Raw genomic sequence first — 72,089 nt, 5'->3', positions numbered from 1 at the left:
CCTAACTCTGGCCCTGTGGGATAACACAACACTATGAACGTGGCAGAATGTGGCTGCCTGATATACACCACACACTAGCAGTACAGCAGAATATAAACTGTGTGAGAATTACTATCTCACCTTTGGGGGGAGACACTGAACCACAACTCTGGCCCAGTGGTATAACACAACACTATGAACGTGGCAGAAAGTGGCTGTAATTATTATAAAAAAAATAAATAAAAAATACTGCAATAACAAGCTTTCTACAATGATCTCAGGGCAAGTACGGCAGCAATAAAAAGGACAGCTGAACAAAAAAATTGGTAGACAAATAAACAAGACAGGTAACTGTGCAGAAAGGAGCAACAGGATTTTTTGCTTTGAAAAAAGCAGTTGGTTTGCACAGCACCGTGCACACAGCTATGCAGCTGCTGCACTAAAATACGACCTCCACTGTCCCTGCACAAAAAGGTGGTGTGGGACAGTGAAAATCGCTCCAGCACAAGCGGTTTGGTTTTTTTTATTTCCTCCCTAACTCTGTCCCTGCTTCTGACTAACTGCAGCAAACTCTCCCTATGCTCAGATCGTCAGAAGTAAGATGGCGGTCGGCGTGCACGCCCCTTTATAGCCCCTGTGACGCTGCAGACAGCAAGCCAATCACTGCCATGCCCTTCTCTAAGATGGTGGGGACCGAGACCTATGTCATCACGCTGCCCACACTCTGCGTCCTCCTTCATTGGCTGAAAAACGGCGGTAACAGCGTCATATGAAACGCGACTTTGGCGCTCTGATCGTGTACCGCATGGCCGATCCCACACTAGGATCGGTTCGGGTTTCATGAAACCCGACTTTGCCTAAAAGTCGCCGATTTATGAAAATGACCGATCCGTTTCGCTCAACCCTAGTCACCATCAATGCTACCCCTCTCCCACAGGGGGAGATTACTGAGTTTGTAGCTGAGGTTAAACTCCACATTGAGGTCCTACATTCTGAGCAGGTTACATGTAGAGTGCTCAGTAATCTTCCTGCACAAATGGTTCTGGGTTTTCCATGGTTATCTGTGCACAACATGGTTATTGACTGGAAAACTCAGGACAAAATTCAGTGGAGCGGATTTTGCCAGGAGAATTGCCTGGCCACATGTGTGTCCGCTGTGACTCCAAGCATTCCTGAGTCACTGCTGTATTTTGCGGATGTGTTCTCAGAGAAGAGTTGTTCAGAATTGCCACCACATCGCCCCTATGACTGTACTATTAGGTTTAAACCAGGGGCTAAATTGCCAAAAGCAAGGATGTTCAACATCTCTGGTCCTGAGAGGCAAGCTTTAAAAGATTACATTGCTGAGAGTCTGAGCAAAGGGCACATCAGGCCTTCGTCCTCGCCGGTGGCAGCGGGGTTCTTCTTCATTAAAAAGAAAGATGGCGGACTACGCCCGTGTCTGGATTTCAGGGAGTTAAACTATATTACGGTTCTTGATCCATACCCTATGCCACTGATACCTGATTTGTTCAACCAGGTGGCTGGTGCTAAGTGGTTTTCCAAGCTTGACCTCAGGGGGGCTTACAACCTCATAAGAGTCCGTCAAGGTGATGAGTGGAAGACAGCTTTTAATACTCCTGAGGGTCATTTTGAAAATTTGGTGATGCCATTTGGGTTGACAAACGCGCCTGCAGTTTTTCAACATTTCATAAATGATGTATTCTCGCATGTTCTGGGGAAATTCGTTATTGTGTACCTAGATGACATTCTCATTTATTCATGCGACTGTGATTCTCATTTAGAGCATGTGAGGCAGGTGTTACAGCTTCTCAGGGAAAATAAGCTCTATGCAAAACTTGAGAAATGTGTACTTTCGGTTCAGGAGTAGCCTTTCTTGGGTTATATTGTGTCTGCTTCAGGGTTTAAAATGGACGCCGCTAAGGTGCAAGCGGTGCTGCATTGGGAATGGCCTGATAACCTAAAAGCACTCCAGTGGTTCCTTGGGTTTTCGAACTATTATAGAAAGTTTATCAAAGATTTTTCTACCATTGCTAAACCGCTTAATGACATGACGAAAAAGGGTACCAATTTATCTGCCTGGCCTCAGGTTGCTGTGCGCGCATTTGAATTTTTGAAGAACAGTTTTGCTTCGGCCCCCATTCTGGTGCAACCGGACATATCAAAACCATTTACCGTGGAAGTCGATGCGTCTGAGGTTGGAGTGGGGGCGGTGCTGTCACAAGGCTCATCCTTGGGTGCGTTGCGTCCTTGCGCCTACTTTTCCAAGAAGCTGTCATCTGCCAAATGTAATTATGATATCGGCAACAGGGAGTTGTTGGCTATCAAGTTGGATTTTGAGGAATGGCGACACTTTTTGGAGGGGTCGGTCCATCAGGTTACAGTTATCACCGACCATAAAAATCTGCTGTATTTGGAGTCAGCCAAGCGTCTGTCCCCCAGGCAGGCTCGCTGGGCATTGTTTTTCACGCGGTTCAACTTTTTTGTTACGTACCGACCTGGGTCTAAGAACACTAAGGCGGATGCTTTGTCCAGGTGTTTTCCAGGGGGAGAACCTCGGGAAGATCCGGTACCCATCCTCCAAAAGGGTTTAGTTGTCTCAGCTCTCACGACCGAGGTTGAGGCTGAGATTGCCGAGGCTCAGGTGGAGGTACCACCAGAGCTTCCCATTAACAAATCGTTTGTACCGCTCCATCTTTGCTTAAAGGTGTTGAGTGAGCATCATGATGCTGTCCTGGCTGGCCATCCAGGGGTTAGGGGTACCTTGGAGTTGGTGTCACGTCAGTTTTGGTGGCCCAAAATCCGACAGGACGTGGTCTCATAAGTATCAGCATGTACCACGTGCGCTAGGGCTAAGACGTCCTGCTCTCGTCCTGCTGGCACACTACATCCTCTCAGGGTACCCAGTAGGCCATGGACGGAGATTTCCATGGATTTTATCACAGATTTGCCCTCCTCTGCTGGGAACACGGTCATTCTGGTGGTTGTTGATCGGTTCTCAAAGATGTCGCACTTTGCGTCTTTGTTTGTGCCTAACGCTAAGACTCTGGCTCAGGTTTTTGTGCAGGAGGTGGTCAGACTTCACGGGGTCCCGTCTGACATCGTGTCTGATAGGGGTACTCAGTTTGTGGCAAAATTTTGGAAAGCTTTTTGCTCACAGCTGGGGATCAAGTTGTCGCATTCTTCTGCGTTTCATCCTCAGTCAAATGGTCAGACCGAGCGTATGAACCAGAATTTGGAGCAGTACTTACGCTGTTTTGTTTCTGACAATCAGGAGGAGTGGTCGACGTTCCTTCCTTTGGCTGAGTTTGCTATGAATAATCACCGTCAGGAATCGTCTGGGGAGTTCCTGTTCTTTTTTGTTTACGGGCTCCATCCTCAGCTTTGTACTCTGCATCAGGGGGGCTCTACTGGCGTCTCGGAGGAGGACCAGTTAGGGGCACATCTGTCATCCGTTTGGAGGAGAGTGAAACAGCACTTGCTAAGCGTAGGTGCAAGGTACAAACGAGTGGCTGACAGTAAACGTGTGACAGGTCCGGACCTGAGTGTGGGTGACTGGGTGTGGTTGTCCACAAAAAACATAAAACTCAAGATTCCATCCTTGAAATTGGGTCCAAGGTTTATTGGTCCATTTAGGGTTGCCGCCATCATTAACCCGATAGCCTACCATTTGGCGCTCCGTACGGTATGTAAAATACACAACGTGTTCCACAGATCTTTATTAAAAAAGGTGGTGGGATCTGTGGACTCGGCGCCTATGCCACCTCCAGTTTTGGTGGATGGCAATTTGGAGTTTGAAGTCTCCAAGGTGGTTGACTCTCGTGTAGTGCGCCACACATTATAGTACCTGGTACACTGGCGTGGTTATGGGCCGGAAGAGAGGTCCTGGGTACCTGCCTTGGACATACATGCGGACTGGCTGGTCAGTATGTTTCACCGCCGCCATCCGAACAAGCTGGGTCCTATAAGTCGTGAGGGCCCTGGGGTCCCTCGTAGAAGGCGGGGTACTGTCATGTCGGATGCTGTTCACACTAGGGCATCCGACAGACAGCAGTAATTCCACTTACGTCCACTACACGCTCAGTGGCGTCGGCTAGATTTTATCCAGCTTGCTCGGGGTTAATCTAGCTGGTAATCAGGTTGGAGGCTGGGTCACGCCCACGGCCTTTAAATAGTCGCGCTGGACTTTGGGCGTCGCCGATTATAGCTTGTGCTTTATGCCTAGTGATTCCGGTCTGGAGTGGTGGTCTTGTTGTAGGAATATCATATCTGGTGGTGTATTATCCTTTGTCATATTCCTCCTTCCTATATTTGTATTTGTTTTGCCCTGTGCACATTATAGTGTATTCCTGTGTGTCAGCAGCGTGGTGCGTTTTTCAGTTTTCCCTGTCTGTGCTTTCTGTGGGGATTGGTGTGTGGTCTCTTCACTGGGTGGCGGGTGGTGGTTTCAGCTTAGGGCTGAAACAGGAGACAGGGTCAGGCCTGGCGACCCAGACATGCACACCTTTAGTGTAACTTCTGGGAAAGGGACAGACAGGGTTTCCCTAGCCTGAGGGATATCGCAGGGGCCCGGGTAACCAGCCTTAGTCTACCCAGTACTCCCGTGACAACATCTGTCTGAGATGGTTTAGTGAATCCTGCATTGAGGAGGGGGTTGGACACAATGACCCTTGAGTTCCCTTCCAACTCTTAACATTCTATGATTGTAAGTCTCTCTTTTTTGAGCTTGTTGGTCTCTAACAGATATGACAATTAGTCACTTGAATAAGCAAGGATCAAGCTTATTATTGAAGGGGTTAATATGGGAAGCACCAAAAACCCCACACATTTGTGTCGGCACACAGTATTTATGCACTGGTACATGTACTCTGTCTGCACAAAACACATTTTAGTGTTACTCACTTCATTGGGTAGTAATTTTAAAACTACTTACAAACTGCCAGATATTAAGAAGGACTTGCAGTGTCTGTTGACTCTGAAAATTATGTCTCCTCTCCTTTTTTCTCCTCCTTTCCTCCCTGCTGCCTCTCGACATTCCTCATGCCGATCATGTAGCACCCATGCACTGTAACGTTCTACATAACAGGAGCGGGTTACCACTCTTGGTCACGTGGTCCTATGCTGGAGCTCCACCAAAATGTAAAGAACTACTGGACTTCCAGAGACATGGAAGTCATCTTATTTTCTGTAATTTGATAATTGCCATATAAATTGCTGTCCTCTTTTTAAAGTGTTTACATTTGTTTTAATAAAAAACTGCTGTAGTTTTAGTTTTAATAAGTCAACGTTGACTTTGAACTGATACTAAGTAAATATTGGAAAGACACTTATTAAAACTCCTCTAGCTATTGAATGTAAGACTTTTCATTTCATATGGCACTAACTTGACTATCTGTCAGTGCAGGATATATATGTTCTCTCTCTGCAGGATGAGAAGACATTTCCTGTCATGATCTCTGTCTAGAATCATTTTAATAAGAAATTAAAGCACTACATCTGGAAGTGTCTAAACTTGACAGCATTGCCTGCAGCAGTGATTTCTCCCACATGATATTATACTTATAACCCCTACTCTACTATAGCTCACACTTACACAATGTAGGGTTTACATTACTGCAGATCACAACCTTATCCATGAGGAAGTTTACTTTTAGAACATTTATGACAGTGTGCAAGTTGTTTCATCTGATATAGTTTCCAACTACAGCAAATTTTTCTTCATTCTGGACCACATAAATTAAAAAGCACATATTCGTGGAAGTATGTAATGAATTTACAAAAAAAAAACCAACAACAAAAAACACTGAGGGGAGCAGCAGAAACAAAATACAAGCAAAAACTGACCACTATTGTCCTGGTGAGCCGTCACGTGTGTACATGAAAAATAGCACAAATTCTGGTCATTATATAACTTCCTAGATTTTTCACCAGTCTCCCCCTCCCCAAGCTAGCTCGATCTCTACTTTTCAATTGTTTCTGAGCTAGTGGGTTGAGACTAGCAGCTAAAATATTTTCCATACAATGTGCACAAACATATGTGATTCCTGTATTCCTATCTCAATATAGCACACCGACAAAAACAGGAACAGTATGAAAGACATTATGCAGCAGTACTGAGCTGTGTAGCTGTGCCTACAGATCTGTGATGAGATAAAATACTTACTGTAAAGTATCAGCATCCCTTGTGTATATCTCTGTTTCTCTTTCGCACTGCTTCTCCCTTCTCCTCCTCCCTTCTTCTCCTCCCTTCTTCATAGACTTTGATATGCTGCTGTAATCTGATTCTCAAGTGATCTGGCAGTGCATCTTGCCTTGAGGAAGATGCATTCTAGCAGTTTTTCTAAGTGAATTATGAGTTTGAGGTGTGTGGTGGTGAAATGTAAAGGGTCCATAATTAGATAAAATCATGTTACTTTCTGGTTGTGTTATAATAATATTTTCTTCATTAAAATGAATGAGCAAATACATCATAAAGTCTGTGTAGTCTCTTTCTGCAGTCATACAAACTGCTGTTTGTCCCATACTTTTAATTACTGTACATACTAAGTCCCTGATTCATTAAAAATTTATTTCGTATGAGACGCGACAAATTCATTAGCACACCATGTAATGACTACAGCACATCTTATCAGTGGCATGCACGATTGTCAGAGATTGCAGTAGCACTTCTAGCTTGAGAAACGAAGCCACTTTTGAAGAATTTGAGGGAGGGTGTAGCCATGCGCATCCATCCCTGGCTCTACCACAGCTCTGTCCACTTTGGTGTAGCTGGACAAAAGTGTAGCGAAAATACCAAAAGTTGCAAAATTATTGAGTAACCTCATATTGTGCCAAAATTGTGCAACTTTTCACAGTGCCTTTTGCTAGCATAAGCATTTTGATGAATTGGCGCATTAGAGTATGATTCTAGGTAGTAATGGATAAATAGAGAGGAAGCAGGATTGGGAGCTCCAACCGTAGCGGATGGAAATCTTCAACGGTAATGCAAATTACACTGGAGGGTGCCAATCCAGCTGGTGGCAGTAGAGAAACTGTAAAAAGAGAACGCATTAGGGTCTTAACTGATAAAAGATGAGGTGTGAATAAAGGGAATCCACTCACCTAGTATGGTTGCTGCAAAGCAATGTTTATCTCGCGTATATAATTATCACACAGCTGCTGCAAGGAGACTGGTCCTGAACGGACCAAATTGGATGAAGACAATGTGCCGGAGGTGCCACTCATGCGCTGTCAGTGATGAATCCACAGTTAGTGTTGAGCATTCCGATACCGCAAGTATCGGGTATCGGCCGATATTTGCGGTATCGGAATTCCGATACCGAGATCCGATACTTTTGTGATATCGGGAATCGGTATCGGGATCGATATTAACGTGTAAAATAAATCACAAGCCGCGACGTCATCTAAGGTCTTTCAAGCGCTCATTCTTAGGAACGGAAGCTGCCGGTTACATCGGTGAGGTCTAGGCTGCGTCGGAGAGGTGAGTATATCAATATTTTTTATTTTTATTCTTTATTTTACACATTAATATGGATCCCAGGGCCTGAAGGAGAGTTTCCTCTCCTTCAGACCCTGGGAACCATACAGGATACCTTCCGATACTTGGTGTCCCATTGACTTGTATTGGTATCGGGTATCGGTATCGGCGATATCCGATACTTTTCGGGTATCGGCCGATACTATCCGATACCGATACTTTCAAGTATCGGACGGTATCGCTCAACACTATCCACAGTACATCCAACGGGATATATTGAATGATTTATTGAATAGGTGTTCAGAGACTCTGTACACTTATTCAATAAATCATTCAACATATCCTGTTGGATATACTGTGGATTCATCAATGGCAGCGCAAGAGTGGCACCTCCAGCACATTGTCTTGATCCAGCTGGTGAGCACAGCCACAGTAGGAAGATGAAGGATTTAGTTTGGCACACCCATCCTGGTAAATTCTGTAAGTTTATTTGTTTGTACTAAAACATATTAAAAGAAACCTGACGTGTTTCTGGCGCAGAGCCACAACCTTAGTCCCAGAATTCTTTTAATTTGTTTTAGTATGAACAAACAAACTTACAAATTTTACCAGGATGGATGTGCCGGACTAAATCCTTTGTCTTCCTAATGGATAAATACCACCAAAAAGAATTATAAGTAGAGATGGATGAACCCGAACAGTAAAGTATTGCGTCCATACCGAACACCTACTGTTCGGGTTCAGCTGCCCGAACACAAGGTGTTTGTCACGCTGTCATGAGCATGGCAGCAAAGCAAACACCGCTTCTGATTGGCGGTGAAATCATCCCCGCCGGTCAGAGAGCCGTGGTTCCCACACTGTCAAAAGACAGCGTGAGCACTCAGCTGTGATCAAAAGTATATAGTTTACCTCACTGGTATCAGCTGATGGGAAAACTGCTCCCATCATTCAAAACCTGCTGCTAATAACAACGAAAACTGGAGCGGCGGATGGGAGTATTCATCTGCTGCTCCTGCGCTGTAAATAAATAATTTTAAAAACCCTGGCGTGGCTTCCCCTGTATTTTTGTTAACCAGCCAGGCAAAACTCACAGCTGGGGGCTGCAACCCTCAGCTGTCAGCTTCAGCAAGGCTAGTTAACAAGAATAGAGGTGTCCCCACGGCGTATTTTTTAATTATTTAAATAAATAATTTAAAAAACGGCGTGGGGTCCCCCCATTTTTGACAACCAACCTTGCTAAAGCATACAGCTGAGGGCTGGTATTCTCAGGCTGGTAAGGGGCCATGGATATTGGTCCCACAGACTAAAAATAGCAGCCCACAGCTGCCCAGAAAAGGCACATCTATTAGATACGCCAATTCTGGCACTTTGCCTGGCTCTTCCCACTTGCCCTGTAGCGGTGGCAAGTGGGGTTCATATTTGTGGGGTTGATGTCACCTTTGTATTGCCAGGTGACATCAAGCCCATGGCCTAGTAATGGAGAGGCGTCTTTAAGAGAAAAATGGTGAGCATCGAACTATGGATACATTTGGGGTAGTCATAATTTGGACCCACCGGTCACCTGAGCACCAGGGATATGTTTGGAGAATCTAGGTTGTGATCCTCCGGTCACCTGACCTTGTACCTGAATGGACTGTCATCTTCCTAAGCTTGTCGTTACCTCCTCTTTGTGCATGCTACAGGTTGGGTATTCAGCCCTGAAAGCTCTGAAGTCACAGCTGCTCTTATCCTGGCGTCTCAACAGAAAGGTGAGACTGTGTAATTTGCACCATCTTGAGTATTTTGCTGGGACTGCGCTGTGTGTTATTTGTCCATTTTGTTGTTCAATAAGGTATTGCCACACTGTTTTACCCTCACCCTGTGTTGTCTGAGTAGTATTATGCCCACAGTGAAAAGAGAGAAGGTGTTCGATGGGATAAGCCTAGGGCACCCGCTGAACCCCCGTGTCTCCACAATGCCCATATAGACAGCTTAGGAGGGCTGGTCTTACTGGCAGTTTTGACAGTTTCTTTTTAAACATCTGTGCTTCCTTGATTCCCAGAGATGCCACTAATCCCAAGCCAGACATCATTCCCTGATTTGCAAACCAATGTCTTTTCATTTTCACAAGTCAGACAGGAGGAACAGTAAGAAGAGGATTTTTTCATTCTGGCCCCTGGCAAAGGAGCTAATGAGTGTTTGACAATGGAAAGTCTACTCTGTGAACCTAAATGAGCACATTTGAGCTGGTACTGCAAGTGAGTTTACATCAATACAGTAAATCAATTGTTCCTCTCCAAGCAGTTAGCGTTTACATTGCTCCATTTTGTTTTTCCTTTGGGAAATTAAAAGCAAAAGTTTGTGTGTGTTGCAAACAGGATTTATCTAAAGGAAGGCTGTTTTATAGATGTCATCAGTCATAAAATGTTAATCTACTGTTTTATTTTACATGTATATGGATAATATATTTCATAATGTAAAGTATTTAATATATTACATGGAAATAGCCCAGGGATACAGCAATGTGTGCTGAAAACATTCCGGTACAGTCCGGTGGCGTCACATTGACTTTTAATGTTCGGTAATGGTGTTACTTCATAGCACAGGAACATTGTGCTGCATTGGCAAGTCAACTAATCATCTGTATAAGCCCAAGTAACTAGCCGATGATTAACCAGGCGTCCATCAATATCCCAGTGTATATATTAGTGGATAGAAAACACTATTATAATTTAATGCTAAATGTAGCAGAATCTTCATTAAACCATGTATAGAGCAAACGGCTACAATAATTCCAAACATTTTAATAAAGAAAATAAAAATGAATAAGGAAAAATAATTCCTATATAGATATATGCAAATTGCCTCTTCTGAGAAAAAGAGGACTTAACTCTATAGTGCCACCTGTTGGAAGTAGCGATCCTACAAGTCACAATCAACCCTCTAACGAGTCGTACAATATGACTTAGGATAAAAGCCAAATCAGTATCTCAATTCGCAGACACGGTGTTTCGGGCTGTTGGCCCTCGTCAGTGCGAAGCATGAGAACTGATTTGTCTAGGTGAGAGGCTCTGGACTGGGGTCTAAGGGGTATCGTTTCTCCTTATGGAGAGTGACATACCATCTCTGGCTTGTCAAGGTAAGGAGGCTTATTTGCCGTACAATGCTATATAAATATAGAGAAGAAGTACCAGATTTACATCCCTGGATCCTATAGGTGTAGCGTGTAGCTTGCCCTTGTAAAAGTGGAGAAGATGGCATAGCAGCCTCTCTGAAGACCTGTGTTGTTTTGTGATATGTGAATTGTATTTTATTCTGTTCTTTACTAGAGATGAGTGAATTTGATTGGGTCAGGGCTTCTTCAGCAACCTATAGCGCTTTCCGAATAAGCTGCAGAGGGAACCCGGCTTCCTGGATTGCGCCGGCTGATCAGCTGTTCGGCTCTGCAGTTGCATGTGTCGCGGCTGTGTGACAGTCACGAGACATGCATGGAAAGCCTGTTTGTTGGGCTCTCCATGCATGCATCGTGCCTTATTCGGTAAGTGCTATAGCTTGCCGAATAAGTCTTGACCCAATCAGATTCGCTCATCTCTATTCTTTACCCTCATGTAGGCTGCATTTTATTGTTAGGCAGAGGTGACAGGGTTAACTGTAGGGTTGGCCCAGAGTTGTGGAGAAGTAATCGGCAATAATATATTAGTTCCTGGTTGGGTAGCCAGGTGAGAGAGAGCTGGAGAGAAAGAAAGGGCACCCTCAGAGAGTTCTATGGTCATTGGGTGTGCGTGGAATCAAGAAACTGGCACTGGAGCAAGTTATCTAGGAAGAAATCTATAGCTGCAGCAGTTTTCCTCACAGCAGGCAAGTTGGTGCACCTAAGCAGGAAGATTTAAAGCAAGTCTGTGTTAGTGAGACCGGGAGAACAGCAGTCAAAGAATATGGGATCAGCCTGGCTGTTTGGTGGTAGTTAGTGAGAGATCCCTTATACCATTCACAAGAGTGCAGCTTGGGTGCAGTGGGCACAGAGTAACACATACATTGACCCATGTGTCCCTGTACAGGGAAGATGGCGGCTCTCAGTGTATCCTGTTGTGCATATGTAACGTTCCTCATATGTAATGTGCCGCCTTCCATAACCAGTATGAATGTGCCTCTGTATTGTGCGGAAGAGAAAGTCAAACAATGTTCCCGCTGCACCTTTTATATATATTTCAACCTCAGTAAACAAAACTTTATTTTTGCAAAACCATGTTTTCTTCATTGTCAAGTTGAAGGGGTACAGTGCCACACAAATTGTGCCAGAATGCATCCTCAAGATGTCCGCAACCAAAATTCAACTGCATGCACACACCCAGGGACCCCAATGTACAGTATTTAGGGGTACAGAATTAGATGTCAGCCAAATTTCCATTTTACACCCTTACCCCCTTACCAAAAACAGTTGGGCCCATGTGAATGTATATTAATATCTCTTTGAAGGTAACCTGTCATGTCGGGAAATGTTATTTATCTGCAGATGTAGGGTTAATAGCTTTAAAATCAAATCTGCCTGACTTACTGGAGCAATGGCCACAATAAGAAAATTAACTCATATCTTCTTTCTCAGTCCTAGACGAGGTGCAGAGAGTGGTTCTATACAGTAAGCATACTGTAATCACTCCCCCAGACATTAATTGACAGCCTGCTCTGCACGCATACACTGCACTGTTGGTTCCACATAATTGCTGTTGAGCCAGAAAGGAGAATGGCTGTAGAGTGTGTGATTTAGTTGGGTTGGCAAAACTGTCTTTTTTTCACTGAAGTATAGTGAAACAAATTGAGGTAAAGATAAAATTATGAACAGTCTGCCAGTGCTTAATTGTACCAACTGAACAAAACTTGAAAAGCCAATGCCAAAATGTGTTAATAAATGTAATAACTGGCACTCTAGATATTTAACTCTTATTAAAAAAATAGGTTTATTTAATTACTTGAAAGAGTTACAGTGGGGCAAAAAAGTATTTAGTCAGTCAGCAATAGTGCAAGTTCCACCACTTAAAAAGATGAGAGGCGTCTGTAATTTACATCATAGGTAGACCTCAACTATGGGAGACAAACTGAGACAAAAAAATCCTGAAAATCACATTGTCTGTTTTTTTATCATTTTATTTGCATATTATGGTGGAAAATAAGTATTTGGTCAGAAACAAACAATCAAGATTTCTGGCTCTCACAGACCTGTAACTTCTTCTTTAAGAGTCTCCTCTTTCCTCCACTCATTACCTGTAGTAATGGCACCTCTTTAAACTTGTTATCAGTATAAAAAGACACCTGTGCACACCCTCAAACAGTCTGACTCCAAACTCCACTATGGTGAAGACCAAAGAGCTGTCAAAGGACACCAGAAACAAAATTGTAGCCCTGCACCAGGCTGGGAAGACTGAATCTGCAATAGCCAACCAGCTTGGAGTGAAGAAATCAACAGTGGGAGCAATAATTAGAAAATGGAAGACATTCAAGACCACTGATAATCTCCCTCGATCTGGGGCTCCACGCAAAATCCCACCCCGTGGGGTCAGAATGATCACAAGAACGGTGAGCAAAAATCCCAGAACCACGCGGGGGGACCTAGTGAATGAACTGCAGAGAGCTGGGACCAATGTAACAAGGCCTACCATAAGTAACACACTACGCCACCATGGACTCAGATACTGCAGTGCCAGACGTGTCCCATTGCTTAAGCCATTACATGTCCGGGCCCGTCTGAAGTTTGCTAGGGAGCATTTGGATGATCCAGAGGAGTTTTGGGAGAATGTCCTATGGTCTGATGAAACCAAACTGGAACTGTTTGGTAGAAACACAACTTGTCGTGTTTGGAGGAAAAAGAATACTGAGTTGCATCCATCAAACACCATACCTACTGTAAAGCATGGTGGTGGAAACATCATGCTTTGGGGCTGTTTCTCTGCAAAGGGGCCAGGACGACTGATCCGGGTACATGAAAGAATGAATGGGGCCATGTATCGTGAGATTTTGAGTGCAAACCTCCTTCCATCAGCAAGAGCATTGAAGATGAAACGTGGCTGGGGCTTTCAACATGACAATGATCCAAAGCACACCGCCAGGGCAACGAAGGAGTGGCTTCGTAAGAAGCGTTTCAAGGTCCTGGAGTGGCCTAGCCAGTCTCCAGATCTCAACCCTATAGAAAACCTTTGGAGGGAGTTGAAAGTCCGTGTTGCCAAGCGAAAAGCCAAAAACATCACTGCTCTAGAGGAGATCTGCATGGAGGAATGGGCCAACATACCAACAACAGTGTGTGGCAACCTTGTGAAGACTTACAGAAAACGTTTGACCTCTGTCATTGCCAACAAAGGATATATTACAAAGTATTGAGATGAAATTTTGTTTCTGACCAAATACTTATTTTCCACCATAATATGCAAATAAAATGATAAAAAAACAGACAATGTGATTTTCAGGATTTTTTTGTCTCAGTTTGTCTCCCATAGTTGAGGTCTACCTATGATGTAAATTACAGACGCCTCTCATCTTTTTAAGTGGTGGAACTTGCACTATTGCTGACTGACTAAATACTTTTTTGCCCCACTGTATTGTATCTTTTGTATTTACTATCTTGAAGAACCAATGAAGAGCAAATTCAGATAACAAATTTTTTTTTACTATTCCAAAAAAACCCAGAAAAAAATAAGCATGCTAAAATACTAACATGTCATTGTCGCCACATAATGTGTGATGTTCTGAAACGTTGTGCCTGCTCCAAATCAAATTGTAAAATCCAAGTACGTACAGGAGAGAAGTACCATGCAGACAGGGTCGTACTGGCCCACCGGAGGATTCTCCGATGGGCCCAGGCACTGTCACCTCCTGGCATACTGGCCAGCAGCTGCCTAAGACCAACGCTGCTCTAGGGGCCCCCAGCCAGTGGCTATGGGGCTCATGAGTCAAGGAGGTCCCACCCTGTGCCAGTGGAGCAGCAGCAGGTGACAGGAAGCCACGCCTCTCCCCGCTGCTAAAGAGACATGAATATTCACGCTTCTCCGTGCCCCCAAGAGCGTGAGAGGAGTGAATACCATTTCACTTTAATAGCGGGCAGCGTTAGCCGCAGTCTACCTCTAACACTGCCAACATGTAAAGCCCCATCACCACCACACCACTCTCTCACACTCACACACAAAGCACTGCACGAAACCACATACACACACGCACATCTCGCAGCACATTCAGACTTCCTGCCCGGTGCTTCCTGTCTGAGACAGCGCAGCTGGATGTCGTCATCATTCAGTACGCGGCTGTTTCAGACAGAAAGTTGCCGGCGAGGAAGAAGCTGCCGGGATGTGTTGCGAGATGTGAGTGGTGCTGTGTGCCTGTCTGTCTGCGTGTGTGTGTGCATGTGTGTATGTGGTGCGATGCGGTGGTTTCTGTGTGAGTGTGAGAGAGTGGTGCGGTGGTGTGTGTGAGTATGTGGTGCGGTGCTTTGTGTGTGAGAGCGAGTGGTGTGGTGCTGTGTGTGTGTATTGCAGATGTGTGTATTGGAGATTGGCAATGATAGGGTGCTGGGAAAGTATGGTTCGGTGGAGAGGAAGGAGGCAATGATGGAGGTGGTGAAATGTGCAATGATGGGGTGGTGGGGAAGAAGGCAATGATGGTTGTGGAAAGGACAATGATGGTGGTGGGGAGAGGCAATGATGGAGGTGTTGAAATGGACAATGATGGGGGTGGTGGGGGAGAAAGCAATAATGGTTGTGGTGTAAAGGACAATGATGGTGGTGGTGTAAAAGACAATGGTGGTGGTGGAATGGGCAATGATGGTGGATGTGGGGGAGAAGGCAATGATGGAGATGGTGGAAAGGGCAATGATGGGGGTGGGGGGAAAAATGATGGAGGTCGAGAGGGGCGGCATTATACCCTATAAGGGGGGCTGCATTATACTTTATGAGGGGGCTACATTATATTATGTGAGGGGACTGCATTATTCTGTCAGGGGACTACATTATATTCTGGGGGCTACATCTCATACTATATGAGGGGGCAGCAGCATTATGACATATGAGGGGGCTACAATATACTCTAGGGGGGCTGCATTATACTATATGAGGGGGGCGGCATTATACCCTATGAGGGTGCTACATTATATTCTATGGTGGGGACTGCATTATACCTTATGAGGGGGTTGCATTATATTTTGTGGGGTGCTGCATTATATTCTATGAGGGCTGCATTATATTCTATGAGAGGGGGCTGCATGATATTCTTTGAGGGAGTCTAAATTATATTCTTTGAGGGGGCTACATTATATTCTATGAGGGGGCTACATTATATTCTATGAGGGGGCTACATTATATTCTATGTAGGGGGCTACCCCAACTCCTGCTACATAATTAAGACTTGTACTACCTTATATTATACCCTGATATTAGCGTATTTTACCACACAATTGATGGTATTGTATTTATTTCTATGTAGCAACATAGTGGGCCCCAAGAATGATTTTTTTCTGGTGGGCCCAAGGTGCTCCAGTCTGACGCTGCACGCAGACACACACTTATGTATCTAAGCAGACCTCTCTTTATTACATCATTGGTCAGGGTTTATAAAGATTTTACATACATTGTAACAATATAATTGGCTCAGCTTATCTCTACATATGAGCTGACATTAGTATACATACATCTAATTGGCTACAGTTAACACTAAACACAAACTGCTCTCACAAATATATTTCAGAAATCTAGTTTTGGTACCAGGTAAATAGATGTTTTTTATGATTGCACTTTAGGATACCTTCAAGGTTATAGCAATTTTCCAGATTGATTGACCAAAATGTCTCAAAGTAATGATGGACTGTCATTTTGCTTTACTTGAGTATTTCTTTCCAGTGTTTCTTTCTTCTTTCTTTCAAATTATACAGTAAAATTCACGAAAAGGCTGCCATCGAGTAAATCAGTTGCAACATCTTAATTTTCTCTTTTGGCCATGAAATCCCTCCTTCTGTCACGGGTATATCACTTAATAGATATCATGTGGTAGTCACATGTTCATAATAATACGGCCAAAGCGTGTTGTTAGGCAACACCATCTGTAGTGCCTGGAGCAGGGTCTGAAAATATGACAGCTAATACCAGGCAGAGATTGTGAAAAATTCAGGATAATTACACTTTCCTGTCCATCAGAGAAGTTCCTATGTTTTCATCTCACAAGTAACCTTCAAGGAGGTCACATTTATTAGAGCAATAACAAAGCTCTCAGTTTATCATCGCTGTAGCAATGAAAACAGCCATCAATCTCACCGAAGACACTTTTTTCCCCCCAGACCACTGAGCTAAAAACATTACTAGCTCATGGTAGTAAAGTGACAATTTTGTTGATCAAGTACCCTTACACTGGTATGTATATAGATTTATATCTATATTTCGACATCCTCAAAGCATGTCTGTTTCTGGAAGTGTTCTTGATGCTCCTAAGCCGCAAGATGAGATCTGTTACATGCTCCCCACCTAAGGGGTGTCATTAAAAAGGGCAAGGTGTGGCTTTTTGTTTTTGCTTGCCAGTGAAATGTCAGAGTTGGCTCCCAAACTAGCAGCACCTTCCCTTGGCTAATTTGACAGGTCAGTGGTCAGTATACCAGAACAAACAACTTGTCAATCAGCTAGGGGGGAGTGCTGTTGATTCAGGAATATAGCGGAGGTTAAGGAGCTCCAATGCACTTCCAGACAACTTCAAAACATGTTTGCTACTGAAGCTGCCCTTTGGGGTCTTAAAGGGTTCGACTGGCTTATCTTTAAAGAGCTACACAGTCATATTAACCCCTTCACGACATTTATCGTACAGTGACATGTAAATGTTTGACCACCCTGGTCAAAATTACTGTTATTATGAACAGCTATGCAGGTTGAAGATGAAATCATCTCTAAAAGGGATACAGTTAAAGAAGACACATTTCCTTTCTATTTTAGGCAATATATATATATATATATATATATATATATCAATTGTTTACATTTTAAAAATTACAAAAAGGAAAATGGTCAGATGCAACAGTTTGGACACCCTTGAAGATCTGTGTTCACTTTGACCAAGGTTTCACACCTTGATTGACCTGTTAGGGTTATGGCTTGTTCACTATCATTGTTAGGAAAAGCCAGGTGATGCAAATTTCCCAGCTTTATAAAAACTCTACCTCCTCTAACTTTGTGGCAAAAAACAGTAGCCATGGATTCTTCTAGGCAGCTGCCTAGCACACTGAAAATGAAAATGGTGGAGGCCCACAAAGCATGAGAAGGCTATAAGAAGACAGCAAAGAATTTTCAAGTTGCTCTTTCCTCAGTTCCAAATGTAATTAAGAAATGGCAGTTAACAGGAACAGTGGAGGTCAAGATAAGGTCTGGAAGAGCAAGCCAAATTTCATTGATCTTAAGATTGCTAGAGAGGCAAATCAGAACCCTCGCTTGACTGCGAAAGACTTTCAGAAATATTTAGCAAACTCTGGAGTTGTGGTACCATGTTCTACTGTCCAGAAGAAACACCTGCACAAATATGGCCTTCATTTAAGAGTCATCAGAAGAAAACCTCTCCTGCTTCCTCACCATAAAATTTAACATCAGAAGTATTCAAAAGATCATCTAAATATGTCTGATGTATTTTGAGAAGTCCTGTGGACCAAAGAGATTAAAATAGAACTCGTTGGCCACAATGATCAAAGGTATGTATGGGGAAAAAAGGGCACAGAATGTCAGGAAAAAATCATCTTGCCAACCATTAAGCATGGAGTGAATCAATCAAGCTTTGAGGTTGTGTTGAAGTCAATGGCGCGGGGAACATTTCACAGGTAGAGGGATGAATAGATTCAATAAAATTTCAACATATTTGTGAAGTAAACATAACATCATCTGTAAAAAATCTGAAGTTGAATAGAGGACAACTTCTACAAATAGAAAAGTATTTTAAACACAGGTCAAAATCCACAATAAACAACCTCAAAAGGCGCAAGCTGAAGTTTTGCAATGGCCCTCACAGTCTCCTGATGTGAATATCATTGAAAATGTATAGCTAGATCTCAAAATATCAGTGCATGCAAGACGACCCAGGAATCTCACAGACATGGAAGAAATTTCCAAGGAAGAATGGATGAAGATCCCTCAAACAAGAATTCAAAGACTCCTGGCTGGCTACAAAAAGCATTTGCAAGCTGTGAAACTTGCAAAAGGGAGATGCTACTAAGTACTAACCTTGCAGGGTGCCCAAAATATTACATCAGTCCTTTTTCCTTGCTGAAATGTTTAACCCCTTAACAACCACCAATATGCCTTTTAATAGCAGCAGTTAAGGGGCCTTACTCCTCAGTGCTGCTTTTTTAACGGAGCTGATAAATAAGAGTATAGCGCCCCCAGCGTAGGAAAATCTCCAGGATCTTGGCTACCAGGGGGTAGCTGAGACCCTGGAGAACATAATTTGGGTTGGTTTTTACCGTCCCCAGTCTTGTGATCACCGTTATGGATCGAATAATGGCGATTACAATAAAAAAGGTTAGGGCAGTTAGGATTGGGGTTGGGGTTGGGCTTAGAGCTAGGGTTAACCTAGGTTGGGCTAGTGTTATGATCCTAGTGGCAAGGATCGCAGGACGGACTAGCTAAGTAACTGAACAGACGACTAGCTCTGGGGAGGTGGTAACTAGATTGACCGCAACCTGATCCTATCCGCAAACAACTATAAGTAGCCGTGGAACGTTACCTGAAAATCCTAGACGTCTCTTCACGGCCTGAGAAACTGACTATTCCTGGAGGGAAAGAAAGTCCTCTCTTGCCTCAGTGGAATGACCCCAAAGATATAGAATAGCCCCCCACAAATATTAACGGTGAGTTAAGGGGAAAGCACAAACACAGAAATGAAATCAGATTTAGCAAATGAGGCCCGCTAGTACTAGATAGCAGAAAATAGGAAGGAAACTGTGCGGTCAATAAAAAACCCTATTCAAAATATCCACGCAGAGATTGCTCGAGCCCCCGCACCAACTAACGGTGCGGGGGAAGCAACTCCGTACCCCAGAGCTTACCAGCAACAAGAAATCACATATTAGCAAGCTGGACTAGACTCATCTTACACAGAAATCATATTGCAGGCAGATGAGCAAAAAATATTCAAACAGAACTTAGCTTATCCTGAAGAGGCAGAAAACGAGATAATCAGGAGTAATCAGAATAGCACTGAATACATTGACAGCCGGCAACAAGTGGAAGTGAAGCAGAGCTAAATAGGAACCTCCCTGGTGAATAACGAGGCAGCTGATCCAGCCAGACCTGCAGGATAATAAACCAAACCACCAGGGGGAGCCAAAAAACCAAAGTCACACAATACCATCTGTGACTACAAGAGAGAGCCTGAAAACGGAGTTCACAACAGTACCCCCCCCCTTGAGGAGGGGTCACCGAACCCTCATCAAAACCCCCAGGGCGATCAGGGTGAGCCACATGGAAGGCACGAACCAAATCGGCCGCATGAATATCAGAGGCGACAACCCAGGAATTATCCTCCTGACCATAGCCTTTCCACTTAGCCAAATAATGAAGCCTCCGTCTAGAAATACGAGAATCCAAGATCTTCTCCACCACGTATTCCAATTCTCCCTCAACCAGCACAGGGGCAGGAGGCTCATCCGAAGGAACCACAGGCACCACATACCTCCACAACAACGACCGATGGAACACATTATGAATAGCAAACGATGCCGGGAGGTCCAAACGAAATGACACAGGGTTAAGGACTTCCAAAATCTTATAAGGACCGATAAACCGAGGCTTAAACTTAGGAGAGGAGACCTTCATAGGAACAAAGCGAGAAGACAACCACACCAAGTCCCCAACGCAAAGTCGGGGACACACACAGCGACGGCGGTTGGCAAAGCGCTGAGCCTTCTCTTGTGACAGCTTCAAATTGTCCACCACATGATTCCAAATCTGATGCAACCTATCCACCACAACATCCACTCCAGGACAGTCAGAAGGCTCCACCTGACCCGAGGAAAAACGAGGATGAAACCCTGAATTATAAAAAAAAGGCGAAACCAAAGTAGCAGAACTAGCCCGATTATTAAGGGCAAACTCGGCCAATGGCAAAAAAGTCACCCAGTCGTCCTGATCAGCAGAAACAAAACATCTTAAATAGGTTTCCAAAGTCTGATTAGTGCGCTCGGTTTGGACATTCGTCTGAGGATGGAAGGCCGACGAAAAAGACAAATTAATGCCCATCTTAGCACAAAAGGTCCGCCAAAATCTAGACACAAACTGGGATCCTCTGTCGGAAACAATATTTTCAGGGATCCCGTGCAAACGAAACACATTTTGAAAAAACAGAGGAACCAACTCGGAGGAGGAAGGCAACTTAGGCAAGGGCACCAAATGGACCATCTTAGAAAAACGATCACACACCACCCAAATGACAGACATTCTCTGAGAGACAGGGAGATCTGAAATAAAATCCATGGAAATGTGCATCCAAGGCCTCTTCGGGACAGGCAAAGGTAACAACAAGCCACTGGCACGAGAACAGCAAGGCTTAGCCCGAGCACAAATTCCACAAGACTGCACAAAGGAACGCACATCCCGCGACAAGGAAGGCCACCAGAAGGACCTAGCCACCAAATCTCTGGTACCAAAAATCCCAGGATGGCCTGCCAACAGCGAAGAATGAACCTCGGAAATAACTCTGCTGGTCCATCTATCCGGGACAAACAGTCTCTCCGGTGGACAACGGTCAGGTCTATCCGCCTGAAACTCCTGCAGCACTCGTCGCAAATCTGGGGAGATGGCAGACAAAATCACCCCTTCTCTGAGGATACCAGCTGGCTCTGAATCACCAGGAGAGTCAGGCACAAAACTCCTAGAAAGAGCATCAGCCTTCACATTCTTCGAACCAGGCAGGTATGAGACCACGAAATCAAAACGAGAGAAAAACAACGACCAACGAGCCTGTCTAGGATTCGGCCGCTTGGCCGACTCGAGATAAATCAAATTCTTGTGATCAGTCAAGACCACCACACGATGCTTAGCTCCCTCGAGCCAATGTCGCCACTCCTCAAATGCCCACTTCATAGCCAACAACTCCCGATTACCAACATCATAATTCCGCTCGGCAGGCGAAAACTTTCTTGAAAAGAAAGCACATGGCTTCATCACAGAGCCATCAGAGCTTCTCTGCGACAAAACAGCCCCCGCTCCAATCTCAGAAGCATCAACCTCGACCTGGAAAGGAAGGGAGACGTCTGGCTGACATAAAATCCGTCAAAGGCTTAACAACACCAGAAAAATTAGCGATGAAGCGACGGTAAAAATTAGCAAAACCCAAGAACTTCTGAAGACTCTTAACAGATGTAGGCTGAGTCCAGTCATGAATAGCCTGAACCTTGACTGGGTCCATCTCAATAGCAGAAGGAGAAAAAATGAAACCCAAAAAATAAACCTTCTGGACTCCAAAAAGACATTTTGAACCCTTCACAAATAAAGCATTGGCACGCAGGACCTGAAACACCATCCTGACCTGCTTAACATGGGACTCCCAATCATCCGAAAAAAACAGAATATCATCCAGATACACAATCATAAATTTATCCAGATATTCACGGAAGATGTCGTCAATAAAGGACTGAAAGACAGAAGGAGCGTTAGAAAGTCCAAAAGGCATCACCAAGTACTCAAAATGGCCTTCGGGCGTATTAAATGCAGTTTTCCATTCATCACCCTGCTTAATACGCACAAGGTTATACGCACCACGAAGATCTATCTTGGTGAGCCAACTAGACCCCCTAATGCGAGCAAACAGATCAGATAACAATGGCAAAGGATACTGAAATTTGACCGTGATTTTGTTTAGAAGGTGATAATCAATACAAGGTCTCAGGGAACCATCCTTCTTAGCCACAAAAAAGAACCCCGCACCAAGAGGGGAGGAGGAGGGGCGAATAAGTCCTTTCTCCAAAGACTCCTTTATATAACTCCACATAGCAGCATGCTCCGGCACTGACAAATTGAAAAGTCGTCCCTTAGGAAACTTACTACCAGGAATCAAATTTATAGCACAATCACAATCCCTATGAGGAGGTAGAGAACTGAGTTTGGGCTCATCAAATACATCCTGGTAATCCGACAAAAACGCAGGGACCTCAGAAGGAGTGGATGAAACAATAGACACCACAGGAGCGTCGCCATGAATTCCCTGACAACCCCAACTTGACACAGACATTGCTTTCCAATCCAGGACTGGATTATGAGTCTGCAACCATGGCAGGCCAAACACGACAACATCATGCAAATTATGCAATACAAGAAAGCGAATCACCTCCTGATGAACAGGAGTCATGCACATGGTCACTTGTGTCCAGTACTGAAGTTTATTCGTAGAAAATGGTGTAGCATCAATTCCCCTTAGTGGAATAGGGAATTTTAAAGGCTCCAAAACAAAACCACAGCGCCTGGCAAATGACAAATCCATCAGACTCAGGGCAGCACCTGAATCCACAAAAGCCATAACCGGGTAAGATGACAGGGAACAAATCAGGGTAACAGACAAAATAAACTTAGGCTGTAAAGTACCGATGGTGACAGATTTATCAATCTTTCTTGTGCGCTTAGAGCATGCTGAGATAACATGAGCTGAGTCACCACAGTAAAAGCACAACCCATTTTGCCGTCTATAATTTTGCCGTTCACTTCTGGTCAGAATTCTATCACATTGCATAGACTCAGGTGTCTGTTCAGCAGACACCGCCAAATGATGCGCAGGTTTGCGCTCCCGCAAACGCCGATCAATCTGAATGGCCAGAGTCATTGACTAATTCAGACCTGCAGGCGTAGGGAACCCCACCATGACATTCTTAACGGCTTCAGAAAGACCTTTTCTGAAATTTGCAGCCAGGGCACACTCATTCCATTGAGTAAGCACCGACCATTTCCGAAATTTCTGGCAGTACACCTCTGCATCATCTTGCCCCTGAGAGAGGGCCAACAACGCTTTTTCAGCCTGGTTCTCAAGATTAGGTTCCTCATAGAGCAATCCAAGGGCCAGAAAAAACGCATCCACACTGAGCAATGCAGGATCCCCTGGAGCCAATGCGAAAGCCCAATCTTGAGGATCGCCACGCAAGAAAGAAATAATAATCTTAACTTGCTGAACAGAATCCCCAGAGGAACGAGGTTTCAAAGAAAGAAACAATTTGCAATTGTTCTTAAAATTCAGGAACCTAGATCTATCTCCAGAAAACAACTCCGGAATAGGTATTCTAGGCTCTGACATAGGACTGTGCACAACAAAATCCTGAATACTTTGTACCCTTGCAGCAAGATGATCTACACTGGAGGCTAAACTCTGGATATCCATATCAGCAGCTGAACTCAGAGCCACACCAAGATTAAGAGGAGGAGAGAAGCCAGACACACAGCAGCTAGACACACGGCAGCAAAAAAAAAAAAAAAAATTCTCCAAGCTTCTTTTCTCCTGCTTCTGCCATGCAATTACCACTTTACTGGCCGGCTGTACTGTTATGATCCTAGTGGCAAGGATCGCAGGACGGACTAGCTAAGTAACTGAACAGACGACTAGCTCTGGGGAGGTGGTAACTAGATTGACCGCAACCTGATCCTATCCGCAAACAACTATAAGTAGCCGTGGAGCGTTACCTGAAAATCCTAGACGTCTCTTCACGGCCTGAGAAACTGACTATTCCTGGAGGGAAAGAAAGTCCTCTCTTGCCTCAGTGGAATGACCCCAAAGATATAGAATAGCCCCCCACAAATATTAACGGTGAGTTAAGGGGAAAGCACAAACACAGAAATGAAATCAGATTTAGCAAATGAGGCCCGCTAGTACTAGATAGCAGAAAATAGGAAGGAAACTGTGCGGTCAATAAAAAACCCTATTCAAAATATCCACGCAGAGATTGCTCGAGCCCCCGCACCAACTAATGGTGCGGGGGAAGCAACTCTGTACCCCAGAGCTTACCAGCAACAAGAAATCACATATTAGCAAGCTGGACTAGACTCATCTTACACAGAAATCATATTGCAGGCAGATGAGCAAAAAATATTCAAACCGAACTTAGCTTATCCTGAAGAGGCAGAAAACGAGATAATCAGCAGTAATCAGAATAGCACTGAATACATTGACAGCCGGCAACAAGTGGAAGTGAAGCAGAGCTAAATAGGAACCTCCCTGGTGAATAACGAGGCAGCTGATCCAGCCAGACCCGCAGGATAATAAACCAAACCACCAGGGGGAGCCAAAAAACCAAAGTCACACAATACCATCTGTGACCACAAGAGGGAGCCTGAAAACGGAGTTCACAACAGGCTAGGGTTAGGATTGGAGCTAGGGTTAGGGTTGGGGTTAGAACTAGGGTTACGGTTGGGCTTTTTCCATCAACACTGCATAATGTTCGGCAATCGTGTAGGTGACAGGCCTGTGGTTGCCTCAACCCCCGTGGTGCCAAATAGGAGATAATGACAAATGCATCTAGGTTGGGATAAGGGTTAGGGTTGGGATTAGGGTTAGGGGTGTGTTGGGGTTATGGTTTGTATTAGGGCTGCGTTACTGTTGAAGATAGAATTGGGGGGTTTCCACTGTTTAGGTACATCAGGGGGGTCTCCAAATGTGACATGGTGCCGTTATTGATTCCAGAAAATGTCGTGTTTGAAAAGTCAAATGGTGCTCCCTCCGTCCTGATCCCTGCCATGCACCCAAACAGTAGCTTTCCCCCACATACAGGGTATCGGCGTACTCAGGAGAAATTGTACAACAAATTTTGTGGTCCATTTTCTCCTGATACCCTTGTAAAAATAACAAATTTTGGGTCTAAAGTAAATTTTTTGTGAAAAAAGTAAAATGTTTATTTTTCCTCCCACATTGCTTAAGTTCACGTGAAGCACCTGAAGGGTTAATAAACTTCTTGAAATAATAATAATAATTTTATTTATATAGCACCAACATATTCCACAGCGCTTTACAAATTATAGAGGGGATTTGTACAGACAATAGACATTACTGCATAACAATAATCACTGTTCAAAACAGATACCAAGATTAGTGAGGGCCCGGCTCGCAAGCGTACAAACTATGAGGAAAAAGGGGAGACACGAGAGGTGGATGGTAACAATTGCTTTCGTTGTTCGGACCAGCCATAGTGTAAGGATCGGGTGTTCATGTAAAGCTGCACGAACCAGATAAGCAGCCTAAATATGTAACAGTAAAGACACAGAGGGCTATTAACTGCATAAAGTGTATGATAACATGATGCGAGGAACCTGATTATTGTTTAAGTTTTTTGAATGGGCAACACAGGGATAGTTAGGTTAATGCAATGAGGTGGTAGGCAAGTCTGAACAAATGCGTTTTTAGGGATTGGGGATTAATCGTATTGACCTGGGTAGTGCATTCCAAAGAATTGGTGAAGCAAGTGAAAAGTCTTGGAGATGGGAGAGGGAGATTCTTATTATTGAGGATGTTAACCTCAGGTCATTAGCAGAACGGAGAGCATGGGTAGGGTGGTAGACTGAGACCAGGAGGAGATGTAGGGTGGTGCTGAGCCATGGAGTGCTTTGTGGACGAGGGTAATAGTTTTTACTGGATTCTGGAGTGGATGGGTAACCAATGTAATGAATGGCACAAGGTAGAGGCATTGGTGTAACGGTTGGTGAGGAAAATGATCCTGGCAGCAGCATTCAGGACAGATTGGAGGGGGGAGAGTTTGGTAAGAGGAAGGCCGATTAGTAGAGAGTTACAATAGTCCAGAAGAGAATGAATGAGTGAAACAGTAAAGGTACCTTCACACTCAGCAACTTTACAACGAGAACGACAACGATCCGTGACGTTGCAGCCTCCTGGTTAGCGATCTCGTTGTGTTTGACACGCAGCAGCGATCTGAATCCCGCTGTGATATTGCTGGTCGGAGCTAGAAGTCCAGAACTTTATTTGGTTGTCAGGTCGGCGTGTATCGTCGTGTTTGACAGCAAAAGCAACGATGCCAGCAATGTTTTACATGGAGCTAACGACCTGTGAGAATGATAAGTGAGTCACCGTTACGTCACAGGATCGCTCCTGCATCGTTCTGGAGCTGCTGTGTTTGACGTCTCTACAGAGACCTAAACAGCGACGCTGCAGCGATCGGCTCGTTGTCTATATCGCTGCAGCGTCACTAAGTGTGATGGTACCTTTAGAGTTTTTGCACAGTCGAAAGTAAGAATAGGGCGAATTCTAGAAATGCTTTTGAGATGTAGATAAGAAGAGCGAGCCAGTGATCGGATGTGGGGGGTGAATGAAAGCTCGGAATCAAGTATGACCCCAAGCCAGCGGGCATGTTGCTTGGGAGTAATGGTAGAACCACACACGGAGATGGCAATGTCAGGCAAAAGGTAGGTTAGTAGAGGGAGAGAACACGAGGATTTTAGTTTTTGACAGGTTCAGTTTGAGATAGAGGGAGGACATGATGTTAGAGACAGCGGTAAGACAATCACTGGTGTTTTCTAAAAAGGCAGGCGTGTTATCAGGAGAAGAAGTGTATAATTGGGTGTCATCAGCATAGAGATGGTACTGGAAACCAAATCTACTGATTGTTTGTCTAATAGGGGCAGTATACAAAGAAAAGAGGAGGGGACCTAGGACTGATCCTTGAGGAACCCCAACAGTAAACGGAAGGTGAGAGAAGGAGGAACCAGCAAAAGGTGCAGTGAAGGAGGGGTCAGAGAGATAGGAGGAGAACCAGGAGAGAACGGTCCTTGAGGCCGATGGAACGGAGCATAGTGAGGAGGAGCTGATGATCCACAGTATTGAATGCTGCAGATAGATCCAAGAGAATTAGCATGGAGTAGTGACCATTAGATTTAGCTGTTAGTAGATCATTAGAGACTTTAGTGAGGGTAGTTTCAGTAGAGTGTAAAGAGCGGAAACCAGATTGTAGAAGGTCAAGAAGAGAGTTATCTGAGAGATAGCAGATAAGACAGGAGTGGACCAGGCGTTCCAGGAGTTTAGAAATGAAGGGAAGACTACAGACAGGTCAATAATTAGCGGCACAGTTTTGATCAAGGGATGTTTTTTTAAGTAATGGATGTATGATGGCATGCTTAAATGAGGAGGGAAAGATACCGGAAAAGAGAGAGAAAGGTTGAACATTTTTGTTAGGTGAGAGGTGACAACTAGAGATGAGCGGTGTTCGAGTCAAACTGTTCGCCAATTTCAAATTCGAGCTGTTTTGGGCGGTGTTCGAGTCGTTCGACGAAGTCGAACAATTTGCTTAAAAATTCAGCTGTTCGAGTTTCTGTTCAATAACTGTTCGTTCTCCAAAAGTCTAACTTGATTTGCACATTAAAACTGTTTATCATTGTTAATAGACTGTTTCAGTGTATAGTGGGCGGGAGGGTGGGTGATAGATCTGTGCTGAAATAAGGCTGATCTTCATTTTGTTTTTTTCTTTCCCGCATTTACAGTGGGGCGGTGCAGTCTCTCAGCCTATCTGCAGTGCACACACACACAGCAATGTGCATGTGAAGCACACAAGCAAGGGCATGTGTCATTGGCTGTGTATGTCACATGTCCTTGCCCTATAAGAACCAGCTATTTTCCCCGTCGCTAACATTTCCTCACTGTTGCAGCTTAGTGTTAGACAGCACCGCTGTTGCTGTGGGCACTATACAGACTAAGAGTCTTTTTGCCAGCGAATTTTCTGAGAGATAGGTTTAGAGAGTCGGGACTAGTTGTAATATCAGCCCTTTTCAGGGTAGGTTACAACAGTATATAGCACTTTTTGCCAGGCAGGTCTGTGCCAGTGCTGTGCAAGTGTTTGTCACAGCATTTGGTGTAATCAAGCTCAGCCAATCCTTTTGGGCTAGTAGCATTGTCTGGTAGTCATCAGAGTAGCCCGCCTGTGAAGCTAGCTACACCGCCTGTGTATCTAAATTTTTACTACATCTAACCCAGTAAATCATTTTGGGCTTAGTAGCAGTGTCTGCATGTCAGCGGAGTAGCCTGCCTCTGAAGCTAGCTACACCACCTGTGTATGTAAATTTTTACTGCATCTAACCCAGTAAATCGCTTTGGGCCTAGGAGCAGTGTCTGCACGTCAGCGGAGTAGCCCACCAGTGAAGCTAACTACACCACCTGTGTATCTTAATTTTTACTGCATCTAACCCAGTAAATCGTTTTGGGCCTAGTACCACAGTTTGGCCACTCAGCTCTGCTCGGTTTCCATCCATCGTTTTTTTATAGAGTTGCCAATTAGTAAAGCACCAAAATGAGTGGCAAAAGGCCTGCTGCTGGTGGAAGGGGAATAGGCGTGTTGGAAAGGGAAAAAAGGTTGTGTCCATGGGGTAGGTGGTAAAGCAACAGTAACATCTGCAGAAGAAAGACCATCTTCCAGCCAAAGTAAGATGTCTACTTCTTTTCGCGGACAATCTGATATGACCCCTTTCTTACGACCATCGCTAAGAGCATCGCTACAAATTCCAGATTAGGCACAAAAACAGCAGGAGCTTGAACGGATATCAAGTGCTCCTTCAAGTGGGCTCTCTTCCACCTCAACTTCAACATCACAAGTACTCCAGTCCTCAGAGGTGTCACCCCAATCGCACTTGCTTCCTCACAGCTCCCAAGTCTCCAGCCCCCCATCTGAGTATGGGGTAGCACAGATGGTTGAGTCTGCAGAGCTGTTTACTCATACTATAGCCTGGGAATCAGAGGTTTGATCCAGAGCTTCTGTGAATCCAGACGAGGAAATGATCTGCACTGATGCCCAGAATCTTTGTGAGTCGGATCCAGGCCCAGATGAAGAAGGTTCTGAGCATAATGTAGACCCTCATTCCCAAACTGTAACTCCTTTTAGTGGAGACAATGAGGAAGATGATGATGACGCTGAGATACCTGATTGGAACGAAAGCTTGACTTTTCGGTCAGGGCAGGAAGAGGTTGGCTCTGAGGACAACGGGGGTGAGAACACACAGGGTGATGATGACGAGACCCCACTTACTGTCAACCCACAGTCCACCAGTCCATGAGGTCAGCAGAGAAGGTGGAGGAGGATGCTAGTGACTAGTCTGACAATGAGGTTAGGGTGCCCAGTCGCCACTAATTCTCAAACAAAGCTGTGTCTGCGCTACACCAGCATGTCGCACACAACATCACCGCTTCCTTGAGAAACTCTGTGTTTGAAATTGTGTTTTTCACCACAGACACTTGGATGAGTTGACATGGACAGGGGTGTTAGATGTTGGTGACTGGGCACTGGGTAACTATGGTGACATGAGGAGAAGGGGCTGCTGTCCAAGTCTTGCCGTCCCCACGAGTTGTGCGTCAATCCTCTGTATCTCTAAGTTCCTCCACCTCTTCTGCTTCCTCAACCTCCTCTCAGTCCTCCGCCTGCACCCAAAGCCTGTCTGGTAATGCCACCCGCGTTCTAACTGCGCAGAAGGAATCCTGCACACCTCCTTACTATGCTGTCACCAGGGCTCAGCGGCATCAGGTGGTGTTTACCTTGAAATGTCTGAGAAATGTGAGTCACACAGCTGAGGAGTTGTGGTCAGCTCTGGTGACCGAGTTCCATCAATGGTTGTCTCCACTGAACCTGCAGCCAGGGAAGGCTGTGTGCGACAATGCTGCAAACCTGGGTGCGGCCCTTCGCCGGGGCAATGTCACACACGAACCTTGTATGGCTCACCTTTTGAATCTGGTTGTCCAGCAATTTTTATCCAACTATCCCGAACTAGATGGGCTTCTGCAGAGGGCACGGTCACTGGTGCTCACTTCTGCCATTCGCATCCCGCAGCTCAATGACTTACATCTCTACAGAAGTCGTTGGGCCTGCCAGTTCACCGGCTGAAATGCGATGTGCCCACATGGTGGAATTCAACTCTGCACATGTGGCAGCGACTGCGGCAGCACCGATGAGCCCTGGTGCAATATGTTATGACATATAGCCTGGGCCAATGAGATCCAGAGGTGGGGTGTCACAGGGTCCTTCTCTGATATCACACAATCAACAGAGCTCGAGTATAGTAAACAATTCCAAAATCTTTATTTAGGCAAAAACACGAAAGTTCATATACGATCAACCACACAAAGGATAAGATAGTCCAGAAGCCAAATGCAGATCAGTAACAGGATAAATGTCCAAGGAAATGAGAGTCCAATAATCCAGCAGACAGAGGATAAAAAATGGTCCATATGCTTCCCCTTCTCTCTGACGTGCTGTGTTCACATCTTGTGTTCCACACAAGACTGATCTGTGTCTCACCTCCCTGATATTTACAAGTCCCTTTCCTCATTCCCAGGTCAGGAGGGGGAAGGTCTCAGGGACTCATTGTTTCAACAAGCTAGGTCAATATGTCATTAGCATATTAGCAAACAATACTGCGGGGGCTGATATCAGATAGCAGCAACAGCCATTCATCAATTAGCAAACAACTCATCCTACAAGAGAACACCATGAAAACAAGTAAAATAGAAATATACAGAAAAATGATACCCACATAGCATATCACACCGTCACATGGGGCAAATCACGCTGCAGGAGTGGTCTCAGATCAGGGACCTATGCACCCTTCTGCACAGTTTTGAAATAGCGACGAAGATGTTTAGTGCTGACGATGCCATTATCAGCATGACTATTCCGGTCAATTACATACTGGAGCACACCTTAAGCAGTATTCGGAGTCAGGTGGTGGAACAAGAGGAGGAGGAACAGGAGGAGTCGTATGCGGAAGGGATAATATCTCCAAGGTCCAGACGGTCGGCAGAACCAGGGTGGCTGGCATTGGAGGGTGGGGGAGAGGGATTACTGAGGGCGCATGGTAGCAGCCAAACTGTTGAGGAAGGTGCAGGAGCCGAGGAAGAAGTGGAGGACGAACTGGCGCTGGGTATGGAAGACTCATCAGATAAGATGAGACCTTGATCATATTTCTGTTGTGCGAGATTGGGGGAGAGGGCAGAGGAAGGAAGCATTATTCTCACCTCACCGCCACCAAGACAACAAGGACTTGGTCCTCATGGAGGAGCAAGACACATGAGTGCCTTCTTGCTGCACTACCTGCAACATGACCTTCTGATTGTCAGAATCCGAAGTAATGCCGACTACTGGGTTGCCACACTCTTAGATCCCCAGGACAAAAATAAATTTGGTGAAATAAATCCCGCCATAGAAAGGGATTCACGCATGCAGGAGTATCAGCAGAGACTGTTACAGAATCTTACATCTGCTTTTCCACAAAACACCAGTGGTGCATGCAGTGAATCTCTGAGTTCTAACTTGCCAACCGTGGGACTGTCGGGTCATCACTCAAACCGTAACTGTAACATCGTATCTGGTGGTAACAGCAATTTTTTCCAATCATTTCAAGAATTTTTTAGACCATCCTTTGCAAGGCCACAGGAGACAAGAAGTGTGTTGCATGGCCAACGCCTGGAGAGGATGGTACAGGAGTATCTCCAAGCTAACATCGATGCCATGACTGTGGAACTGGACTTTTCCTCATTTTGGGCTTCCAATCTGGAAAAATGGCCTGAGTTTGCAACTCACGCCTTGGAGATCTTGTCGTGCCCCACAGCCAGCGTTCTCTCTGAACATGTGTTCAGCGCTGCTGGTGGTTTGCTGACAGATAAGAACACGCGGCTGTCCAGTGACAATGTAGACAGACTAACGTTCATCAAGATGAACAAATAATGGATCCGCAAGGACTTTTCTACCCCTGTGTCATCCTGAGGAGACTAAAAGCTTGATGATTTTTGAAAATCACCTCACCAGCCATTTTAAGAAACTCTGGCAAAATTAATGCCACTTAAGTGGTGTCTGTGGCCCAATTTTTGGAAAAAATGGAGACTCTTTTTGGAGTCCCCTTGCTGTGTTTTACATGACGTTGGCATCGTCAATTCCAGGTGGGTGGGGTTGCTCCCCCCCTTTTAACCTATAGAAACTACATACACTATGGCTTGGGGTAACACAGATGGTTGAGTCTACAGAGCTGTTTACTCATACTATGGCCTGGGATTCAGAGGTCTGCTCCAAAACTTCAGTGTCTGCTAGTCAGCAGAGTAGCCCACCCATGAAGCAAGCTGCACCGCCTGTTTATCTAATTAATAATTTTTAACTGCATCTAGCCCAGGAAATCTTTTTGCGCCTAGCTGCATTTTGTGCTACTCAGCAGAGTACCCCACCCAGGAAGCAAGCTACACTGCCTGTTTTTCTAAGTACTAATTTTTAACTGCATCTAGCCCAGGCAATGCTTTGGGCCTAGTAGCAGTTTCTGCTACTCAGGAGAGTACCCCACCCATGAAGCAAGCTATACCGCCTGTTTATCTAAGTACTAATTTTTAACTGCATCTAGCCCAGGCAATGCTTTGGGCCTAGTAGCAGTTACTGCTACTCAGGAGAGTACCCCACCCATGAAGCAAGCTACACCGCCTGTTTATCTAAGTACTAATTTTTAACTGCATCTAGCCCAGGCAATGCTTTGGGCCTAGTAGCAGTTTCTGCTACTCAGCAGAGTAGCCCACCCATGAAGCAAGCTACACTGCCTGTTTATCTAAGTACTAATTTTTAACTGCATCTAGCCCAGGCAATACTTTGGGCCTAGTAGCAGTTTCTGCTAGTCAGCAGAGTACCCCACCCATGAAGCAAGCTACACCGCCTTCTTCCTTTCTCAATCTAACCCCTCGGTTCTGGGCCCAGGCATAAGAAGTCATCGAGGTAATGGATAATATGTGCCCCCTTAGAAACGTCCATGACGACCCATTCGAGGAAGCAACTAAAAGTCTCAAATAGTGAGCAGGATATGGAGCACCCCATGGGCAAACAGCGATCTATGTAGTATGCTCCTTCACAGAAGCAGCCCAATAGGCGCACACTATTCGGAGGCACAGGTAGTAACCGGAATGCCCCCTCAATGTTTGTTTTGGCCATTAGGGTGCCCCTTCCCAACTTCTTGACCCGCCTGATTGCCTCATCAAAGGAGGTACAGTATACTGTATAGTACTGTAATTGGTTCCGCGTCGATGTTGTCGTTTACTGACCTACCCCTTGGATATGACAAATGGTGGATTAGTCTGAATGTATTGGGTTCCTTTTTGGGCACGACTCCCAATAGGGATACCCCTACATCTTCTAAGGAAAGTGTTCTGAATGGACCCGCCATTCTACCTCAAGATATTTCTTTTTTAAATTTTTTTGTCACGACGTCTGGGTGTTGGTAGTCTGATTTTACATTTTTACTCCAGCCTTTCTTGATTTTATAAGGGCATGACATGCCTATATCTGTGTCTCCTCCTCCTTTTACTCCTCCACCTCCTTTCTTTTCGCATGACTATATGCACTTGTGACTTTTCTATGTGTTTGTTGTGTCTTCTAAGCAGTTTGTCAGCTTTTGGACACCTTTTAAGGTGTTTTCTATGTGTTTTCTATGTGTTTGTATGTGTTTGTGTTTGCCTGCCATCGGTTTCAATGCGGTTCGACAGTGTTCGTCGAACGTTCGATGAACATTCGTCGAACATGCCCCAATTCGACGAACCGAACCGAACTCGAACACTAGGGGGTGGCTCAACACTAGTGACAACCAGGGAAAGGGACTGGAGGAGATTTGACGGAATGGGGTCACTAGTGCAAGTGGTCAGGCGAGAAGATGCAAGGAGCCTGATTACTTCTTCTTCTGTAACTGGTTCACAGTCAGAGAGTGACCTAGATGCAATGGAGGAGGGAGGACAGTGCATAGTATGAAGGAATTGGGAGATCATTTCCTGTCAGATGTGGTCAATTTTTTTCTTTGAAGTAATTGGCCAGATTGTCAGCATGGAGATCCGTGGTTGGGGCCTGCACTCTTGGGTTGAGTAGGGAATGAAACGTGTCAAAGAGACGTTTAGGGTTATTAGACAGTGAGGTGATGAGGGTGTTAAAATAGGTTTGCTTGGAGAGGTGAAGGGCAGAGTTGTATGTTTTAAGCATGAACTTATAATGGATGAAATCTTCGGGTAGATTATATTTTCTCCACAGACGTTCGGCGCACCTGGAGCACTGCTGCAGGAAACGTGCTTGCAGCGTGTGCCATGGTTGTCGCCGTCTGTGCCGAGTTGTTCTATGTATAGGAGGTGCAATTTCCTCCAGGGCACTTTTCAGGGTTTCATTGTAATGCTTCAGTGCAGAATCAGGACATGAGATGGAAGAGATAGGGGCCTGTGATGACTGCAAGTTCTTCATAAGTTTCTGGGTGTTAATGACCTGTATGTTTCTGTAAGAGTGGAAAGTGTGGGTGACCTGAGTGGTTTTGAGCACCTTGAAGGGTGCCATTTTTAGAATGATGTCACTTTTGGATATTTTCTGTCATATTGACCCCCCCAAACACACTTCAAATGTGAGGTGGTCTGTTATGATCCTAGTGGCAAGGAGGACTAGCTAAGTAACTAAACCGACTACAAACTCTGGGGAAGTGGTAACTGAATTGACCGCAACCTGATCCTATCCGCAAACAACTATAGGCAGCCGTGGAACGTTACCTGAAAATCCTAGACGTCTCTTCACGGCCTGAGAAACTGACTATTCCTAGAAGGAACGAAAGTCCTCACTTGCCTCAGTGAAATGACCCCAAAGATATAGAATAGCCCCCCACATATATTAACGGTGAGTTAAGGGGAAAGCACAAACGCAGAGATGAAATTAGATTTAGCAAATGAGGCCCGCTAACACTAGAAAGCAGAAAAAAGAAAGGGAACTGTGCGGTCAATTAAAAACCCTATTCAAAATATCCACGCAGAGATCGCTCGAGCCCCCGCACCAACTAACGGTGCGGGGGAAGCAACTCTGTACCCCAGAGCAAACCAGCAGAAGAAATCACATATTAGCAAGCTGGACTAAACTCATCATACACAGAAATCATATTGCAGACTGTTGATCAAAAAATAATTAAACAGAACTTAGCTTCTCCTGAAGAGACTGAAACCGAAGATAATCAGGAGTAATCAGAATAGCACTGAGTACATTGACAGCCGGCAACAAGTGGAAGTGAAACAGAGCTAAATAGGAAACTCCCAAGTGAATAACGAGGCAGCTAATCAGCCACAGACCCGCAGGAGCCCAAAACAAAAGTCACACAATACCACCTGTGACCACAAGAGGGAGCCTGAAAACAGAGTTCACAACAGTACCCCCCCCTTGAGGAGGGGTCACCGAACCCTCATCTAAACCCCCAGGGCGATCAGGGTGAGCCACATGGAAGGCACAAACCAAATCGGCCGCATGAACATCAGAGGCGACAACCCAGGAATTATCCTCCTGACCAAAGCCCTTCCATTTAACCAAATACTGAAGCCTCCGTCTAGAAATACAAGAATCCAAAATCTTCTCCACCACGTATTCCAATTCTCCCTCAACCAGCACAGGGGCAGGAGGCTCAACCGGAGGACCCACAGGCACCACATACCTCCGCAACAACGACCGATGAAACACATTATGAATAGCAAACGATGCTGGGCGGTCCAAACGAAATGACACAGGGTTAAGGACTTCCAAAAGCTTATAAGGACCGATAAACCGAGGCTTGAACTTAGGAGAGGAGACCTTCATAGGAACAAAGCGAGAAGACAACCACACCAAGTCCCCAACGCGAAGTCGGGGACCCACACAGCGACGGCGGTTGGCAAAGCGCTGAGCCTTCTCTTGTGACAGCTTCAAATTGTCCACAACATGATTCCAAATCTGATGCAACCTATCTACCACAACATCCACTCCAGGACAGTCAGAAGGCTCCACCTGACCCGAGGAAAAACGAGGATGAAACCCCAAATTAAAAAAAAAGGAGAAACCAAAGTAGCAGAACTAGCCCGATTATTAAGGGCAAACTCGGCCAATGGCAAAAAAGTCACCCAGTCGTCCTGATCAGCAGAAACAAAACATCTCAAATAGGTTTCCAAGGTCTGATTAGTTCGTTCGGTTTGGCCATTCGTCTGAGGATGGAAGGCCGACGAAAAAGACAAATCAATGCCCATCTTAGCGCAAAAGGTCCGCCAAAATCTAGACACAAACTGGGATCCTCTGTCGGAAACAATATTTTCAGGGATCCCATGCAAACGAACCACATTTTGAAAAAACAGCGGAACCAACTCGGAGGAGGAAGGCAACTTAGGCAAGGGCACCAAATGGACCATCTTAGAAAAACGATCACACACCACCCAGATGACAGACATTCTCTGAGAGACAGGGAGATCCGAAATAAAATCCATGGAAATGTGCGTCCAAGGCCTCTTCGGGACAGGCAAAGGTAACAGCAAACCACTGGCACGAGAACAGCAAGGCTTAGCCCGAGCACAAATTCCACAAGACTGCACAAAGGAACGCACATCCCGCGACAAGGAAGGCCACCAAAAGGACCTGGCCACCAAATCTCTGGTACCAAATATTCCAGGATGGCCCACCAACACCGAAGAATGAACCTCGGAAATAACTCTGCTGGTCCATCTATCCGGGACAAACAATCTCTCCGGTGGACAACGGTCAGGTCTATCCGCCTGAAACTCCTGCAGCACTCGTCGCAAATCTGGGGAGATGGCAGACAAAATCACCCCTTCTCTGAGAATACCAGCCGGCTCTGAATCTCCAGGAGAGTCAGGCACAAAACTCCTAGAAAGAGCATCAGCCTTTACATTCTTCGAACCAGGCAGGTACGAGACCACGAAATCAAAACGAGAGAAAAACAACAACCAACGAGCCTGTCTAGGATTCAGCCGCTTGGCCGACTCGAGATAAATCAGATTCTTGTGATCAGTCAAGACCACCACATGATGCTTAGCTCCCTCGAGCCAATGTCGCCACTCCTCAAATGCCCACTTCATAGCCAACAACTCCCGATTACCGACATCATAATTCCGCTCGGCAGGCGAAAACTTTCTTGAAAAGAAAGCACATGGCTTCATCACAGAGCCATCGGCGCTTCTCTGTGACAAAACAGCCCCCGCTCCAATCTCGGAAGCATCAACCTCGACCTGGAAAGGAAGAGAGACATCTGGCTGACATAAGACCGGAGCCGAAGAAAACCGGCGCTTCAGCTCCCGAAAGGCCTCCACAGCCGCAGGAGACCAGTTAGTAACATCAGAACCTTTCTTGGTCAAATCCGTCAAAGGCTTAACAACACCAGAAAAATTAGCGATGAAGCGACGGTAAAAATTAGCAAAACCCAAGAACTTCTGAAGACTCTTAACAGATGTAGGCTGCGTCCAGTCATGAATAGCCTGAACCTTGACTGGGTCCATCTCAATAGTAGAAGGAGAAAAAATGAAACCCAAAAAAGAAACCTTCTGGACTCCAAAAAGACATTTTGAGCCCTTCACAAATAAAGCATTGGCACGCAGGACCTGAAACACCATCCTGACCTGCTTAACATGGGACTCCCAATCATCAGAAAAAAACAGAATATCATCCAGATACACAATCATAAATTTATCCAGATATTCGCGGAAGATGTCGTGCATAAAAGACTGAAAGACAGAAGGAGCGTTAGAAAGTCCAAAAGGCATCACCAAGTACTCAAAATGGCCTTCGGGCGTATGAAATGCAGTTTTCCATTCATCACCCTGCTTAATACGCACAAGGTTATACGCACCACGAAGATCTATCTTGGTGAACCAACTAGACCCCTTAATGCGAGCAAACAGATCAGATAACAATGGCAAAGGATACTGAAATTTGACCGTGATTTTATTTAGAAGGCGATAATCAATACAAGGTCTCAGAGAACCATCCTTCTTAGCCACAAAAAAGAACCCCGCACCAAGAGGGGAGGAGGAGGGGCGAATAAGTACTTTCTCCAAAGACTCCTTTATATAACTCCGCATGGCAGCATGCTCCGGCACTGACAAATTGAAAAGTCGTCCCTTAGGAAACTTACTACCAGGAATCAAATTTATAGCACAATCACAATCCCTATGAGGAGGTAGAGAACTGAGTTTGGGCTCATCAAATACATCCTGGTAGTCTGACAAAAATGCAGGGACTTCAGAAGGAGTGGATGAAGCAATTGACACCACAGGAGCGTCGCCATGATTTCCCTAACAACCCCAACTTGACACAGACATTGCTTTCCAATCCAGGACTGGATTATGAGTCTGCAACCATGGCAGACCCAACACGACAACATCATGCAAATTATGCAGCACAAGAAAGCGAATCACCTCCTGATGAACAGGAGTCATGCACATGGTCACTTGTGTCCAGTACTGAGGTTTATTCGTAGCCAATGGCGTAGCATCAATTCCCCTTAGTGGAATAGGGAATTTTAAAGGCTCCAAAACAAAACCACAGCGCCTGGCAAATGACAAGTCCATCAGACTCAGGGCAGCACCTGAATCTACAAAAGCCATAACCGGGTAAGATGACAAGGAACAAATCAGGGTAACAGACAAAATGAACTTAGGCTGTAAAGTACCAATGGTGACAGATTTATCAACCTTTTTTTTGCGCTTAGAGCATGCTGAGATAACATGAGCTGAGTCACCACAGTAAAAGCACAACCCATTTTTCCGTCTATATTTTTGCCGTTCACTTCTGGTCAGAATTCTATCACATTGCATAGACTCAGGTGTCTGTTCAGAAGACACCGCCAAATAGTGCGCAGGTTTGCGCTCCCGCAAACGCCGATCAATCTGAATGGCCAGAGTCATTGACTCATTCAGACCTGCAGGCATAGGGAACCCCACCATGACATTCTTAATGGCCTCAGAAAGACCTTTTCTGAAATTTGCAGCCAGGGCACACTCATTCCACTGAGTAAGCACCGACCATTTCCGAAATTTCTAGCAGTACACCTCTGCTTCATCTTACCCCTGAGAGAGGGCCAACAACGCTTTTTCAGCCTGGTTCTCAAGATTAGGTTCCTCATAGAGCAATCCAAGGGCCAGAAAATACGCATCAACACTGAGCAATGCCGGATCCCCTGGCGCCAATGCGAAGGCCCAATCTTGAGGGTCACCACGCAAGAAAGAAATTATAATTTTAACTTGCTGAACGGAATCACCAGAGGAACGAGGTTTCAAAGAAAGAAACAATTTACAATTGTTCTTAAAATTCAGGAACCTAGATCTATCTCCAGAAAACAACTCCGGAATAGGTATTCTAGGCTCTGACATAGGACTGTGAACAACAAAATCCTGAATACTTTGTACCCTTGCAGCAAGATGATCTACACTGGAGGCCAAACTCTGAATATCCATATCAGCAGCTGAGTTCAGAGCCACACCAAGATTAAGAGGAGGAGAGAAGCTAGACACACAGCAGCTAAACACACGGCAAAAAAAAATAAAAATTCTCAAGGCTTCTTTTCTCCTGCTTCTGCCATGCAATTAACACTTTACCGGCTGGCTGTACTGTTATGATCCTAGTGGCAAGGATCGCAAGTAGGACTAGCTAAGTAACTAAACCGACTACAAACTCTGGGGAAGTGGTAACTGAATTGACCGCAACCTGATCCTATCCGCAAACAACTATAGGCAGCCGTGGAACGTTACCTGAAAATCCTAGACGTCTCTTCACGGCCTGAGAAACTGACTATTCCTAGAGGGAACGAAAGTCCTCACTTGCCTCAGTGAAATGACCCCAAAGATATAGAATAGCCCCCCACAAATATTAACAGTGAGTTAAGGGGAAAGCACAAACGCAGAGATGAAATTAGATTTAGCAAATGAGGCCCGCTAACACTAGAAAGCAGAAAATAGAAAGGGAACTGTGCGGTCAATTAAAAACCCTATTCAAAATATCCACGCAGAGATCGCTCGAGCCCCCGCACCAACTAACGGTGCGGGGGAAGCAACTCTGTACCCCAGAGCAAACCAGCAGAAGAAATCACATATTAGCAAGCTGGACTAAACTCATCATACACAGAAATCATATTGCAGACTGATGAGCAAAAAATAATTAAACAGAACTTAGCTTCTCCTGAAGAGACTGAAACCGAAGATAATCAGGAGTAATCAGAATAGCACTGAGTATATTGACAGCCGGCAACAAGTGGAAGTGAAACAGAGCTAAATAGGAAACTCCCAAGTGAATAACGAGGCAGCTGATCAGCCACAGACCCGCAGGATAACAAACAAAGCCACCAGGGGGAGCCCAAAACAAAAGTCACACAATACCACCTGTGACCACAAGAGGGAGCCTGAAAACAGAGTTCACAACAGCGGTCCCTAAAAAATGATTTTGTAAATTTTGTTGGAAAAGGGGTTAAAATATTTTTTTACTGCTTAAATTACAAAGGAAAAGTGTCATCTTTAACTTTAGCCCTTTTAGAGATCATTTCATCTTCAACTTGCTTAACCCCTTAACCCACGAGGGTAGTTTGCATGTTAATGACCAAGCCAATTTTTACAATTCTGACCACTGTTCCTTTATGGGGTAATAACTCAGGAATGCTTCAATGCATCCTGGTGATTCTGACATCCTTTTTTCATAACATATGTCACACAAAATACTTAAGTAACATTTCCCACTAGGGTTGAGCGACCTTAACTTTTATAGGATCGGGTCGGGTTTCACGAAACCCGACTTTCTCAAAAAAGTCGGGTCGAGTGAAATCAGCCAATCCTATAAAAAAGTCGGGGTCGGCCGAAACCCGAAACCCAATGCACTGCAATGGGATACTATGGTTCCCAGGGTCTGAAGGAGAGGAAACTCTCCTTCAGGCCCTGGGATCCATATTTAAGTGTAAAATAAAGAATTAAAATAAAAAATATTTATATACTCACCTGTCCGGCGGCCCCTGCAACTTACCGAGGGAACCGGCGGCCTGCTTTGGTTAAAATGAGCGCGTCCAGGGCCTTCCGTGACGTCACGGCTTTGTGATTGGTCGCGACGGCCCATGTGACCGCCACGCGACCAATCACAAGCCGCAGACGTCATTCTCAGGTCCTAAATTCCTAGAATTTAGAATTCTAGGAATTTAGGACCTGAGAATGACGTCCGCGGCTTGTGATTGGTCGCGTGGCGGTCACATGGGCCGTCGCGACCAATCACAAAGCCGTGACGTCATCTTAAGGTCCTTCACGCGCTGATTCTTAGGAAGGAAGGCTGCCGGAAAGAAGCAGGGCGCGTCCGAGGGCGAGTATATTCCTATTAGATATATACTCACCCTCGGCTTCTTTCCGGCAGCCTTCCTTCCTAAGAATCAGCGCGTGAAGGGCCTTAAGATGACGTCACGGCTTTGTGATTGGTCGCGACGGCCCATGTGACCGCCACGCGACCAATCACAAGCTGCGGACGTCACCGCAGGCCATTCACGCGCTGATTCTTAGGAAGGAAGGCTGCCGGTTAGTACCAGGGCGCGTCAGAGGGTGAGTATATCAATATTTTTTATTTTGATTCTTTATTTTACACTTAAATATGGATTCCGATACCGATTCCCGATATCGCAAACATATCGGAACTCGGTATCGGAATTCCGATCCCAGATTCAGAAGATCGCCGACCTCATGGCCGACCCCACACAGGGGTCGGGTCGGGTTTCATGAAACCCGACTTTGCCAAAAGTCGGCGACTTCTGAAAATGGCCAACCCGTTTCGCTCAACCCTATTTCCCACATGTCTACTTTACATTAGCACTATTTTGGAACCAAAATTTTTCTTTGTTAGGAAGTTATAAGGGTTAAATTTTAACAGCGATTTATCATTTTTACAACACCATTTTATTTTAGGGATCACCTCAAATTTGATGTCACTTTGAGGGGTCTATATGCGTTCTCAAAATTTTGGGTGACATTCAATATTGATTGGTGACACTTCTAGACCCATGCTACAATGAGAACTTTATTTCTATTATTCTAGTGGGTAGAAAAGTGTACTAAAATGTTGGAGGACCAGAGGACCCTTCTTGTGGAATTATTTAAAAAATTTCCCATCTGAAAATGCTGGCAGCAGAGGTCACAGACAGAGTTTGTTGGGAAAGCAAGGAGTACAGGTGAGAGAGACACAACTCCAATCCAGCAGAGGCAGTGGAACACTGGCAAAGTTCTGGGAGAGTTTTCTCAGACCCTCCCATCGCCCTGGCCCTGAGGCGCGGGGGACTCTCACAAGGAGTGCAAAGTTTAGGAAGATGCTGAGGGAGTACCTTGCTGACCGTACCAAATTCCTGTCATTCTCTGTGCCTTATAATTATTGGTTAGCAAAGCTGAACACGTGGCATGAACTGGCTCACTCTTCTGCGTACTTGCGCTGTACTCACAGACATGGAGCACACGGTGCCTCACTCTCTGGTGGTTACTGGGAACACGGTGCCTCGCTCTCTGGCAGTACCGCTGTTAGTGATGGGAGCCAATGGGAACAGTCCTTTGTAGCGCCCGTGCTCTAAGGATGGAGCACGCTGCTCAGCCTCCTATGTGATGCTTGTCCACACCAAAAATCTCTGCTGTCATACTCGCTTTCTCTTAAGCTGGACCCTTGCCTCTAGGTCACCGGGTCTGTCTGCTGCAGTTTGTTGCAGCGCCAGAGCTTCAGGTTCGTAGTGCACTGCCCCCTTGCTGTTCACACGCTTACAGCTAGGAACTCACTCCAGCTTTATGTGTTTTTCCCTCAGTTTCCTGCCAGGTTCCCTATCTAAACATGCCCCTTCTCCTGGGTAATGGGGACTATCCATTCCCCTATTCCTTCCCCTGGGAAACAGGGGACGCAGCCTTAACATTTCCAGACCTGGCGCAGCACAGTTGCTCACAGCCTGGTCATCTTGAGTCCGTACATATTTGGCCAATCAGTTATTTAATGCAAGCATCATTTAAAGCATGTTCTAATTTTCAAGAGCAAATTGTACATTATTGTACATTACATCCAGAACAGTTTAACTTTGAAGGACTTTGTGGCTCATATCAACAATATCCACAATATAACACTAGTCTCATACTTCAAAATTTCGGTGGTAAATCATTTCCCCACAGATAGGTTGTGTATGCTCTGACTTCTGTATCATCATTTGGGTGATAATTATTCATACCTATTTGCTTCCCAATATATTCATCTTCTTCTTCAAGGCTTCGGAATATAATGTTGTAAAAGTGAAAGCAAGTTGGTGAAGTGTGTGCTAACTGAAATGTGAAAGTAATTGTTATTTTTACTATTTCTCCATTGCGTGTGCGGCTAACCACCTCATTGATCTTTTTTCATTTCTTTGGCAAGAAAACAACAGCTTCATCAATACCACATGCTTTTCCTATTAATTCATCATGCTGGTAAAGTGGAAGTGAGATTATAGATCTACATAACATCTGTGGACTGTAGTCTGTTATGATCCTTAGTGGTTGAGGATCACAAATTACTCCAGCTAAGTAACAAACATAGGACAAGCTCTAGGGAGGTGGCATACTGGACTGACCGCAAATCTGAACCTATCCAAACACACTAGAAGTAGCCGGTGAACGTGCCTAAAAATCCTAGACATCTCGAGCCAGCCTGAGGAACTAACTACCCCTAGAGAGAAAGAAAAGACCTCTCTTGCCTCCAGAGAAATAATCCCCAAAGATATAGAAGCCCCCAACAGATAATAACGGTGAGGTAAGAGGAAGGCACATACACAGGGGTGAAAGCAGATTCAGCAAATGAGGCCCACTAATACTAGATAGCAGAAAATAGAAAAGGGAATCTATGCGGTCAGTAAAAAACCCTTACAAAATATCCACTCTGAGATTTCAAGAACCCCCACACCAACTAACGGTGTGGGGGGAGAAACTCAGTCCCCTAGAGCAACCAGCAAGCGAGGAAATCACATTTTAGCGAGCTGGACTAAAAACATAATGAACACTGAAAATCAAAAAATGATCAAACAAAAACTTAGCTTGTCTTGGAGAGACTGGGAGCAAGGTAGACACAAGGAATCTGAAGAGCACTGAATACATTGATAGCAGGCAAGGAACTGAGTCTCCAGGTGAGCTAAATAGGAAACCAACCAAGGATAACGAACCAGCTGATGCAGCCAACCTGCAGAAAGACAACACTACACAGTACCGTTTGTGACCACTAGAGGGAGCCCAAAAATAGAATTCACAACAGTACCCCCCCTTGAGGAGGGGTCACCGAACCCTCATCAAGACCCCCAGGGCGATCAGGATGAGCCGCGTTGAAGGCACGAACCAAATCGGCCGCATGAACATCAGAGGCGACAACCCAAGAATTATCCTCCTGACCATAGCCCTTCCACTTAACCAAATACTGAAGCCTCCGTCTAGAGATACGAGAATCCAAAATCTTCTCCACCACGTACTCCAATTCGCCCTCGACCAGCACCGGAGCAGAAGGCTCAACAGAAGGAACCACAGGTACCACATACCTCCGCAACAAAGACCTATGGAACACATTATGAATGGCAAACGATGCTGGGAGATCCAAACGAAAAGACACCGGGTTAAGGATTTCCAAGATCTTATAAGGACCGATGAAGCGAGGCTTGAATTTAGGAGAGGAGACCTTCATAGGAGCATACCGAGAAGACAGCCACACCAAATCCCCAACACGAAGTCGGGGACCCACACCGCGGCGGCGGTTGGCAAAGCGCTGAGCCTTCTCCTGTGACAACCTCAAATTGTCCACCACATGGTTCCAAATCTGCTGCAACCTATCCACCACAGAATCCACCCCAGGACAGTCAGAAGGCTCAACCTGACCCGAGGAAAAACGAGGATGGAAACCAGAATTGCAGAAAAAAGGCGAAACCAAAGTAGCAGAACTAGCCCGATTATTAACCCCTTCCTGACATCAGACGTACTATCCCGTCGAGGTGGGGTGGGCCCCCATGACCGCCGACGGGATAGTACGTCATACGCGATCGGCCGCGCTCACGGGGGGAGCGCGGCCGATCGCGGCCGGGTGTCGGCTGCATATCGCAGCTGACATCCGGCACTATGTGCCAGGAGCGGTCACGGACCGCCCCCGGCACATTAACCCCCGGCACACCACGATCAAACATGATCGCGGTGTACCGGCGGTACAGGGAAGCATCGCGCAGGGAGGGGGCTCCCTGCGTGCTTCCCTGAGACGATCGGTACAAGGTGATGTACTCACCTCGTACCGAACGTCTTCTCCCTGCAGGCCCCGGATCCAAAATGGCCGAGGGGCTGTATCCGGGTCCTGCAGGGAGCACTTCCGGGTCGGAGCAGGCTGCAGATGAAAGCTGCAGCCTGCTCCGATGAAAGTATGATCGCGGATCTGATAGAGTGCTGTGCACACTTTCAGATCTGCGATCTGTGATGTCCCCCCCTGGGACAAAGTAAAAAAGTAAAAAAAAAAAATTTCCACATGTGTAAAAAAAAAAAAAAAAAATTCCTAAATAAATAATAATAAAAAAAAAAAATATTATTCCCATAAATACATTTCTTTATCTAAAAAAAACAAACAAAAACAATAAAAGTACACATATTTAGTATCGCCGCGTCCGTAACGACCCAACCTATAAAACTGGCCCACTAGTTAACCCCTTCAGTAAACACCGTAAGAAAAAAAAAAAAAAAAACGAGGCAAAAAACAACGCTTTATTACCATACCTCCGAACAAAAAGTGGAATAACACGCGATCAGAAAGACGGATATAAATAACCATGGTACCGCTGAAAACGTCATCTTGTCCCGCAAAAAACGAGCCGCAATACAGCATCATCAGCAAAAAAATAAAAAAGTTATAGTCCTCAGAATAAAGCGATACCAAAATAATTATTTTTTCTATAAAATAGTTTTTATCGTATAAAAGCGTCAAAACATAAAAAAATGATATAAATGAGGTATCGCTGTAATCGTACTGACCCGAAGAATAAAACTGCTTTATCAATTTTACCAAGCGCAGAACGGTATAAACGCCTCTCCCAAAAGAAATTCATGAATAGCTGGTTTTTGGTTATTCTGCCTCACAAAAATCGGAATAAAAAGTGATAAAAAATGGTCACGTGTCCGAAAATGTTACCAATAAAAACGTCAACTCGTCCCGCAAAAAACAAGATCTCACATGACTCTGTGGACCAAAATGTGGAAAAATTATAGGTCTCAAAATGTGGAGACGCAAAAACTTTTTTGCTATAAAAAGCGTCTTTTAGTCTGGTTTCACACTTGCGTTTTTATCTGCATGCGTTTTTTAAAAAAACCACATGTGTGAAAAAATGCATGTAAACGCGGTAAAACGCATGCGTTTTTATAGAAAAACACAAGAAAACAAGAAAAAAACAAAAGACCCTAACCCTACCCCTAACCCTACCCCTAACCTGAAATACGTGGCACTGAAATACGTGGCACTGAAATATACGTTTATATACGTATATACGTATATAAGTGCCACGATATTTCAGTGGCCACGTATATAAGTGCCACGTATTTAAGTGCCACGTATTTAAGTGCCACGTATTTAAGTGCCACGTATTTAAGTGCCACGTATTTCAGTGCCACGTATTTACGTGCCACGTATTTTTCAGTGCCTGAAATACGTGGCACTGAAATACGTGGCACTGAAATATCGTGGCACTGAAATATCGTGGCACTGAAGTATTTACGTGCCACGTATTTTTCAGTGCCTGAAATACGTGGCACTGAAATACGTGGCACTGAAATACGTGGCACTGAAATATCGTGGCACTGAAATACGTGGCACTTAAATATGTGGCACTTAAATACGTGGCTCTTAAATACGTGGCACTTATATACGTGGCACTTATATACGTGGCATTTATGACTGTCAGAAAATGTTCAGTAAACGGTTAGGGGTGAGGTTAGGGGTAGGGTTTCAGGTAGAATTGGGGAGTTTCCACTGTTCAGGCACATCAGGGGCTCTCCAAACGCGACATGGCGTCCAATCTCAATTCCAGCCAATTCTGCGTTGAAAAAGTAAAACAGTGCTCCTTCCCTTCCGAGCTCTCCCGTGCGTCCAAAAAGGGGTTTACCCCAACATATGGGGTATCAGCGTATTAGGGACAAATTGAACAACAACTTCTGGGGTCCAAGTTCTCTTGTTATCCTTGGGAAAATAAAAATTTGGGGGGCTAAAAATCATTTTTGTGGGAAAAAAAATATGTTTTATTTTCACGGCTCTGCGTTGTAAACTAGTGAAACACTTGGGGGTTCAAAGTTCTCACAACACATCTAGATAAGTTCCTTGGGAGGTCTAGTTTCCAATATGGGGTCACTTGTGGGGGGTTTGTACTATTTGGGTACATCAGGGGCTCTGCAAATGCAACGTGACGCCTGCAGACCAATCCATTTAAGTCTGCATTCCAAATGGCGCTCCTTCCCTTCCGAGCTCTGTCATGCGCCCAAACAGTGGTTCCCCCCCACATAGGGGGTATCAGCGTACTCAGGACAAATTGGACAACAACTTTTAGGGTCCAATTTATCCTGATACCCTTGTGAAAATACAAAACTGGGGGCTAAAAAAATCATTTTTGTGAAAAAAAAAAATAATTTTTATTTTCACGGCTCTGCGTTATAAACTGTAGTGAAACACTTGGGGGTTCAAAGTTCTCACAACACATCTAGATAAGTTCCTTGGGGGGTCTAGTTTCCAATATGGGGTCACTTGTGGGGGGTTTGTACTGTTTGGGTACATCAGGGGCTCTGCAAATGCAACGTGACGCCTGCAGACCAATCCATTTAAGTCTGCATTCCAAATGGCGCTCCTTCCCTTCCGAGCTCTGTCATGCGCCCAAACAGTGGTTCCCCCCCACATAGGGGGTATCAGCGTACTCAGGACAAATTGGACAACAACTTTTAGGGTCCAATTTATCCTGATACCCTTGTGAAAATACAAAACTGGGGGCTAAAAAATCATTTTTGTGAAAAAAAAAATAATTTTTATTTTCACGGCTCTGCGTTATAAACTGTAGTGAAACACTTGGGGGTTCAAAGTTCTCACAACACATCTAGATAAGTTCCTTGGGGGGTCTAGTTTCCAATATGGGGTCACTTGTGGGGGGTTTGTACTGTTTGGGTACATCAGGGGCTCTGCAAATGCAACGTGACGCCTGCAGACCAATCCATTTAAGTCTGCATTCCAAATGGCGCTCCTTCCCTTCTGAGCTCTGTCATGCGCCCAAACAGTGGTCCCCCCCACAAATGGGGTATCAGCGTACTCCAGACAAATTGGACAACAACTTTTGGGGTCCAATTTATCCTGATACCCTTGTGAAAATACAAAACTGGGGGCTAAAAAATCATTTTTGTGAAAAAAAAAAATAATTTTTATTTTCACGGCTCTGCGTTATAAACTGTAGTGAAACACTTGGGGGTTCAAAGCTCTCAAAACACATCTAGATAAGTTCCTTAGGTGGTCTACTTTCCAAAATGGTGTCACTTGTGGGGGGGTTTAATGTTTAGGCACATCAGGGGCTCTCCAAACGCAACATGGCATCCCATCTTAATTCCAGTCAATTTTGCATTGAAAAGTAAAATAGCGCTTCTTCCCTTCTGAGCTCTGCTATGCGCCCAAACAATGGTTTACACCCACATATGGGGTATCGTCGTACTCAGGACAAATTGCACAACAACTTTTGTGGTCTAATTTCTTCTCTTACCCTTGGGGAAATAAAAAAATGGGGGTGAAAAGATCATTTTTGTGAAAAAATATGATTTTTTATTTTTACGGCTCTGCATTATAAACTTCTGTGAAGCACTTCTTGGGTCAAAGTGCTCAACACACATCTAGATAAGTTCCTTAAGGGGTCTACTTTCCAAAATGGTGTCACTCGTGGGGGGTTTCAATGTTAAGGCACATTAGGGGCTCTCCAAACGCAACATGGCGTCCCATCTCAATTCCAGTCAATTTTGCATTGAAAAGTCAAATGGCGCTCCTTCCCTTCTGAGCTCTGCCCTGCACCCAAACAATGGTTTACACCCACATATGGGGTATCAGTGTACTCAGGACAAATTGCACAACAATTTTTGGGGTCCAATTTCTTCTCTTACCCTTGGGAAAATAAAAAATTGGGGGTGAAAAGATAATTTTTGTGAAAAAATATGATTTTTTATTTTTACGGCTCTGCATTATAAACTTCTGTAAAGCACTTGTTGGGTCAAAGTGCTCACCGCACATCTAGATAAGTTCCTTAGGGGGTCTACTTTCCAAAATGGTGTCACTTGTTAGGGGTTTCAATGTTTAGGCACATCAAGGGCTCTCTAAATGCAACATGGCGTCCCATCTCAATTCCAGTCAATTTTGCATTGAAAAGTCAAATGGCGCTCCTTCCCTTCCGAGCTCTGCCCTGCGCCCAAACAATGGTTTACACCCACATATGGGGTATCAGCGTACTCAGGACAAATTGCACAACAATTTTTGGGGTCCAATTTCTTCTCTCACCCTTGGGAAAATAAAAAATTGGGGGTGAAAAGATCATTTTTGTGAAAAAATATGATTTTTTATTTTTACGGCTCTGCATTATAAACTTCTGTAAAGCACTTGTTGGGTCAAAGTGCTCACCACACATCTAGATAAGTTCCTTAGGGGGTCTACTTTCCAAAATGGTGTCACTTGTTAGGGGTTTCAATGTTTAGGCACATCAGGGGCTCTCCAAATGCAACATGGCGTCCCATCTCAATTCCAGTCAATTTTGCATTGAAAAGTCAAATGGCGCTCCTTTGCTTCCAAGCTCTGCCATGCGCCCAAACTGTGGTTTACCCCCACATATGGGGTATCAGCGTACTCAGGACAAATTGTACAACAACTTTTGGGGTCTATTTTCTCCTGTTACCCTTGGTAAAATAAAACAAATTGGAGCTGAAATAAATTTTGTGTGAAAAAAAGTTAAATGTTCATTTTTATTTAAACATTCCAAAAATTCCTGTGAAACACCTGAAGGGTTAATAAACTTCTTGAAAGTGGGTTTGAGTACCTTGAGGGGTGCAGTTTTTAGAATGGTGTCACACTTGGGTATTTTCTATCATATAGACCCGTCAAAATGACTTCAAATGAGATGTGGTCCCTAAAAAAAAATGGTGTTGTAAAAATGAGAAATTGCTGGTCAACTTTTAACCCTTATAACTCCGTCACAAAAAAAAATTTTGGTTCCAAAATTGTGCTGATGTAAAGTAGACATGTGGGAAATGTTATTTATTAAGTATTTTGTGTGACATATGTCTGTGATTTAAGGGCATAAAAATTCAAAGTTGGAAAATTGCGAAATTTTCAAAATTTTCGCCAAATATTCGTTTTTTTCACAAATAAACGCAAGTTATATCGAAGAAATTTTACCACTAACATGAAGTACAATATGTCACGAGAAAACAGTGTCAGAATCGCCAAGATCCGTCAAAGCGTTCCAGAGTTATAACCTCATAAAGGGACAGTGGTCAGAATTGTAAAAATTGGCCCGGTCATTAACGTGCAAACCACCCTTGGGGGTGAAGGGGTTAAGGGCAAACTCGGCCAATGGCAAAAAAGTCACCCAATCATCCTGATCAGCAGAAACAAAACATCTCAAATAAGTTTCCAACGTCTGATTAGTTCGCTCGGTTTGGCCATTAGTCTGAGGATGGAAGGCCGACGAAAAAGACAAATCAATGCCCATCTTAGCACAAAAAGTCCACCAAAACCTGGACACAAACTGGGATCCTCTATCAGACACAATATTCTCAGGAATGCCGTGCAAACGAACCACATTCTGAAAAAATAGAGGAACCAAATCGGAGGAAGAAGGCAACTTAGGCAAGGGCACCAAATGGACCATCTTGGAAAAACGATCACACACCACCCAGATGACCGACATTCTCTGACTGGAAGATCCGAAATAAAATCCATGGAAATGTGCATCCAAGGCCTTTTCGGAACAAGCAAAGGCAAAAGCTGGCACGAGAACAGCACGGCTTAGCCCGAGCACAAATCCTACAAGATTGCACAAAAGAACGCACATCCCGCGACAAGGAAGGCCACCAGAAGGACCTAGCCACCAAATCTCTGGTACCAAAAATCCCAGGATGACCCGCCAACACCGAAGAATGAACCTCGGAAATAACTCTGCTGGTCCATCTATCCAGGACAAACAGTCTCTCTGGTGGACAAAGGTCAGGTCTATCCCCTGAAATTTCTGCAGCACTCGTCGCAAGTCTGGGGAAATGGCAGACAAAATCACTCCCTCTCTGAGAATACCAGCCGGCTCAGAAACTCCCAGAGAGTCAGGCACAAAACTCCTAGAAAGTGCATCAGCTTTCACGTTCTTCGAACCAGGCAGGTATGAGACCACGAAGTTGAAACGGGAGAAAAACAACGACCAACGAGCCTGTCTAGGATTCAGGCGCTTGGCAGATTCAAGGTATATCAGATTTTTGTGATCAGTCAAGACCACCACACGATGTTTAGCTCCTTCGAGCCAATGTCGCCACTCCTCAAATGCCCACTTCATAGCCAACAACTCCCGATTACCAACATCATAATTCCGCTCAGCAGGCGAAAACTTTCTTGAAAAGAAAGCACATGGCTTCATCACAGAGCCATCAGAGCTTCTCTGCGACAAAACAGCCCCTGCTCCAATCTCAGAAGCATCAACCTCGACCTGGAAGGGGAGAGAGACATCTGGCTGACATAAGACTGGAGCTGAAGAAAACCGGTGCTTCAGCTCGCGAAAGGCCTCCACGGCCGCAGGAGACCAATTAGTCACATCAGAACCCTTCTTGGTCAAATCCATCAAAGGTTTAACCACGCTAGAAAAAATAGCGATGAAACGACGGCAAAAATTAGCAAAACCCAAGAACTTCTGAAGACTCTTAACAGACGTGGGCTGAGTCCAGTCATGAATAGCCTGGACCTTGACTGGGTCCATCTCCACAGTAGAAGGAGAAAAAATAAAACCCAAAAAGGAGACCTTCTGTACTCCGAAGAGGCATTTTGAGCCCTTCACAAATAATGCATTAGCACGCAGGACCTGAAACACCATCCTGACCTGCTTCACATGGGACTCCCAATCATCAGAAAAGACCAAAATGTCATCCAGATAAACAATCATAAATTTATCCAGATATTCTCGGAAGATGTCATGCATGAAGGACTGAAACACAGAAGGAGCATTAGAGAGTCCAAAAGGCATCACTAAGTACTCAAAATGGCCTTCGGGCGTATTAAATGCAGTTTTCCATTCATCTCCCTGCTTAATGCGCACAAGGTTATACGCACCACGGAGATCTATCTTGGTGAATCAACTGGCACCCTTAATCCGAGCAAACAAATCAGACAATAGTGGCAAAGGATACTGAAATTTGACTGTGATTTTATTCAGAAGACGATAATCTATACAAGGTCTCAAAGAACCGTCCTTCTTGGCCACAAAAAAAAAACCTGCACCAAGAGGGGAAGAGGATGGGCGAATATGTCCCTTCTCCAGAGACTCCTTTATATAACTCCGCATCGCGGCATGCTCTGGTATAGACAAATTAAAAAGTCGTCCCTTAGGGAATTTACTACCAGGAATTAAATTTATAGCACAGTCACAATCCCTATGAGGAGGCAGGGCACAGGACCTGGGCTCATCAAATACATCCTGGTAGTCAGCCAAAAACTCAGGGACCTCAGAAGGAGTGGAAGAAGCAATAGACACCAACGGAGTATCGCCATGAATTCCCTGACAACCCCAACTTGACACAGACATAGCTTTCCAATCTAAAACTGGATTATGAGCTCGCAGCCATGGGAGACCCAAAACGACAACATCATGCAAATTATGCAGAACAAGAAAGTGAATCACCTCCTGATGTACGGGAGTCATGCACATGGTCATTTGCGTCCAATACTGAGGCTTATTCTCAGCCAATGGCGTAGCATCAATTCCCCTCAGAGGAATAGGAAATTCCAAAGGCTCCAGGACAAAACCACAGCGCCTGGCAAACGACAAATCCATCAGATTCAGGGCAGCACCCGAATCCACAAAAGCCATAGCCGGGTAGGACGACAAAGAACAAATCAAAGTAACAGACAAAATAAATTTAGGCTGTATAGTACCAATGGTGACAGGTTTAGATTTCTTTTTTAAGCGTTTAGAGCATGCTGAGATAACATGAGTAGAATCTCCACACTAAAAGCACAACCCATTTTGACGTCTATGACTTTGTCGCTCAATTCTGGTCAGAGTTCGGTCACATTGCATAGACTCAGGTCTCTGTTCGGAAAATACCGCCAAAGGATGAGCAGATTTGCGCTCCCGCAAACGCCGATCAACCTGAATGGCTAAAGCCATAGAATCACTCAGACTTGCAGGGGTGGGAAACCCCACCATAACATTCTTAACAGCCTCAGAAAGACCTTCTCTGAAATTTGCAGCCAGGGCACACTCATTCCATTGAGTAAGCACTGACCATTTCCGAAATTTTTGACAATACACCTCTGCTTCATACTGACCCTGATAGCCAGCAACGCTTTTTCTGCCTGATTCTCAAGATTAGGCTCCTCGTAAAGCAGTCCAAGAGCCAGAAAAAATGCATCCACATTAAGCAATGCAGGATCTCCTGGCGCCAGAGAGAAAGCCCAATCTTGAGGGTCGCCGCGCAACAAGGAGATAACAATTTTAACTTGCTGAGCGGAATCACCAGAGGAACGAGGTCTCAGAGATAGAAATAACTTACAATTATTCTTAAAATTTAGAAACCTAGATCTATCTCCAGAAAACAACTCAGGAATGGGTATCTTTGGTTCTGACATAGGGCTACTAAGGCAACATGAAACTGTGACAAAACCCACTGGGGTCTAGCTATCAATTTGACATAGTTTGTGCCCACTGAAAAAAAAGATTTTGATTCAATAACATGTTGGATGGATTATCTAGTGGAAACACCCATATAGTAGAAGTCACATCTACCACCACCACACTCTCCAATTGACACCTCTTGAAATACAGCCGAAATGTCAAAATCTCTAGCTTCTATTCTAGAAACTGCAGGGGCTCCTTTTTTACATCCTCATCCACCAAGTTCAGAATTAGTAGGTGATGGATTGTCAGAATCTGGCCCAGGAACACAAGGCTTCAGTAGTTGTGGGTCCTGACCCTATGCTCTTCCACGTGCTCTTGCTCTGGCTCTTCCAGTCATGATTTAATCTAGAAGATTTGCCTTCATAATCCAGATTCAGAGTACAACACTGCCCAAGCATTCACCCTCTGCTCCTCAGAATTTCTATCTGTGCAGTGACTGCCTCTAGGCAGAAGATGATAGTGGTAGTAGTTGGTGCATTTTAGACACAGTTCTGAAGCAGCCATAACAACTTGAAATAGAAGTATTTTTAACAAGATACCACACTGTAAAATATGTGGCCTGTGTTTTTATTTTGTCTCCAAAAATAGTGTATAGAAATAGGGTCACAGACCACAAATACAGTGGAATGTAGCTCTGAAATGACACAATTTGTAGGCCACAGATACGTATGGCATTTGACTGAGATACCAGACATTTCAAGATGTGCCCTGTATTTTTAAAATTCATACTCCAAAATAGTGTACATAACTAGGGTAACAGACAGCAAATACAGTGGAATGTAAGCCTGAATTACCGCAATTTGTAGGCCACAAATAGCTCAGGCGTCTGACAGCGATACCAGACTGTTCAATATGTGGCCTGTGTCTTTTAATTTTTTACCTGAAAATAGTGTTTTAAGCTATGGTAACACACAGCAAAAAAAGGTGAATGGAAGCCTCAAAAGCACACTTTTTAGCCTACAGATAGATGAGGCATGTCACAGAGATATCAGACTGTTCAATATGTGGCCGGTATTTTATTATTTTTTACCACAAAATAGTGTATACTAGACCTACGGTAGCAGGTAGCAAAAAAAAGTGGAATGTAGGCCTGAAAAGCAACTATTTGTTGAGCACAGATAGACCAGGAGTCTGACAGAGATATCACACTCTTCAATATGTGGCCTGGGGGTTTGTTTAAATTTTTTTTTACTCCAAAATACTGTATAGACATATGGTAGCAGACAGCCAAAAAAGTGGAATGTAGGCCTGAAAAGCAACTATTTGTAGAGCACAGATAGACCAGGAGTCTGACGGAGATAACAGACTGTTCAATACGTAGCCTGTATTTTTTACCCCAAAATAGTGTATAGACCTTGGGTAGCAGACAGCCCAAAAAGTGGAATGTAGGCCTGAAAAGCAACTATTTGGAGAGCACAGATAGACCAGGAGTTTGATGGAGAAATCACACTCTTCAATTTGTGGCCTGGAGGGTTTTTTTTATTTTTTTTACCCCAAAACACTGCACACACATAGGGTAGTGGACAGCCAAAAAAGTGGAATGCAGGCCTGAAAAACAACTATTTGTAGAGCACAGATAGACCAGGAGTCTGATGGTGATAACAGACTGTTCAATACGTGGCCTGTATTTTTTTATTTTTTACCCCAAAATAGTATATAGACCTAGTGTAGCAGACAGCCCAAAAAGTGAAATGTAGGCCTGAAAAGCAACTATTTGGAGAGCACAGATAGATCGGGCATCTGTCGGAGATAGAACACTGTTAAATATGTAACCTGGACTTTTTTGGGCCCACCAAATTGTGTCAATAAGTAGGCTATGAAACACAAAAAAAATGTTGTAGCACGAAAATTGTAAAATATTTAGTGCAATGATATGCGATGCGTGTGGCCTACAAAACACAGTAATAAATATATGAACTGTAGCTAAATATTTTTTGGCCAGATAAACATTTTTTGGTCAGCAAAATGGTGTCCAAAAATGTTGTAAGACACTCCAAAAAATACTACAGTAAAAAAAAAAGGCCAGAATTTTCTGCGCACTCACATCTGGTGCCTGGGACAAAAAAAGCAGTTTTAAATTGCTAGATTTTCATGCTGTTGTATTAAAATGACCTGGCTGTAGTCTGCAGTGTGACCAAGCAAATAAATATAGAAAAAAAGGGGGTTCTGGATTGCTTCGTAATAAAATTAGCAGGATTCAGGTGCCAAAAAAATTAATGCTAGCCTCAGATACCTGCAGCTAGGTATATATAAAATAGGCAGCACCAGACAGTATGTAGTGATGTATGCAGTGAGATGTATATACTCACATACAGTGCCTGCATGCCTTGCACTGAGGTGGATATGCGCCCATAGGCTCCCCTGCCTACCTAGCACTGCAATCTATGTACCTCCGAATTAGCCCTAAAAAGGACTGTTGGTTTATCAGGATTTGTGGATTCTGTGATGGTAGACCTACACTAACTAATAAAAGAACGAATCTGACCCTATCTCAGCAGCAGCTCTCACTACACTAGCTAAGTCCGGAGCAGAATGCGGCGAGCAGGGCGGCGCCAGGCCAGGTCACAACAAAGATGGCTGCGGCATTACAGTGCATGGCAGACAATCCCTGCATGTTGATTGGCTCTAAAGAGCGCCAAAATTGCAGGGCGGAGACCCGAGCTCCCACCGAATAATCCCAGAAATGCTCGGTGCTCGTCGATTACACTGAGTACCGTGATGCTCGGGCGAGTAATGAGTAGTGGCGAGTACATTTGCTCATCACTAGTGTGTACTGATTTAGTTCTACAACCCTAGCTGTTTAATAGTTTAGTTCTCCAACCCATGTTGTCTAATAGTTTAGTTATCCATCTTATGGTGTGTAGTGGTTTATTTCTCCATACCCAAGCGCTCTGCAAGACTTGTGGAGCAGCCCCTTCCCGGACTGTCCCTACAGCCATCAGAGTCACCCAGTGCCCAGTCATCTAGCTGTAACTCCCCAGGTCGTCCAGGTGTCATTGTTGAAATGCACCCTGGCAGACATAGAATTTTTCAGGGAACAGGAGATATTGTCTGCGACTTGTTGCTGTCACGCAGGCACATCTTTCTAAAGCTAAGTACACATTAGCGTATCTGTGCGCAGCCAAAACGCATTTTAAAGCATGCTTACGCTGTGTTTTTATCTGCATCAGCTTACACATGACGCAAAAAAACGCTGCGTTTGTATGCGTTTTTGCCTGTGTTTGCGTTGTTTATGTGCATGAGTTCGATATTTCCAGGAGGGTGCATCTCAAAGGACGTGTCTCAATCAGTTCCTGGACATCCGAAGTACAGGAGTGCATTTATATTTAACCTGTTATGATTATCTATTAAGTGTTATAGGCTATAAAGTGTTAGAGGCTAGCCATTGCAAGGACATGGGGTTATAATACCACTGTGACAGTGTATATTCCATGGTAATAAAGCGTGACTCTTCTAAACCATGGAGGCACTTAGGTTAGCTATTGACTGGTGTATAGGTCTGACAGACTTTGACAGAAGTGTGTGGTGCCTCCAAAGTTCACATGTTTTGTGCATACATACAGTTGAAACTAGAAGTTTACATACACTATATAAAAAGACACATCTGCATGTTTTTCCCAATATCTGACTGGAAATTATTTAGAATTGAGAGTCCTCAGTGGTTGATACCTTTTAATGGCTAACTGAAAAGATGGTAACAAATTGCAAGCTTTCGAGAGTACACAGGTCTCTTCATCAGGAAATTAGAATAAACCTTTCCCATTTTAGGTCAATTAGGATTACCATAATAATTAATATTTGCCAAATGCCAGAATAATGAGCGAGAGAATGTTTTAAGGCATTTTTATTACTTTAGAACTGCATAATTTGGAGACAATGGTAAATAATCCCAGAGTAGAGGTTCAACAAACATCAGTCCCATCAGCATGACTAAAACAGTTCCATAATAAGAATTCAATTTTGTGACTTCCTCTTTTTTTTCTGGCTATTTGCAACATTTCGAATTCTATGACATTCTTTTTGTCATACCTTTCACATTTTAGCAATGCTCATTAGCACAGTATTATGAAAGTCAATTGTGGAGCTAGATACTACAAAGAAACCAGCTTATCCTACATGGCTGAGAATGGCAGCACAATTATAATTATATCTTTGTTGTTTTTGCGTTTTATTCTTTTACCCATCATCAGTAGAAGCAATTTCCTTCTGTGTTCCTCATCTGTAAAATTGCATTAGAGTAGCAGTTGTTAATGAGAAGTATCCCTTGGTGTTAGATATAAATGTAATTCTTTCTGGTGTTCTAGTAACACATTGAATTTGCAGTTGACACTCAAAGAGGCATAAATAATATAGCTCGTTAACGGAAAGCCGTCGCAAAATACCTGCAGGCCACATTACTGCAGCACACAGTTATTTCTATACATAGACGTCCCCTATAAACGCCAGAGCCAAAGCTACAGGCTAAAGGCGGATAAAATGTAATCCATATCTTTTACTGCATTAAACCAGGATTAGTGTACACCGGAGAGAACAGCATGGCGCCACACTAAATGGGTTTTTTTTTCCACCGTCCATTTTTCCTTTGGAGAACAGAAAACTTTTTTGACATTTTTCCCTTTTTAAGGCTGGCCTTGCACATCAGTTTAATTTGATATGTGTGTTACCCATTTTTGGTGGATGGATCATGGACCCATTACAAATACAATGACCCTTCACAAAAATCAAACAGCAACATATCCTATAGTACTTTTGACACGTCCACCAGGGCCATGGGGTCCTCGGAGTCATACATTTCTTTGGGGAAGTCACAGGGCCGTGACCCGACTCCGTGGCCCTGGCTGTGCCATAAAATGTTGAATATGTATATGGGATTTAACTTGATGCCACCTGTGGTGTTCGGAACGGATGGCCAATGCTGCTAAAGGAAACCGCTGGGCTGATGGTGACGCAGCTGGGATGGTTCTGCTCCCCACAGGTGGAGTGGGGTCCCAGGGCTACCGGTTTCATTTATGTCAGGCTTCGTGTACCTTGTGGTGCAGGACTCAGGGCACAAGAGAACTTAATGGCAAAAGGGCTGTAGTTTTCTTTTCCTTTACTTGATGGTTGATAGTACAGACTGGGGCACTGGTAACAGATCGTGATGGAGAGCCGGGCAGCCTGGAAGCAATTTTGGATACACCTGGCCAGGTAGGTACGGAGCCCTTCCTTCTGCGTTGTCCTCCTTTTTTTCTTGCTGCCTCACCACTCGTCCTCCTGCAACTAACTGCTCTCTCTGTTTTTAAAAACTGTTGCCCGCACGTCAGGCAGCTCAAGCCTATCACAGGTGCCGCTCCTTTGTGTCAGCTCCAGGCTCTGGTATGCTGCTGTGCCTTTGGGTATTAGATAGGGTCAGGAGACCTGCAGTCCCCTGCCCTCCAGATTTAGCTGCCAGGACTTCTGTACCCACGAAACCATGGACTCCGGGATCCGGTTCCTAGCGCTCAGCTCTGGGGCGAGTTTAATCACATCTCTACTCCCCAGGTTCTGCTCGACTTCTTTCCTACTGACACCTGGTAAGGGGACCCCTCCTTACTTCCTGGCATGACATTTATCCCTTTGAGGGAGGCAATGCCACTATGGCAACCGGACCCTGGGGTGCCACACTTTGATCTGTGCTGCGGATAACACTTGCTAATGCTAGTCAATGGCCCAGTGGAAAAAAACAGAGATAAGACACAGGAAGTATCCCTGTGCTGTCCATATTTTAGGAAAAGCAACATTTTTAGTTTGTTTTCACTCGTGGAAAATGGATACAGCAAGAATTCTAAAAACTGAGAACCGTAAAAAAAATGAATTGAGCACAGGAAAAAAATAGACCGTTTTTACTTATAAGAAAAAGATGTGAGAAACCGTCCTTGGAATATAAAATTGTCTGGGGTACATTGGTGTACTACTTCCATGTAGGATATAAGATGCTCGATGTCAAGTGGTGACTTTTATGAATGGAATCTCATCTTATCATCATCTTAATGAAATCACTCATCTTAATCAAAGGCTGTTATGTTCATTTTTTCCTGCAGCGTCTCCTCTGCAAATAATTTTCTCACAATCAAATTGTAAGACCTATCTTTTCTAGAGATGGGCAGACCCCTGGATGTTCAGGTCTGGTAGGTTCGACCAAACAGATAAAATAGTTTGGGTTCGGGTATCAGAACAACACGTGGACCTGAACCCGGACCCCATTCATTTGAATGGGGATTTGAACATCCAATGTTTTCAAGGCTGTCATGTGCATGACAGCTCGGCAAACAATGTTTCTGATCGGCGGTAAAATCATTACCGCTGATCAGACAGCCATGCTTTCCAAACTGTCAAATGACACCGTAAGCCTGCAGCTGTGATTGCAGGTTAAAAGTTTACCTCTGGTCACTGTCATCAGCTAATGATACTACTGCTTCCATCAACCAACGCCTGCTGCCACTAATAACAATGAGAGCAGACGGCGGCTATTTGGAGTGTTCATCAGCCCGCGCCTGCGCTCTAAGTAAATAAAAAACGTCATGGATTCACCTGTATTTTTGATACCCAGCCAGGCAAAATTGCCAGTTTGGGGCTGCAACCCTCAGCTGTCAGCATTGGCAAGGCTGGTTATCAAGAATAGAGGGGTCACTCCCAACACTGTTTTTTAATTATTTAAATAAATTATTATTTTTTAAATGGCATGGGGTCCCCCATTTTTGACAACCGGCCTGACTAAAAGAGACAACAAGAGGCTTGTATTCTTAAGCTGGTAAAGGGCCATGTATATTGCCTCGCTCAGCCTAAAAATAGCAGCCACAGGCACCAAGAAAAGTTGCCTCTATTAGATTTTACAGAAGCAGTTTTTGCCGCGCTGTCATGCACATGATGTAAGGAGGTGGCGAGGACCCCCCAGTGCCTTCTCTCTCCTGGACGCTGTTCGCAAGTTTAACTGTGGCACCTCATTGTTTATTAACCCCTTTCTGACATCCGACATACTATCCCGTCCATGTGCCCTGTGCCCGTCTGACCATGGATGGGATAGTACGTCATAGCCGATCGGCCACGCACACGGGTGGTATGCGGCCGATCGGTGCTGGGTGTCAGCTGATTCTCACAGCTGACCCCCGGCACTAAGTGCCAGGAGCGGCCACGGGCACTTTTACCCCCAGAACACTGCAATCAAACATGATCGCAGCATTCTGGAGCCGGCACAGGGGCTGACAGCCCCTCTGCCAATGGATTGGAGACCCCGAGGCATGATGCGGGATCCCGATCACTGCCATGGAGACCCGATGTCGTCATGACGACATCCAGGTCTTCAGAGCTGAGAGACTTCCTGTCATGTGCATGTTAGTGTGCAAAATATGCAACGCTGACAGCTTCTATAACATACAGATCTGCATGCTATACAAGCGATCAGCCTGCACAAAATGATTGTCCTATAGTAGAACAAAGTGGAAAAATAAGAATGAAATACTTTTTTTTAAATAATTGTAAAAATGTTTAAAAAAAAACAAACAAACCAATATTTATTCTATCACTAAATAAATATTGACATTTAAAAAAAAATCTAAACAATAAAAGTACACATATTTGGTATCCCTGCGTCCGTAAAGACCCGCCCTATAAAACTGTCCCACTAGTTAACCCCTTTAGTGAACACCATTAAAAAAAAAACAAGGCAAAAAAACAATGCTTTATCATCATACCGCCAAACAAAAAGATCAAAAAGACGGATATAAATAATCCTAGTACCGCTGAAAACTTCATCTTATCCCACAAAAATCAAGCCCCCATACAGCTCCATGACCGGAAAAATAAAAAAAAGTTATAACTCTCAGAATAAGGCCATGCAAAAATAATTATTTTTTATATTAAATAGTTTTTATTGTATAAAACGCCAAAACATAAAAGAAATAATATACATGAGGTATTGCTGTAATCGTACTGACCCGAAGAATAAAACTGCTTTATCAATTTTACCACACACGGAACGGTATAAACGCCCCCCCCAAAAAAAATTCATAATTTGCTGGTTATTGTTCATTCTGCCTCCCAAAAATCGGAATAAAAAGCGATCAAAAAATGTCATGTGCCCAAAAATGGTAACAATAAAAACGTCAACTCATCCCAGAAAATATAAGACCTCACATGACTCTGTTGGCCAAAACATGGAAAAATTACAGCTCTCAAAATATGGTGATGCAAAAACAATTTTTTAAAATAAAAGCGTCTTTTAGCGTGTGACAGCAGCCAAATGTAAAAACCCGATCGCTGGCAGAGCAGGGGGAATGATGAGAGCTGTGTTCAGCACCTCGCGCCTGGGAACAGCGCTTACTGCAACGCTTCTTCCCCGGGCCGATGCGTGTCTCATGGATGACATCCATGTGTGTTATGCGTATGCACGTGTGCTAGATGTTTTGTGGCCCATGCTGACATTAAAAAATGGACATGTCAGCATGTTTTGCTCATGGACACATGGTCTGTGGAAACACACTGACGTGCACAGACCCATTCAGTTGAATAGGCAAATAGTGCTCCGTTCCTCCGGAGTCTCTCCACATGGCTGCCTACTGGTATGAAATTCTGTGACACACCCATGGTATCAATATGATCACTGCACTCCTAGATGAATTCATTGAGAGGAGTAATTCGTAAAATGTGGTCACTTATGGGGGGTTCTGCTGTTTTGGCACCTCATGGGCTCTCCCAGAGGGTCATGGCACCTGCAAACCATAACAGTAAAATCTGGTACTTATTCCCTTCTGAGCGCTGCCATGTGCCCAAACAGTGGTTTCCCCCTACATATTGGGTATCAGCGTACTCAGGACAAATTGCACAATAACTCTGGGAAAAAATTGGGGGTGAAAAGATAATTTTTGTGGAAAAAATATGATTTTTAATATTTTGACGGCTCTACATTATAAACTTCTGTGAAACACTTGGGGGTTCAAAGTGCTCACCACACATCTAGATAAGTTTCTTGGGAGGTCTAGTTTCCAAAATGGTGTCACTTGTGGTGGAGTTTCCACTGTTTAGGCACATCAGAGGCTCTCCAAACGCGACATGATGCCTGCAGACCATTCCATCAAAGTCTGCATTCCAAAACGTCACTACTTCCCTTACAATCCCTGACGTGTGCCCATACAGTAGTTTTCTCCCACATATGGGGTATCAGCATACTCAGGACAAATTGGACAACAACTTTGGGGTCCAATTTCTCCTTTTACCCTTGGGAAAATAAAAAATTGGGGACTAAAAGATCATGTTTGTGGAAAAAATATGATTTTTTTTATTTTCACACCCGGGGGTTATAAACTTTAGTGAAACACCTAGGGGTTCAAAGTTCTCACCACACATCTAGATAAGTTCCCTGGGGGGTCTAGTTTCCAAAATGCGGTCACTTGTTGGGGGTTTCCACTGTTTTGGCACATCAGGGGCTCTCCAAACGCGACATGGCGTCCGATCTCAATTCCAGCCAATTTTGCACCGAAAAAGTCCTTCCCTTCGAAGCTCTGCCATGGGCCCAAAAAGTGGTTTACCCCCACATATAGGGTATCAGCGTACTCAGGACAAATTGCACAATAAATTTTGGGGTCCTGTTACCCTTGGGAAAATTAAAATTGGGGGTGAAGTGTAAGATTATAGTAGCATCGTACGTAGTGAAGAGGCAGTGACCCACAAAGTTTCAACACAAAAGTCTCACAGCATTAAAGTCCAATTCACACAAATGCATATAACTTCAGTGTAATTTATCAGTGTTTAGTTCACACCAGTTCATAGCAATACATATCATATGGCTTTAAACTGCAGTCCCTAAACAGGCCAGACTAGCCTTGTCCAGGTTCCCTGGGCGACCGCATGCCATATTACAGTCTTCATTAGGGTTGAGCGACTTTCATTTTTTTAAGATCGAGTAGGGTTTTGGGAAACCCGATTTTGTCCAGAGTCGAGTCGAGTGCAGTCGGCCGATTATCGCTAAAAGTCGGGGATCGACCGAAACACGAAACCCAATGCAAGTCAATGGGGAAGCATAGTCGGCAGTGAGTGGAGGCCAGGAAAACACCTACAGTGCCCATTTTAATGCCAAAAACATCCATTCTTGTTTCTGAAGCTTGCCAATCTTAATTAACTGTATAATAATAGTTGGGCATAGGGAATTGGGGGAAAGTTGTGGGGGGAGTAGGGCTGGCTCAAGTTTTTCGTGGGCCCAGGAAATGCGGACTACGTCACGGCGGTGTTGCAGGGAAAGGTAAGTATTTAAAAGTTGCAAGTGCTGTGATCCTGAGCAAGCAGGGGGGGGCCCACTCGTTCGCATTGCCACTGGCACAGGGCCCCTCAAAGTACGGCGGTGTGTTTGCATGGCGGGGGCGCCTCCCACCAGCAGCGACACTTTTGCGTACTCTGAGGGGCCCTGTGCCAGTGACGTCGCCAACGAGTATGCCCCCCCACCTGATGAAGGAACCTGCACTTTCATCTGCACCTTCCTCTTTGTCCCTGTGTAAGGTGGTATAACATGCGGGAAGGGGAACCTTACTTTCAGCAGGGTCAGATTCTGGCTGTGTAGAGTACAAGGGGAATGTAGTGGTCTAGGTCAATGTACCAGCAGACTCATTTAGCAGTGGCTGGGCAATGGGCAGGATGAGGAGGAAACAGATATAGGGCCAAAGAATAAAGTAGGCTACATGCAGTTCAAAATTGGTAACAGGACTAAACAGGCGGCATTGCTTTGTTCAGTGGAGTAGCAAACCCAAGAGCAGCAGACACTGTTTCAAGGGCCTAACCACACTAGTAGGCCAAATGCAGTTTAATATCTGATAGTATAGGGCGAAAGCCAGAATGTGGAAGCTCAGCTTTGTTCAGTTGAGGACAACACCAGGGAGGGGCAGACACCTTTAGTAGGCCGGAAAAGCCTATTGCATTTTTTAAAATGGTAATTTGGAGCAGAAGGTTGAAGCTCAGCTTTATTTAGTTGAGGGCAACACCAGGGAGGGGCAGAAGCCGTTAGTAGGCCCTAACCACCATTTTTTTTTTTTAAAACCACTTAATGAGAGCCGGAAGGTTGAAGCTCAGCTTTATTTAGTTGAGGACAACACCAGGCAGGGGCACACAGACAGACACCTTTAGTAGGCCGGAAAAGCCTATTGCATTTTTTAAAATGGTAATTTGGAGCAGAAGGTTGAAGCTCAGCTTTATTTAGTTGAGGGCAACACCAGGCAGGGGCACACAGACAGACACCTTTAGTAGGCCGGAAAAGCCTATTGCATTTTTTAAAATGGTAATTTGGAGCAGAAGGTTGAAGCTCAGCTTTATTTAGTTGAGGGCAACACCAGGCAGGGGCACACAGACAGACACCTTTAGTAGGCCGGAAAAGCCTATTGCATTTTTTAAAATGGTAATTTGGAGCAGAAGGTTGAAGCTCAGCTTTATTTAGTTGAGGGCAACACCAGGCAGGGGCACACAGACAGACACCTTTAGTAGGCCGGAAAAGCCTATTGCATTTTTTAAAATGGTAATTTGGAGCAGAAGGTTGAAGCTCAGCTTTATTTAGTTGAGGGCAACACCAGGGAGGGGCAGAAGCCGTTAGTAGGCCCTAACCACCATTTTTTTTTTTTTAAACCACTTAATGAGAGCCGGAAGGTTGAAGCTCAGCTTTATTTAGTTGAGGACAACACCAGGCAGGGGCACACAGACAGACACCTTTAGTAGGCCGGAAAAGCCTATTGCATTTTTTAAAATGGTAATTTGGAGCAGAAGGTTGAAGCTCAGCTTTATTTAGTTGAGGGCAACACCAGGCAGGGGCACACAGACAGACACCTTTAGTAGGCCGGAAAAGCCTATTGCATTTTTTAAAATGGTAATTTGGAGCAGAAGGTTGAAGCTCAGCTTTATTTAGTTGAGGGCAACACCAGGCAGGGGCACACAGACAGACACCTTTAGTAGGCCGGAAAAGCCTATTGCATTTTTTAAAATGGTAATTTGGAGCAGAAGGTTGAAGCTCAGCTTTATTTAGTTGAGGGCAACACCAGGGAGGGGCAGAAGCCGTTAGTAGGCCCTAACCACCATTTTTTTTTTTTTAAAACCACTTAATGAGAGCCGGAAGGTTGAAGCTCAGCTTTATTTAGTTGAGGACAACACCAGGCAGGGGCACACAGACAGACACCTTTAGTAGGCCGGAAAAGCCTATTGCATTTTTTAAAATGGTAATTTGGAGCAGAAGGTTGAAGCTCAGCTTTATTTAGTTGAGGGCAACACCAGGCAGGGGCAGAAGCCGTTAGTAGGCCCTAACCACCATTTTTTTTTTTTAAAACCACTTAATGAGAGCCGGAAGGTTGAAGCTCAGCTTTATTTAGTTGAGGACAACACCAGGCAGGGGCACACAGACAGACACCTTTAGTAGGCCGGAAAAGCCTATTGCATTTTTTAAAATGGTAATTTGGAGCAGAAGGTTGAAGCTCAGCTTTATTTAGTTGAGGGCAACACCAGGCAGGGGCACACAGACAGACACCTTTAGTAGGCCAGAAAAGCCTATTGCATTTTTTAAAATGGTAATTTGGAGCAGAAGGTTGAAGCTCAGCTTTATTTAGTTGAGGGCAACACCAGGCAGGGGCACACAGACAGACACCTTTAGTAGGCCGGAAAAGCCTATTGCATTTTTTAAAATGGTAATTTGGAGCAGAAGGTTGAAGCTCAGCTTTATTTAGTTGAGGGCAACACCAGGCAGGGGCACACAGACAGACACCTTTAGTAGGCCGGAAAAGCCTATTGCATTTTTTAAAATGGTAATTTGGAGCAGAAGGTTGAAGCTCAGCTTTATTTAGTTGAGGGCAACACCAGGCAGGGGCACACAGACAGACACCTTTAGTAGGCCGGAAAAGCCTATTGCATTTTTTAAAATGGTAATTTGGAGCAGAAGGTTGAAGCTCAGCTTTATTTAGTTGAGGGCAACACCAGGGAGGGGCAGAAGCCGTTAGTAGGCCCTAACCACCATTTTTTTTTTTTAAAACCACTTAATGAGAGCCGGAAGTTTGAAGCTCAGCTTTATTTAGTTGAGGACAACACCAGGCAGGGGCACACAGACAGACACCTTTAGTAGGCCGGAAAAGCCTATTGCATTTTTTAAAATGGTAATTTGGAGCAGAAGGTTGAAGCTCAGCTTTATTTAGTTGAGGGCAACACCAGGCAGGGGCACACAGACAGACACCTTTAGTAGGCCGGAAAAGCCTATTGCATTTTTTAAAATGGTAATTTGGAGCAGAAGGTTGAAGCTCAGCTTTATTTAGTTGAGGGCAACACCAGGGAGGGGCAGAAGCCGTTAGTAGGCCCTAACCACCATTTTTTTTTTTTAAAACCACTTAATGAGAGCCGGAAGGTTGAAGCTCAGCTTTATTTAGTTGAGGACAACACCAGGCAGGGGCACACAGACAGACACCTTTAGTAGGCCGGAAAAGCCTATTGCATTTTTTAAAATGGTAATTTGGAGCAGAAGGTTGAAGCTCAGCTTTATTTAGTTGAGGGCAACACCAGGCAGGGGCACACAGACAGACACCTTTAGTAGGCCGGAAAAGCCTATTGCATTTTTTAAAATGGTAATTTGGAGCAGAAGGTTGAAGCTCAGCTTTATTTAGTTGAGGGCAACACCAGGCAGGGGCACACAGACAGACACCTTTAGTAGGCCGGAAAAGCCTATTGCATTTTTTAAAATGGTAATTTGGAGCAGAAGGTTGAAGCTCAGCTTTATTTAGTTGAGGGCAACACCAGGCAGGGGCACACAGACAGACACCTTTAGTAGGCCGGAAAAGCCTATTGCATTTTTTAAAATGGTAATTTGGAGCAGAAGGTTGAAGCTCAGCTTTATTTAGTTGAGGGCAACACCAGGGAGGGGCAGAAGCCGTTAGTAGGCCCTAACCACCATTTTTTTTTTTTAAAACCACTTAATGAGAGCCGGAAGGTTGAAGCTCAGCTTTATTTAGTTGAGGACAACACCAGGCAGGGGCACACAGACAGACACCTTTAGTAGGCCGGAAAAGCCTATTGCATTTTTTAAAATGGTAATTTGGAGCAGAAGGTTGAAGCTCAGCTTTATTTAGTTGAGGACAACACCAGGCAGGGGCACACAGACAGACACCTTTAGTAGGCCGGAAAAGCCTATTGCATTTTTTAAAATGGTAATTTGGAGCAGAAGGTTGAAGCTCAGCTTTATTTAGTTGAGGGCAACACCAGGGAGGGGCAGAAGCCGTTAGTAGGCCCTAACCAAAGTTGAAGGCCAAATGCAGTTTTATTTCTGATACTATAGGCCGAAAGCCAGAAGGTGGAAGCTCCGATTTAGACAGTGGAGGACAATTTGAATTAGGGACTGCAGACAGACTTAGTAGGCTGTCCCCTGTGGACCATGCATCCACCACATTAACCCATTGCGCCGTAATGGACACGTAATCTTCCGTGGCCATGCCTACAGGTCCATGCGTCTGTTGTCAGGTGCACCTTTGTACTCACAGATTGCCAGAGTGCATGGACAATGCGGTCTTCTACATGCTGGTGGAGGGTTGGGATGGCTTTTCTCGCAAAAGAAGTGTCGACTGGTTAGCTTGTAGCGTGGTACAGCGTAGTCCATCATGGCCTTATTAATAGTAAATAAAATATATAACTAGGCTCTATGAACTTTTAAATAGGTTCCAGGGGTACACGGGCAGCATTGGTGTGGTCAGTGGAGGAGTATTGCAAGTAGGGGCTGCAGACAGGCTATCAAAGGCCTAAAATAACAAACAGTAGGCAGTCATGGCAGTTTTACATCGGTTACATGGATACACAGGCAGGCACTCCAGGCAGCATTGTGGTCAGTGGAGGAGTATTGCAAGTAGGGGCCGCAGACAGGCTATCAAAGGCCTAAAATAACAAACAATAGGCTCATTGCAGTTTTACAGCGGTTACATGGATAGACGGGCAGGCAGCTTGGTGGTGAGTGGAGGAGTATTTAAAGTAGGGACCGCAGACAGGCTATCAAAGGCCTAACATAACAAACAATAGGCTCATGGCAGTTTTACAGCGGTTACATGGATACACGGGCAGGCAGCTTGGTGGTCAGTGGAGGAGTATTTAAAGTAGGGACCGCAGACAGGCTTCAAAGGCCTAACATAAGAAAATGGGCTGGCTGTAGGCACTTTATAATTGGTTCCAGGGGTACACGGGCAGCAGTGGTCTGGTCAGTGGAGGACTAGTGGAAGGAGGGACCGCAGACAGGCTTCAAAGGCCTAAAATAACAAACAATAGGCTCATGGCAGTTTTACAGCGGTTACATGGATACACGGGCAGGCAGCTTGGTGGTGAGTGGAGGAGTATTTAAAGTAGGGACCGCAGACAGGCTTCAAAGGCCTAACATAACAAACAATAGGCTCATGGCAGTTTTACAGCGGTTACATGGATACACGGGCAGGCAGCTTGGTGGTCAGTGGAGGAGTATTTAAAGTAGGGACCGCAGACAGGCTTCAAAGGCCTAACATAAGAAAATGGGCTGGCTGTAGGCACTTTATAATTGGTTCCAGGGGTACACGGGCAGCAGTGGTCTGGCCAGTGGAGGACTAGTGGAAGGAGGGACCGCAGACAGGCTTCAAAGGCCTAACATAAAAAAATGGGCTGGCTGTAGGCACTTTATAATTGGTTCCAGGGGTACACGGGCAGCAGTGGTCTGGTCAGTGGAGGACTAGTGGAAGGAGGGACCGCAGACAGGCTTCAAAGGCCTAAAATAACAAACAATAGGCTCATGGCAGTTTTACAGCGGTTACATGGATACACGGGCAGGCAGCTTGGTGGTCAGTGGAGGAGTATTTAAAGTAGGGACCGCAGACAGGCTTCAAAGGCCTAACATAAGAAAATGGGCTGGCTGTAGGCACTTTATAATTGGTTCCAGGGGTACACGGGCAGCAGTGGTCTGGCCAGTGGAGGACTAGTGGAAGGAGGGACCGCAGACAGGCTTCAAAGGCCTAACATAAAAAAATGGGCTGGCTGTAGGCACTTTATAATTGGTTCCAGGGGTACACGGGCAGCAGTGGTCTGGTCAGTGGAGGACTAGTGGAAGGAGGGACCGCAGACAGGCTTCAAAGGCCTAAAATAACAAACAATAGGCTCATGGCAGTTTTACAGCGGTTACATGGATACACGGGCAGGCAGCTTGGTGGTCAGTGGAGGAGTATTTAAAGTAGGGACCGCAGACAGGCTTCAAAGGCCTAACATAAGAAAATGGGCTGGCTGTAGGCACTTTATAATTGGTTCCAGGGGTACACGGGCAGCAGTGGTCTGGTCAGTGGAGGACTAGTGGAAGGAGGGACCGCAGACAGGCTTCAAAGGCCTAAAATAACAAACAATAGGCTCATGGCAGTTTTACAGCGGTTACATGGATACACGGGCAGCTTGGTGGTGAGTGGAGGAGTAGTGCAAGGAGTGTCTGTCCCAGTACTCCCAAAATATAAATAGATGTTAATGTCTCGCAAAACAACCAAAACAAAAAAAAAGGTGGCATACTTAGGTACAGGGGTGGGCTCATCTGCTGAGTTTCTGACATAGTAATTTGGCAGTAACTATTTAATGGTGCCAATATAGGACACAGACACAGACTACTTTAAGTTGCATCGTAGATGTCTACAAATTTGTATTGTCAGTGCCAGACATTGAATGATGTCAGCGAATAGACTAAAGATTGGTGGAGCTGTGCGACATAATTTTGCATGTGGTAGAGCACATTTTGAGGTGGGGTAGGGGGGAACTCTCTAGAGGCCGGCGGGACCACCCCAGGGCCCCTCATGTTACAACGGTGTGTCTGACGTTGGGTGTGCACCACCACCGCCAGAGACACTACATTGTACTATGAGGGACCCAGTAGCAATGCCGTCAACCAAAAGCGAGCACACCCACCTCTTCAGACAAACAGCAGTCTCACGGGTGCTTGCGCCAAGTCGCGATACCACGGCCCCGTGTGGGGAGTTTGGCCATTTAGGGAGGTGTAAACATGTCGTATGCTGTACAATCAGCTGCAGCAAATTAGACATTAGAAAAGTAATTCACAGGCAAGAGCCTTTCATAGGAAAGCTAGGTGTCGGCCGGGCAAGGTGGGGCAAAAGATTTCGAAATCCAGTTGTGGTTCATTTTAATGAATGTTAGATCGTCAACATTTTGGGTAGCCAGACGAGTCCTTTTTTCGGTTAATATTGAACCTGCAGCACTGAATACTCTTTCTGATAGGACACTTGCTGCCGGGCAAGCAAGCTCCTGCAATGCATATTCTGCCAATTCTGGCCAGGTGTCTAATTTGGAGGCCCAGTAATCAAATGGGAATGACGGTTGAGGGAGAACATCGATAAGGGATGAAAAATAGTTAGTAACCATACTGGACAAATGTTGTCTCCTGTCACTTTCAATTGATGCAGCAGTACCTGTCCTGTCTGCGGTCATAGCAAAATCACTCCACAACCTGGTCAGAAAACCCCTCTGTCCAACGCCACTTCTGATGTGTGCACCCCTAACACTCCTAGTCTGCTGCCCCCTGGAGCTCGTGTGAGAACGATCACGTGCGCTGTGTGCTGGGAATGCCTGAAGCAAACGGTCAACAAGAGTTGATTGTTTGGTTGCTAATATTAGTTCCAAGTTCTCATGTGGCATAATATTTTGCAATTTGCCTTTATAGCGTGGATCAAGGAGGCAGGCCAACCAGTAATCGTCATCGTTCATCATTTTCGTAATGCGTGTGTCCCTTTTTAGGATACGTAAGGCATAATCCGCCATGTGGGCCAAAGTTCCAGTTGTCAAATCTCCGGTTGTGATTGGTTGAGGGGCAGTTGCAGGCAAATCTACGTCACTTGTGTCCCTCAAAAAACCAGAACCCGGCCGTGACACGCAACCAATTTCCTGTGCCCCCGGGAAAGGTTCGGCATTAAAAATATACTCATCCCCATCATCCTCCTCGTCCTCCACCTCCTCTTCGCCCGCTACCTCGTCCT

This window comes from Ranitomeya variabilis, chromosome 1, assembly GCF_051348905.1.
Source record: "Ranitomeya variabilis isolate aRanVar5 chromosome 1, aRanVar5.hap1, whole genome shotgun sequence".
Lineage (NCBI taxonomy): Eukaryota > Metazoa > Chordata > Amphibia > Anura > Dendrobatidae > Ranitomeya > Ranitomeya variabilis.
Note: the sequence above shows the minus strand (reverse complement) of the source record.